General features: G+C 37.9%; 2 pseudogenes; one reads left to right on the forward strand and one right to left on the reverse strand.

Moving 5' to 3' along the window:
* Positions 1 to 24095: 24095 nt before the first annotated feature.
* On the forward strand, positions 24096 to 24214 carry LOC120593088 (uncharacterized; annotated as a pseudogene).
* A 15264-nt stretch (positions 24215 to 39478) lies between these two features.
* LOC120594483 (uncharacterized) lies at positions 39479 to 39597 on the reverse strand (annotated as a pseudogene).
* Between the last annotated feature and the right edge of the window lie 32492 nt (positions 39598 to 72089).

The following is a 72089-nucleotide window of genomic DNA, read 5'->3' on the forward strand; positions in this document are numbered from 1 at the left end:
TCTGTAGATTTCAGCTCCATGCTAGGTTCTCAGAGATGCCACTGTCAGAATATGAGTTGCTTCTGCCCAGTATGTTGGAGTGATGAGTCATTCTGGCTGCTTCTTTCCTCAGATCTTTTAGCTTAATTATCACAATAACATTTTTGCCTCGTCCCTAGATTCTTCCTATGCCCTGTTCTGTGCTTTTGTCCTCTATCTTGCTCTCAGGGTCTGAGATCCCACCTTACTAATCTGTCAGGGGACCCTCCTTGTTTTTGCCTGCCTCTCGTCTAAATTTGGAGTTTCTCCTTGACCTAGATTAGTGCCTTGATCGTTCAGTACCACCTGACCAATATCTCTAATGCAAGTCTCTACTTCTAAAGACAGCCTGCTCCTGGATTGTCTGTCACTGAAGTATAGCACACAAGGGCTTTGGAGAAAAGGAGTTTCACACTCAAATTCAGGATCTACTATTCACTAGTTCTGTGACCTTAGACAAGATTCTTAACCCCTATAGCAATAATTCCTTTATCAGAAATAGGGAATATCAATACCACTTTGAAGAGTTATGATAAAAAAAATGAATGACTTGCAAAGGACTCAAAGAAACAATAATGAATATGCTGTTGCTGCCGCTGTTGCTGATCATACTCTTCTGTCTGCTCCTTTGAACATGGTTTGGCTTCCAATATTACTGATAATTATCTGGAATATCTTTTCTGGGTCTTGGCCTTTCCCAGGCCATTCTATCTTATCGTGGTCCACCAGGTCATGCCAAAAATACATTGAGATATGACAGCTGAAAATTTAAGTTCATGGAATTCCTGAGTATGTGTAGGTAGGTACTGGGCATCATGTTACAAAGAGGAAGAGGGTGGACAACTCTATCAATACCCTATTTGACACACTTTTGTCTCTCTGGTCTGTATTTGCATTAGGTTCTTACCAGAGTGGTGCCTCCATACTACTTTCACAACCTGTCAGATATTTACTGCACATCAATCACACCAGGCACCAAGGGGGTTACCAAGGTTAATAAGAAAAGAACTAACACCTACTCAGAATCCGCTGTGCTACAGCCATTGTCTCATTTACATCCTTTATTTAATTTAACCCTCAGAAAACCCTGTGAGACAGATTTTATCCCCATTTTATAGATGAGTAATCACGAGTTTCATGAGAAACAGATATGAGACTTTAGTAGCTATATGTTAGTTGAGACATCTAACCAGAAATGTACAATAGTAACTAAGTTTTGCCCTGTTAATTATTTGGATCGGTCCTTATTTTGTCAACATATATTTGCAGAAGAAAATACCTGAGTGGCATGCAGAAGCCATGTCCAGAGAGGTTACATAAGTGGTTCACTGACCCAGCAACGGAGCAGAAAGATTGAAACCTAGATCTCCTGTTTTTAGATCAGGGATTTTGAAAAGAGAAGGAGGAAAAAAACCTATAGTATTAAAACACCAAATTAAAGTAAAATGCTTTTTCCAGCATTTCAGAATTACTTTTCGAAGTCTGTCCCTGGATCTTCTTTGCTTATATTTCTGTTTTTATTCATGACAAAGCACTCTCACACCTATCATGTTGTGTAAAGGGCCAGGCAGAATAAGGGAAATCCATTTGGTTTGTTTGAGTATAGGCTGTTGCTCTTAGCCATTTGAAAACTGTCTTGTGAGGTTTAGGGGCTTTCTCTCTGCTTTGTTTTAAAAGCTTTGCTAGCAAACCTCTCTCAATCAGGAGTTTCTGTTTTCAGATCTCACCATTAAAATGACAGTTTGCCTCTGGGGAGGCAGGGGTCCCTGATGCAAATGCGGAGTATAGAAGGAAGCAGGAATCTCTGTGCCTGCTGGGGCTTGCTGCAGGCCAGCTCACTCAGCTGACCACGATCCTATCTGCTTTGCCAGGAATTGGCCAGCACTGAAGATCAACAGAGACTCTGCAGCAAACTGCAAAGTCAGCCAAGTTCACCCTCAACTCCCTGCCTTCTTACCAAAACAGGGAATAATTCTGACAAGTTGCCAAAAAGAATTCTTTCTCACCCAGAGGGCTCACTTTCCTAGGTATTTACATCTTTTAAGACTTTAATTCTTGCTTGTTAAAAAAGAGAGTTTATTGGAGGTGTATTAGGTACTTAGTCATTAGCTGGGGGAATAACCCTTGTGGCTGAGAAGTCTCAGAAAGGAAGTTCTGGAAATTGTTAGACCTGGAAGGAAGACTGCCTTCCTGTTTTTTGTGTATTTTAGAGTGTTAGCTCTTTCTCACAGTTTCCCTTCTGTTATGGCTGAGTTGTAGTCTCCCTCAAAATTCGTATGCCGTTGTCCTAACCCAAGGAACCTTAGAATATAGCAGCATTTGGAGATAAGGTCTTTAAAAAGTTGAATAAGTTAAAATTAGGTCTCTGGAGTAAGCCGTATGTCAAATTTATTTGTGTCCTTACAAGAAGAGGAAATTGGGACACAGAGAGAGACACCAGAAACATGTACACACAGAGGAAAAGACCGTGTGAAGACAAAGAGAGAAGGCGGCCGTAGGAAAGCCAAGGAGAGGCCTCTGAAGAAAACAAACCAACTGATACTTTGATCTTGAACTTTGAGCCCTCAGAACTATGAGAAAATAAAGTCTGTTGTTTAAGCCACTTGGTCTATGGTAGTTTGCTGTGGCCACCCTAGCAAACTAATGTACCTTCCCTTCTGCTGCCAGAGTCTCAGAAGCCAAAATGTTGGCTCCATCTCCCCTGTTGGTTTCCCCATCCCTTTCAGAAAATTCCAATAGTCTAAACTTTTTGCAGTTTCTTTTTGTCCTTCTGGCATGCAAGACATCAGATGAAGGAACCAAAAGCAGGCATTATCTGAAAGGCCTCTTGCTGGTGGTAAGGAATGTAATAATACAGTAGTCTCAGAATTGGTATATTATCTTAGGAGAGATATACTGGATATATATGTTCCTAAGATAACATGTGGCTCACTGATGTTTTAAAGTGTCAACATCCTTACGTGGTTGTGTGAGAGAGGACAGGACATGGATTATCATGGAATGATACATAGTATGGAAAAACAGATAACCCTGATGCTAATTACAGAATAACAAAGCAAAAAGAGAGGAAAACCCAAAACTTGGGTTGGCTGTGTATAAGAAATACTAATTACAGTCATTTATGTGAAACTGCTCACCATCGATAGCTAATTATCATGCAGCACAATAACATTATGTATATCATTAAATATGTATCAAATTAGTTTTATTTGATTACAATAATAAATTCCAGAAACATAGAGTAGAAGGCATCGAAAGGTCCTGAGAGATCAACATCTAGATCTAGCTCCTCATTTCACAGATTAGGACACTGAGGCTGGTATGCGGTAGCTATTTATGGCAATGCTGGGACTGAAACATATGTTTCTGGCTTTTCAACTATGCTTCTTATGAGAAATCTGCCTGAGGCTAGAGCCAGAAATCAAGAAAGACTGTGTCCTTCTTGACTGTTCTATTTAAGTAGTACCTGGCCCAGGCATTATCACATTACCCTGTTGTATTTCCTTCACGTCACCCATCAGAGGTTGAACTTACTTTGTTTATTTGTTTGTCTTATTTCCACTGCTGTAGTCCTAGCATAGACTAGGTGCTCAATAGATATTTCTCAAATGAAACTGATGAGTGAATGATTCATTGAGAGACTCTGGTAGAAGGATCACCTTAGAAACATGGAGTCAGGACACGATCGGACCTGGAGGCTGGTGCTGAGGTTTCCCAACAGCAGCTTCTCTGTCTTTCTGCTATTCATGCTTGATTGTAAGAATCATCTGAGACACCTGTTAAATATACAGATCCCCACGCCCTTCCCTGGACGGACAGATTTGGTGGGCCTCGATAGGGTTCCAGGAACTTGTATTTTTTTTTTTAACAAGCACTCCAGGAATTTGTTATGCTCAGTATATTTAGAAAGCACTGATTAATATATTTGTCTCATCTTGAGAGCATGACTATCAACTCACAGCCTTAAAGAAGTAGAGAAAACTTTGATTCTAAGTAGTACTATAGAGAAAATGCCATGTTTAGAGACTATTGGATTGTTTAAAGAATCTATTGGTGGTGATATGACAGGTAGCATCTGAGAAAAAAAGAGCACTACACATTCTCTTAGCAAATTATGCCGTGTCAGGTCCAGTGCTAGGCGCCGGGGGCAGGGGAGCATCAATGGAATGAGAGACACAAAATCCCTGCACACAGGGAGCTCACCATTTAATGAAGTGACAGATGAGAGACTAGGCAATTCTTTCCAGTCTTTTCAAAGTATTATTTACATAGAGTAAAATTTACCATTTAAATGTATAGTTCTGGGATTTTTGAAAAACACAGTTTCATTCCCCTAAAAATTTCCCTTGCATCCCTTTGTTAAGTTCCACGGTGACCAACTGTCCATTTTTGCCTGGGACTGAGGGGTTTCCTGGGATGGAGACTCTCTGGTTAAAACTGGGACCGTCCAGGTGAACTGGGAGTGTTGGGCAACCTCTCCCTCTACCTCCAGCTATCTCTCACTGGTGTCTCTCTGGCATCTTAACGTGCAAGTATACCATAAAGGAGCATGAGGGTAGGTGAGGGGAGATTGGAAGTGACACAGCTGTTGGCAGTGGTTTGCACTGAAGGATCCCAAAATACTGCACACTCTTAGTGCATGACTCATTTTAGCTTGGATGTATAGCCCTGAAACAGTGCATGGACATCAGAAAGAAGTCAGTTGGCGCCTTGTAGGAACACAGCAGGTGAAAGAGGAGGAAAAGAAAATGTAGATCCAAGGCATCAGAGAAATGCCTACTCTCATTAAAAAGTACCTAGGTTAAGAACATCAGATCTAGCTTTTATAAAACGTCCAGAGAAAGCACCACTCACCATCAACTGTATAAAACTAATTTCATCTCCTTGAGAAGGCAGGAGCCAGAGTCACTTCCAGTTAATGAAAAACTTAAGGTGGGCAAAGTAAAATAGTCTCACCTCGACTCAGGAGGATATCTTTAAGCAGTGACAGCAAATCCAAACTCTTTCCCCCTTTCTTTGCCTTTTCCAAGAATAGACTGCAAAACCCAGCCACATTTCAAAAGAATACTCATCTAACAGCTCTCTCTGCAGTCTCTCAAGCTCCTGACATTTTCTCCAGGTCAGAGACACTACATGCAAATACCTGTCTGTCTATTCATGTCCTGCCATTCAGGCAGTGAGGCAAAAAATCTGGACTCAAACCTTGCCTTGGGATAATTGCTTAGCAAACAGGATGCACATAATCCATTTTCATTATTAATACTCCAGTTAGGAGTTAGGCTCTGTGTTTGGTTGCTTGTAATGAGAGGTGCCTTACAATGGAGGTGATGAAATCTGCCATTCAGCTCACAGTACTGCGAGGAGGCAAAGAAACCCCTCCTGTGGCCAATTTAGATTCCAGACATTTCTATTCCCCATAAAGCAGTGGGCTAGATGGGCCCTCTATTGAAGAGTGGGACGTGCTGATTTTCCTGCCTGGGTGATTCTGGAAAAATGTTTCGCCTGCTCATTTGCTTATTGTATATTAGGCGTTCTTAATCGGGGTCTGATAGCTCCTTCGAAGGTGTCTGCCCCATGTGATTGCACACCCAGGGAGCAGAAGTGCTGGCATGAAGTAGAACAGAGTTTGAAAGGGATTGTCAAGCAGGGCTAATTCAGATGTAACCAGCACAGCCCTTGTGGCTGGCTCAACCACACAGCAGAAACTGGTTAGTTCTGAAAGGTTATTTTTTTAAATTCTTGAACTAGGGGGGTTTCCTGATAAGAGTTAAAGGACTTCTTGGTGAAATCTGTTCTCGTTCTCGTGTAACTTTCATTCCATCTCAGTGGAAGATGGTTTGCTATTAAAAGAAAAGATAATCCATTATCACTATGAGTCTTGAACTGCCATGGGGAAGCCTGCAGCTGACTGTGAGGAAAAGCTGATAACTTGCATTTAAAGAAAAAAAAAAATCAATTGCCAGTTGGTATCTTGCCATCAGTCAGAAATACACCATAAATCTGTCCACGGGCAGAGGGACTAGGTCCCTTGGAAGATTTGCAATGGGATTTGAAGGCTTCTTATTGACCTCCAGGTGATTAATTTGAACCCAGTTTGGATCTGCAGTGACTGAGTTGGTTATTTTTGTCAAGTTCTTTGGTGACAGGTGTCTGTGTTACGAGAAACAAATTGGCACTAATTGGGCACTCCTGTTGGCATCTTGGCAGGAGAGAACAACAATGGCTTGATTTGGGAAACTGCACATTAACAGGAAAAGGACACCTGTGCTGGACATACCCAGTCTGTCTTGTCGTTTATTTGTTGTTCGTTTGTTTCAGGAATATGAGACATGGTAATAAGTGTGGCAATTTTTACCAGCATTCTCACTCCTGTCTACCCCCAACGCTTTCTCTCTCTCTCTCTCTCTCTCTCACACACACACACACACACACAGTATACTAATGATAGGTCTATCACTCTGTTTATCCAAGATCATCAATGAGAGATGTTGGCCAGTGACCCCACTATGATCAAGACATAACTTGTCAGTGGGCAGGGTTATTTTATTTATTTTTTATTTTTCACCTGTACCTGGTACCTGGTCTGGCACATAATAGATGCTGAATAAATATTTGTTAACTAAATATATATTTCTTGAATGACTGAATGACTGATCCTTTTCTCTCTCTCTCAGAACTGTTAAGGCATGACAATCCTTTCAAGTAGAATTCTAGACATTTAGAGTTGGACAGGACCTTAGCAATCATCTGAAGAAACAGACACTATTCTTCAGATAACGAACACTAGGGCTTGGCGAGGTGAGTGACTGAGCTGACAGCAGAATCTCTGTCTTCTGAGTCCTGGTGTGCTGCTATCTCAGCACTCCTTTGGAGGAAGAATGATTTCAGAACTCAAACCATTGCTGCTAATGAACAGCACAACGGACCATGAATAGAGAAGCCTGATTTCCATTTTGGGATTCTGTCCTGATTATGTGGCCTCAAGGAAGTCACTTAGCATTATTGGGTTTCTGCTGTTTACAGTCTATTTGGGGAGATAGACAAGTAACCAGGCAATTACAATAAAGAATGCCACATCTGAATAATAGAGGAACAACCTGGAACACATGGGCAAAAAATACTAGCACCATTTTGAGGGTAAATTATTTTTCATCTCTAAATAATCAGTACATTGAATTAGAACATGTAAAGCTCGTGAGAGGTGGCCCTTGTTTTAATGTCTTAAGGGCCCATGTGGTGATTTCAGAAGTGACTTGCCCAGCAGACTCTAATGACCCGCCAGGGGTGGGGGTAGAGGTCAAGTTGTTCTGTACCAGAGGAGGTAGAGTGATTTGTGTTTTGTAATTAAGAGGAGGTAGGACAGAGGAGGCTAGATTTAGGTTAGTGCAAATTAGAGGAGTCCTATTCTTACTTACAGTATCTTCCCTATTGGTGGCATCTACATGAATCTACATGAATCTTCAGGACTGACTGAAGCTTGAGTTCTCACTGTGAACCTGAAGCGACTCCTTGCCACCTTGTGCCTTTGCAATAATGTTTTAGAGATAGAAGTCTAAAGAGAAAGGAAGATGTAAGATGGCTTCTTGGCTGTAGATAAATTAAATATTCAGTTACCGATAGTAAGGGACACAGAAATAGATGAAGCTCTTCAGCTCTTCCTCCAGGAACTATCTCATTCAGACTTTTGCTACAGCAAGTAGCCAGACCGATGAAATTGAATACACTTATCTTTTCTAATGCAGATGCTCAAAACTACCATTAAATGGACAGAATGAAAAAAGATGTGTTCTAATCAGAAAAAAATGTATAATGATCTCATAGCATCTTCCTGAGAAGTTTCAAAGAAAGACTCAAGTTTGAGCAACCAGCAGCCAAAGAAGAGACAGCTATGCTGAAAGACGAAAACTTCTGTGGCGAGTAGCTCTAGTCCTGAATTGGCAGGTATATACCTTTCAATTTAAGAGTGTTAGAAAAGGCCAGAAAAGATTCTGCTAGACTTGGCCAAATTCACACATGCTAAAGAAGGAGATGGGACTTAGCAACTCACTCCAGCTTAGGAAATGATCTCACCATTAGAAGATCTTCTTATTACTGTATATGTAGTAATTCTTATTGCAGATTGTGGCTATTGAGTAGTGTGGCATTATAGAATGGCTCTGAAATGGAAGTCCACTTTGCGATGCTAAGCTGAAAGGGGAGATACTTCCCTTTGTGTAAACTCTAGTCTAGTAATAATAGCAGCAACGATAACAACATCCAATATTTGTATAGTTCTTACCTATATAACTCTATATTAACTTGGTCCTCACAATCCTATGCATAGGAACCTATTATCATCTCTTCTCTATAGATGAAAAAACTGAGGCACAGAGCAACTGAACGACTCGTCCAAGGTTATACGACATGTCAAGAGCCAGGATTCAGACTGATGGGCTCTAGCTCTGGAGATTATGTTGCTAATGACTACACCATTACAAACTTATAAACAGGTATAGGAAAAATATGCATAAGTTATTCTCAGACAAGAAAAGCAGCTGTTTTTCTTGTCTGAGAAAAACGGATAATGGAAGGAAGCCGTTATCATCCTTTTGACCTTGGCCATACAGATGATGAGAACCTGGTAGACTATTCCTGTGTGGCAGGGGGTAGGACATGTTTACCATGGGGGATAGACGCTGGTGTTTAGAGGAAAGGAGGTAGTTTGGCAAGGCTCTGTAAAAACGTGCCATCTCCGAGGACAATGCGCAGTTACAGGAAATTAGCAACCTGTATTTTGAGACCTGGTCTGGTGCAGACTGTGTCTGGTATGCTGACAGCTTCCTGCTTCTCCCTTTCTCTCCACTGAGGCCTGTTTCTGGTGTCAAGGGAGCTTGCTCCATCCAACTAAGTACAACCTGCCTGACCAGGAGATTTAATTTCTCAAAGGGCAGCCATTGATATATGCCCTAGCCTCCTTACATTCTGATGGGTGGGTTTGGAGGTATGGTTCACAGTTTTCTAGAATGAGTCCTGTAGGATTAAGCTCAAGGTGTTCTCAGCAGTAACTCACTCATTAACATACTTTTTATTGGTTTTTCTTACTTCCGTGTCTTACCTCCCAATCCCTCACATATACTGCCTGGGATCAGTTCTCAAATGAACTAACTATGCCCAAGTCCATGTTCCAGGCTCTGCTTGTGGGGGAAGCCAAATTAGGACAACTTTGGAAAGAGTGCACATGCCCCCCTGGAGCTGACTGTGGTGGTAGCAGGAAGGCCCAAGGTTAAAGACTTCCCAGGAACAGGAAAGTCAGAGGAGAGTCTCCTCTGCACTCAAGGGCTCCCATGTAGAGGCTGGGAATTCTAGAAATCAGAATGTGTTCCTTCACTAAAGGGAGCGTTTGCTTTCCTTTACCCCACACTTTTTTTTTTTAATTAAAGGAATCCATTCCAAAGCTGAGAGATTCCACAGACTATGCTTTAATCAAGTGAGTAACTGAAAAGATTAGCTTTCTGAAATAGATGACTGTCTTTGGTACAATGAGCCCAGAAAACAGACTGATGAGACGGATACACCACAGGTTAGAAAATACCCTCAAAGCCTCAGTTCCTTGCAGTTTGAAAACAAAATGAAACTCCTTTATGCAACCATCTCCAATCAGCAAGAACTCTAGGCCCTTTCCTGAGAAGCAGAGGTGACAGGATGTCATGGTCTGCTCCTTGCCTTGTGTAGTTTTCATTGGCGGGTGACTTTATGCATGGCTTTCCTGTGTGCAGATCTCTGCAGCAGGGGACCTATAGCCTTGTTAATGCCTGACTTTCATGAATGAAAGGGGGCCTATTTGTATGTGATAGGGTAGAGAAGAAGCTGGTGGTAACCCAATGGGTTTCCAGAAGAACAATTTTCTCAGTTTTCTGTGGGAGACTCTAGTCAAGCAAAATATGACATCCGTATAAGATACTCAGGCTATGACTCAGGTATTCAGTCACCAAGTTTTAGTTCCCAGAACACAGAGAGCTTTCTATGCTGTTGATCTACAGTTGATTATTTCATTCAGTTCTGGAAATCACACTTTGATAAGGCTTTGACAAACTGGAGAATGTTCAAAAACCTAGAAACCATGACATATACAGTATAAAGTATAAATTTTGGGGTGTTTTCCTCTGTCAGTGACAACTGCATCCTTTCTCCATTCAAGCTTAGAAGCAATTGAGAAATACAGAGGGTTCCAACTATCATCTTTATTTTTGGCAAAACTACATTAATGGATATGGTTTAGACTAGCACCATCTAGATTTTGGGAGTTATGCTTGCAAAGATTGAACTAATGAAATAGATACTGACACAGCCCATGAAAAGGGGCATCTGTGGTCTGCCTCATAACTATTGAGCACAGAGGGAAGGGACAGAGACGGTCCTTCAGCCATGCCTCTAGTAGGCAGCACAGGGCCTTGATCCGGGTCTTCTTACTATCTCATCTCTCTAGAGGTCTGCCAAAGAGATGGTCAACCAGAGGCTCAGCCTCCCATGTTCAGGACTTGTATCAATCTCCCCATGTACTCCTCTTTGAGGGGAAAATAGAGGGGACAAGTGAAACAGTCCTTTTCAATACTCTAAAGGGTGAAAAGTCCTATCTGATGGGCCAGCATAAAATCATGGCAGAGGGAGAAAATGGTTTTGACAATAGAACATGTTTATCTTGGGGAAGAGAAGACTTAGAAGACATGACATTTGTCTTTAAGTATTTGGCAGTAGGTCATGCATAAGTGGGTAGAGTGAGTCCAATCACTTAAGTACAAAAGCAAACAAAAAAGAAAATGTTTTGTTAGTTCTCATTATTAGGTTAATTCTGTCCTCCCCGCAAAAGGCTTCCTTAGTCATAAAAGTTTTTTAAGCAAAATTGGGGTTGTTTGTAGAGATATTTAGTTATTGATTTGGGATCTGGAAAAATTTTCCTATGGTCTTTCTAAACTCTGAGATTCTTTGATTCCATGAAGGGCAATGTAGGTCAATACAAATCTGTCTTTTGAGTAGAATGAATAAAGATTGTTCTAAGCACAGATAATTCTTGAACATATATATGATTAAAACACAGAAAAAGAATAACAAGAGAATAGCCTAGATAATACAAAATGTTTTCTTCTAACTTCCTACCAAACTTTCCTTAATACATATCTTAGTCGATAAAATAATAGAAACTTCAAATCCTAGCCATGTTTTTCTCTTAGTACAAATGCTTTCAGGAGAGAAAAGGAAGACAACTAAGAATTCTGGGTGATTCACATTCTGAGAATCAGCTCGAAATAAATGTAAGCAGTTAAACCATTCCTATTTCACTTGTCCTCCTTCTCCATAAAAATACCTAAATGGTCCACTATATTTTTTAACACATCTGCTTTCCTAGAATAAAGAGCCTTAAGAATAAAAGGGCTACAGTTAGGAATAAATTGGGAGACACCAGGAAAGGCCCCTGCTTGAAAGTCGCTGACCTTCTCCACTGCCTACAAATTCTTTGATGAGAATTTATCCCTATCAAAATGAAAATATCACTGGAATAAAAAAAAAACAATAGAGCCCCAAGAGGGTTGTTTGCAGGACTTACTATAAATGACCCACAGAAATCAATGACATCTATATTATTACTGTTCTAAAATTAAGCTCTGATAATGAATTAGACCATAAGAGCTGAAAGCCAGAAGCATTTGCCTAGGGACAAAACATAAGTTTTTCTGTTTTATCTATGTTTGTATTCTCTTTAGGGTATACAGTTTATTTAGCTTCTAGTATGCCAAAGCAATACCTATCACTTAGAAATTCCTTTCATTTCTTCATTTTTTTCCCACATTGTATAGGTTTTTATCTATGAGCTCATTGAATGAGGGACTAAGTCTTATGTTTCTATACTTCTAAGAAGCTGAGTAGCCAAACAGAAAGATCATGAACTTTCAAGTTGGACCAAACTTGCTTTGAATCCTACTTAGCCATTTTGAAAGCTCAATTTCCTCCTCTGCAGGAGCTTCTGGCAAACTATTTTATCTAGATATCTGACCCAGTGTTTAGCACAGTGTCAAGAGTCCACTAGATTCTCCATAGGAGTTTGTTGAATGGTTGTCAACTTGCTTGACAATAAACAGGATTGGTCTGAGGTACTGGGAGAAGGACAAGAAAAAGAAAGGAAAAAGCAGTTGTGTGGTATAGGGCAAGCTGTCCTCTGCATTTACCTTGTTTGCTGACTTACTTAATGTAGCCTTAAGTTTATACTGTGTTGGACGTTTTGCGTTTTATTTCCTACACAGAGATATTTGGGTTAATCAACTACGATATGTTTAAAAGCGGGAAGGAACATTTGATACCCTTCTCCAACAAGTTTCTATTTTGTAGGGTTATGGCTCCAAATGTTTTTCCTGTTTTTACAATAAATAATTGCCTGGTATCAGTACCTAAGTGTGACATTCACCCTAGAAAACACTTCTGTTTGTCCATATCTGGCTTAAATTCTAAACTTCTTGATGGCAAACAACTTTCTTTGCCCCATGTCTAACTCGATCAGTGTCTTTTACTTTAAGTAACTGTAAAAACGACTCCAATGGTTTAAACAACGAAGGAAATTTATTGTCTCATATGACGAGTTCTGTGGGATACCAAGGGGATGTGGTTGCAGTGGTCTGCCCTGTGGGAACGGTATTTTTATCACTAGTATTGTTGAGAATTGTCAAGGCATGGTGATAATGGAAAGCAGACTGACTTGTAGGCAGTGCGATTATTGTTCTAATATTCTCCAAAGACAATGTACCCCCATTCGCCTGCTCCCGTGGTGGGCTGCTCCTACTGCTTCTCTTTGGGTACACTATTTGGAAAAGGATGTGTTTACCACCCTCCCTACTTGCTAACCAGGAAAGTAGTTTATAGAGGAGTGGTAGGGGCACAGGAAAGGTTTTACATTTATTTTATCTGTTTGATAATGTATCTAGTACTTTTATTTCTTTTTTAGTGTTATTTAAAACTGATTCATCTGAGATACTTTTGTGGGTTCAGAGGACATTCCCATCAATGGGGCCATTCTCCCAATTTTCTTGGGTGGTTATATCTCTTTTATGAATGGTCAGTCGTGAATCTTTTCTCTGCCCCCAGGAGACTAAGGTTCACTTCCAGGTTGTTGCTTTTAGGGTCCTCTGTTCCTAAAGGTGGCTCTATGATGATGTGGCATTGCTGTTTTTCTGCATGGCCCATGACTAGTACTAGGGAATCATGTATCTTTCACCCTGACAAACTCTGCATGTGCAGGTCAGTCTCAAAGTGCCAGCTCTCTCCTAGCTGGTAGCTCTTCGCATGCCCTCTAGAGGCAAGAGGCAAAACTGGCACCATGGCTTCCCCCACATGCCAGAAGGGTAGAGGAAGCCCAGCCTCTCTAGGTGTAAGGTGAAGCAGTTGCTACCCTCCCTGTTTCCTCTGGAAGGAAGGGGAACTGTGGCATGGTGACGAGTCTCTCTAAAAAAATATTGTCTCCAAAATACGCCTTCTCCTTCATGTTTTTAGCTCAAGAGTTATAGAGCTGATTTTTACAAGGTCTTTTGGAAGTGCTACACGAGGAGCTGTGGGTTCACCTTCAATGTACATATGCTCTTTGTCCTGTTGTCTCTGTCACAAGTAAAGTAGTGGTTGTCTTATCTTAACATCCAGTTACATAGACATGACAACATCCAACAGAAGAACAAGACACTCCTCCTGTGTGTCTAGGAATCTGTTTCCAGTTATTCTAGAAGGCTTCTTCTCATATCCCACTACTCATTACTGGGTCCTAGGTACTCTCCCAAATAGCTGGCCAAGAGAATGGTGATAACAAGAGTGGCTCAGACAACTTAATGTTTATTCTTGAGCCAGGAATATGGTCACCTCCCAGAGCACATGGCTATGGCAGAGAAAGGTGACACGTGATCAAATTGAGGGGACAGGTATCCAACGGCATCTGCTAATTGGCATGCAGTATCTGTCAAATGATAATGACTTTGGAAAGCTCAGAGTCAAGGATGCCTGCCAGTAAATTCAATCTACTTTAAAAATTACTAGGCTTTTGGAGGTGAATGACAAGTTAAGAGAAAGTATGGATGGGGCTGTGCAGATGGCTCCAATCAGAATGAATATGGGCTCGTGGCAAAGGGATCATTGGGGTTGTCAGCACGCTTATGGTTTCTGGCCTGTGAACAGATAGCTGGTGAAGGTCCCTCTGTGGGCTTTTCCTCTTTGGGAAATTTTCCCCATGGTAAAGTTGAAAGACCTCACTTTGAACTGCTGGAACGTACTTTTCCCTTGCTTCTCTGTTGACAACCCAAGGCTTCCCAGACAAGCTTACTAGAATTGCGCTCGATTTCATCTGTGGAGAGAACTCAGTCAAATGCAGACTGATACCCAGCATACTCTGGGGCCCTTGTGCCAAGCCCTTTTTCTGTCCTGACCTGTGAGATCCTGCATTCTGCTTCTCACTGTCAATCAGGCCAAATTGTGTCAAATTATGCAGTGCTACACTCAGCCACAAGAACCAGGTTGAGACCTACAAATTCATTTTCACATGCAACTTAAGCCAAGACTTTTTCTCAAGTGTGCAGTGGCGTTGAAAAGAAATGGGATGCTAAGGGCCAAACATGTGGAATAGGAGATTAAAACTCTGCCCTTTCCCTCAAATCCTGTAGTATCAGCCCATCGTGCCACCTGTCTAACCCTGATTTCCTTTTCTCCTGGGATAACAGTTTTTAAAGTACCCCAACCTCCACACTTGGGTTTTAAAAAATAAAGTTTTATTGGTGGGTTTCTATTTGTTTTGTTTTGAACATCACATACATTATCTCAACATTTTTCCCCAGGGCTTAATTTAAGATCTAGGTTATCAGTAACTCTAGACTGATAGCTCTCTGCAGAATTAATCATAACTTTTTTTTTTTTAAGCACCATTTTGGAGGGCAAGAGATGCAGTCTGGACATATAATGAAGGGGTTAAGAAACACATTCAACATAGTATACATATGTATGCATGTATAGCGATGTACTTTTATAATTACAAATTGAATAGACATAAGATATTAAATATTTTATGTCTATAGCTATGTGCTATATCTAACTCAGGAGAAAAAATAGTAGGAAGGTAATACTCAAGTGCTGAAAGTTTTCACAGCTGCATTCCTTGAGCCTATTTGCTATCAGCCCCGATGAGTTTACTTTTTTTGGAAGAGGTCTAGGTGGGCTCAGAGTGGGAGGAGAATAAAAAGAAGATCTGACAACTGAAGCAGCTCACTGCTCATTGATTTATTCCTGGAACCTTAAAGTTCTTAAAACTGAGATCCTTACCTTGGTTGTTCCCCTGACAAATTCTAGATTTGGTTCTTTCTTGGAGAGCAGGGCAGATACCATTCCATCTTGTGACATCCCAAAGTGGATTCTTTTGAGGAAATTAAGTGAGAACCTGATTGTCATGAATTCCTAGTCCTCGTTTCTGCACGGCCAGAGGCTCCTCTCCCTACACAGTTCTCAGATTCTTGGAGTTTTCAGAGTTGCACTAAATTGTATGTAGTTTGTACATTTCTGCAGCTAATGTTAAGGAGAGCTAATATATATGTAGTGCTTCTTACGCATTTCTACCCTGTTCTTAGGGTAGAAGTTAATTCAGATACATACAATCATTATTTCCATTTTACAGATGTGAAAACAGAGGCATAGAAGGTTAAGTAACTTACTCGAGGTCCTACCACTGGTAAGAAGTGGACCCAGAATTTGGCAGTCTGCTTTGGGGTCTGAGCTCATAACCTGCCATGCCTTCTACACTCTGCCATGCTATGCTTGTTTTGCATTCAGAGGCAATAAGGAGCAAGGTGCTTATACGGATGAGAAGTCATAGAACTAGAAAGAAGCAGCATTTGGGAGTCCAGATCACTTTCATTCTTCTCTATATCATATAGGTATGTCAGTTGCAACTGAGGTGGGGGAGTCTAATCTTGGTATTTTGATACACAGACATCACACATCTAATAGAAGAACAGGAGATGCTTTTCTATGCTTCTAGAAGCCCCTTCCCAGTCACTCAGAGGTATGTGGTGAGTCATACATAGAGTATTCTCAAATGGCATCACTAGACTTGAACCGCTCAGTCTTCAGTGATGGTTCTTATTAAGGACTGATAATATGTAAAGTATGTCTCTTTAATAACCATTGTTGGTAGGGGACATGTAGGGAGCAGGTGCAGGAGGGAGGATAGTGAGACAGAGAATTAGTATAAGGACTATCAAAAGAGAATAAGATTGGATTTCACCCCTCAGACTCAGGAGGGCCCTTCTAAACTTGCCCCTTATTCTGCTCCCAAATAAAACCTTCCTGTCAGTCAGCCAAACACCCTTTCCCACATCTCCTGAATGTGTAAGCTCTGCTTCTGAGTTACTGCTCCCTCTAACTGGAGCCCTCTTTCCCATCCTTTCTTGCTCAGAGAGTCTTACACAATCTTTACGACCCACTTAGATTTTCACCTCATCTGCACAGTCTTGTCTTAACACTTTCATTTCTAGGACTGTTCAAAGATGGTTGGGACTTGGCAGAACAGGGTCGACGTTCGCATCTGAGGATGTGTGATTAGGCATAAAAATCTATCTGTGGTCCAGGTGGCAGTGTGTGGGTCAAACTGTGGGCCAAGTAACTGTGGTTTGTGAGAAGACTCTGAGAGCTGTTTTGGAGCTGAGCCTGAGTTCTGAGGAAGTCAAGAGATGCCTACGTTAGAGCCAGAGGGTCAAACAGCCAGGTGTGGTCAAGAAGAGCAGGCATCAGAAGCATTCTTCTTAAGCCTAATTGTGCCCATGTGATAGGTTTCACCCAGATGGACATCACTCTCTTCTCCAAATTCCACCAGTGTACTTACTCTATCATTCACATGGTATTTGATCATTTATACCTTTGTTATAGTAATAAATGTTTTCTGTGTGTTGTCTCTCCAAGCTCCATGAGAACAAAGGATACACACACACACATACACACAAAGACATACATACATGTGTGTGTATGGAGATAGAATATATATATATATATATATATATATATATATATATATATATATACACACACACACACACACACACAAAATCTTTATTTATTTATTACATAAATATTTATTATATATATAAAGATTATGTATATAATCTTTAGTGTAGGGATTATGCTGTGTATATCTGGTAGCCATGCTAAAAATAGCTCTTGCATGAATGAATCACAGCAATTCTGTCTGTTATGGGTTAAATTGTTCCCTTGAAAACAAAAAATAGATACGTTAGAGTCTTAACTTTCAGTACCACAGAACGTGATCTTATTTGGAGATAGGGTCTTTAGAGGTAATCGAGATAAAATGAAGTCGTTAGGGCAGGCCCTAATCCAATATGACTGATGTCTTTGTAAAAAGGGGGAAATTTGGGCACTGAGACAGACATACATAGAAAGAAGACAGTGTGAAGAGACAGAGGGAGAAGATAATCATCTATAAACCAAGAGGAGAGGCCTGGAATGGACTCTTCCTTCATAGCTCTCAGAAGGAACCACCTTGGACTTCTGATACCTTGATCTTGGACTTCTGGCCTCCAGAACTGTGATATAATAAAATTCTCTCATTTGAGCCACTTAGTCTGTGGAACTTTGTTATAGAAGCCCCAACAAATATACTATTATTTATTGAGTACTTGTTCTGTGTGAGGCACTGTTCTAATCGCTTTATAAGTATTAACTCCTTTAGTCTAACAAATTCTCCATCAGGTAGGTACAGTACAATATTATCCAGAAGAGGAAACTAAGACCCAAAGAAGTTAAGTAAATTGCCCGAGATACTCAGATAGTAAGTGGCAGAGGTAGAATTTGAACTGAGGTAGTCTGACTCCAGAATACTCTTAACCAGTGTCTCCTACTGCCACAGTAAGTACCCTTTATCTGAAAGACTGCAAACTGTGGGCTTCTGGCCATGGTTACTTCACATGTGTTTTGTTTGACCCTGAGGTAGACTATATTTTCCAAAGATGCATAAAACCACATACTCTCAACCTACATACTCTTACATGCTGTGACCTTGCCACTCCTCTCAGGACACAGAGTCCATTTCTCTGCTTCCATGAGACTACGTGGGCATTGAGACTGCTTTGACAAACAGAATAGGATGAAAGATATGCTGTGAAAGGAACAAGTATGGTTCTTAACTGGCCTGGAAGTTTCTCTCTTCTGCCTCTTGGAAGCTGGTTGCCATGTAAATGTACAACTTCTTGAGACTACCTTCCCGTGAGAAGGCCAAGTACATGGAGAGGCCCTGGAGGAGGAAATACCATCCCCCGCCTCCCTAAAAAAGAGAGAGATGGAAAGAATGGACCAAGGAGCATAGATACAGAGGTGCTAGATATGTGGGAAAGAATCCATCATTTTGGAAGTGGATCCACCAGCCCTAGTCGCCTCTGCTGATGCCAAAAGCGAATCACTCAGCCCTTCACTGATCACTTGAACCTTCTCAAATTCCTAAAGCACTAGTAATGAGCAGAATAAAATGGTGGTTGTAAGCCACTAGTTTTGGGGTTGGATATTATTCAGCATAGATAACTGATACAAATCCTGACAATGTTTTAAAATAATTTAAATTTGTCGCCAGCGTTTCAAATTGAAACAGGCCTCACACACACCTACCTCGCCCACACAAAAGGATTTTCAGCTTTTCCTAAAGAATTAGAAGTTAGCTCCTCCTACTTAGCAAAAGTTGCTTGTGATAGAGCAGTGTTCCCTTTAGATGGGGCGCATGCACTCTGTATAGTTCCCCAGAGCTCCTATTAGACCCACTTTCCTCTTTTATGCTACCTGCCTGTCCCTTTTGAAATTTGCAGTGTAGCTTCAGCTGTTTCATTAAAGCCTCTCACCCAGTTCCCAACTAGTTAAGCAACATTCCTTGGCTCCTTCAGATAGTCACACAGCAGCACCAGGCACAGGAGCCTGTGAGCCACTGGCCCTCTTTTTCCTTGCTCTAGTCTCCTCCATGTACCATCTCCACATTCAAGAGGGTGGGGGCGTGTAGCCAGGCCCTCTTGTTTCTGAAGCTTTTCTTGTTTGCTTGTTCGCTACCGCAGGAGGGGTGGTTCTCCAAAATTGAAACTTCATACTGTGCCATTCCTTCATCTCATTTCCAGGCCCCCTGCTGTGTGACCGTGTGACACATAGTCATTCTGCGAGAATTGAGACGGATATTGGCAGTTTGGGAGCTGTTGTTCCTGCTTATGTATGCAAAGAACATAATTGCTAAGTGCATCATCTGCTGTAATTTACACATCCACATATAGCACTGAGCAGGGCATTCTCTTCTTCCACGGGCACCCAGGGTTGAAGTTGTGTACACACACTAGCCTAGAGAGAAGCTGGCTCATTTCCAAGGCTCCAGGCGGCCCAGTGGAGGAATGGAACAGCGAGGTTTCTAAGACCTCCAAAATGAGGCTGGCAGAGTTTCTCCTTAGATAATTTACAATTATTGCAGGGAATGCAAGGGATAATCTGTAGCATCTCACCTCTTTTGTCGCTGTTTGCATATGAGTTTCAGGCCCCTCATAAGAGTTAGCTATAATGATAGATCTAGGATTCTCAGCTATGTGCAAGCAATGATATTAAAAAAAAGGCTGATCCCTACCCTCAAGACAGACATCTTGGAGCAGAGCAGGTAGATAGACATCTCTTGATGCACTTTCAGTGGCAGATTTGTTCAGATGTGTCAAGTCTGACAAAATCGTAAAGGTGCACTCCTCTTTGACTTGGTTCCACTCTTTGGTTTGCACATATTTCTACGGCATATAGAAAGTTTCACTGGTGGATTATAAAGTGAGAAGGGGCCTTTTGCCAGGACAGTCAGCTGAGGTGCCAGCATTGAGCCTAATCCATTTTAACAGCATGCCCGAGAAGCCTCAGGTTGTACCCCAGGAGCTCAGTTTTCTCCAAAAGATACAGATATGTCCAGCAAAGTTGTGAAGGGTACAGAGAAATAGTATAAAGTATCAGTTCTGCTCTCCACAAAGTTACATTTTAAGCTTACATTTTAGGAGACAAAATAATGTATCTGAAATAATTATTTTGAAAGTCTAGAAAAAGAAAATGTCAGGAAACTCCAATCTAGGCATTACAACAGTCAGACTCTGGTATCAGACTTTCCGGACTTGAATCCTGGCTCTGTGGCTCAGCAATGTGACCTGGGACAGTTTATAGAACCACTCTGCCTCAGTTTCCTTATTTGTAAAATGGGTATAAAAGTGCCTCTCTCGGTGTCACTATGGAAGCTAAAGGACTTAATATGTGTGAAGGGCTGAGAACACTACTTAGCACTTGGTAAGGACTCAAAGAATGATAACACTTAGCATTTCATCTATAATTCTGTATTGCAAGAATGTTCTTTCTAGTCCTTGCGATTTCCTGTGTAGTTTCCTCATTAGATGTCAGAACAGCACCCTTAGTCACCAGGCCTCTGAGAGCTAGTGCTGTTCATTTCCTAGCTGCAAGGGCAGTGGAGTAGAGCTGGACTTTATGTCCAACGGAGCTGCACTACCATCTGTCAGCTGTCTCACCTTGCTCCACAGGCTTAACCTTTCCGTACCTTGATTTCCTCATCTGAACTGGGGACAACAGTTCCTACCTCAATGGATTGTTATGAGTTGAACTGCATTCCCCAAAAGGATGTTTCGAAGTCCTAATTCCCAGTACCTGGGAATGTGACCTTATTGAAAACGGGATCTGCATGGATATAATCAAGTTAAGATGAGGTCATTAGGGTGGGCCCTAATCTAGTAGGACCGCTGTCCTTATGAGAAGAAGGACATTTAGATATACAGACACACACAGAGATAGGGAGAAGAGAACACCACATGAAGACAAAGACACACAGAGGGAAGACAGCTATGGGAAGATGGAGGCAGAGACTGGCATTATGCTGCTACAAGTCAAGGAACGCCTGGGGCCACCAGAAGCTGGAAGAGGCAAGGAAGGATCCTCCCTTAGAGCCTTCAGAGTGAGCACATCCCTGCCAATACCTTGATTTTGGACTTAAGCCTCCATAAAAGTAAGAGAAGAAATTTCTTTTGTTTTTAAGCTTCTCAGTTTGTGGTACTTTATTACACAACCCTAGGATACTAATACAGAGTGTGTATACAATAGACTCGTAACAGTGTGTAGCATGGGGTGGGTGCTCAAAAGTTGTCATTCTGAAGGCTACAGAGCAGTGAATACTATGCCATGTATTTGCTGTTGAGGAGATAGCTTCATAGGCCAAAGGAGCAAAGGAGCAAAGGAGCAGGCTAAGTCCTTCAGTATGCACGTGGGATCATCTAGATGCAAGGTTTCGAAGGGAAGCTCTTCTATTTATTCAGAGCCATTGGTGAGGGAAAGTGGAGCCCATGCAGGCCTTCAACCACTAGAGGGCATTTGAAGGACATCAGATCCATAGGAGCTGACCCGTGGTCAGCCAAAGGCCACACACACACACTGTATGGCCCAGCACGTGAAAGTAGGAAATAAATGACCCAAACAATAAATGTACTTATTGGTTTATTTTGGCCAGTACCTAGTCTAGTGTTTGCGTTAGGAATTCTGAGCAGGTAGAGTGTAAATATCTCAGCATGTATCCTGTCTGACTTGGTAGTCGTAGCTATTTTCCCATCTGTGTAGGAACAGCCAGGACAAAGAACTCTAATAGAAAAAATAATTTTAAAACAACCAAAGAGAACAATAAACAACAGATTTAAGTCCAGTGATATGCTCAATTAATAAAAATAAGCAAGGCTATTAAAATAGGAAGCCCCAAGACTGGATACTTACCGCATACACTTTGAAAAGGTTCAAAGTAGAGTCTTAAACTAGAATCCCATTTAACGGAGATCCCTGTAATTCAAAATCTGGCAGGTGACTAGAGGCTGAATGGAAAAGGCTAACCCCACAGAGGCGAGGTCAGGATTAGAGACTTAATTCTGTCTCTTTCTCAGTGATTGACATTATGGCCGACCCTGGACAATTCACAACCTGTCTGGGTCATTATTTCCCAGTGTATAAAACAAGGATAATACCAGTCACCAGATCAATTTTCTAGAGTTCACTCAGGTCCCTTAATGAAAGGCGCATTATAAACACAAATTGTAATTATACCTGAGAGTGCTTTTTCCTCTGAGGGAACCACAGGGCTTTTCTATCTTTGAAACTTCAATTATGAAAGTTAGAATCTTATGCATTTGGCAGTGGTGGATAAAAAATTATTCATAATATGAATCATATAAGAGCAGTTTAATGATGCTCAGAATCTTAAAGTGGGGCATTACTGATGTGAACAAATTACCTGGAACCTGGAGACTTCGAGTCTAGTCATTATTCTACTAATTAACCCTGGGGCCTTGGGCAAGTCATTTCACCTCCCTGTGCCTTAGCCATAAAATGATGTGGTTTGATTAGCAAAATCTTTTCCAAACTTCAGTTATTCTCTTCATGATTTTTGCCATATCCAAGAACCATCTGTATTATTATGAACTTGTTAATATTTCTTTGATTGTTTTATTATTTCTTTAAATACATTAATCTTTTAAATTTAAGTGAATATTGCCCACTACAGTCTTGATGTAAATGATAATATTGATGACATTTCTGGTTTAGAGTGCTACATATATTTATATATCTAAATATATATGTGTGTATGAATATATTTTTGATTACTCATTAAAGAAAAATATAATTATTAAAATAATATTATTAGAAAATATATTTAAAATAAATATAAATATTTGAAAATACATTAGGAAAAAATACTCTGAGTATATCATCTAAAAGTAATCTTACATACCATATTAACATATGTACCAATTTGGAAAAAAAAAATTGGCCTATATTATGTTGAAGAATTCTTCCAAAGCTATGAGCCTATGAAAGAAATTAAAATATAAAACAAATACAGGAGCAGCTGATGGTTTTGATCAAATTTGGATCTACAGCATGGCAGAGAAGCTATAAATTTTTTATACTAACAGTGTTTTCTCTACCAGATAGATATATTAACACCTGATACTATTAAGGCAGAAAGATTGGCAAAAGCAGCATCAAGTAGATATTGATGGGAGAATGTTGAGAGAAAATGTCCTTTAAAAAATATTAACTAAAAAGATAGATCCTCAAGGGAGGAGAGAAACTCATCCCAGAAAAGTCAAGATTTGTGTTGATTATAGCCCAGAAAGTTGCAGAACATAAGGGTGAACTTAGAAAGTTTTTATGTTCAAATATTTCATTACATCTCTCTCTTTAGTAGGTGAATATGTACTAGCAGCTCTAAGTTGTTGGTTCATTCAACTAGTAATGTTCTTTGAGTGCTGGCAATGCTCCAGGCCCTGTTCTGGGCACTGGTGATACATCCAAGAATGAAGTATATGGGATCTGTGCTAAAGAATCACCACTGTGTATTCATAGCTGTAAGATCTATACCAAGTCTATTTACTTTTCTGAGGTTTCTTTCCCTCACCTTTAGATGGGGCTAACAATATTTCCCAGGAAAGTTTAAATTGACAGAAGATACACAAAACGACCCGGCATGGCACAAATAGCAAATGCTACATAAATGTTAGTTGAATTTGAATCTGAGAATCATAGCACCAGAAAGAAATTTATAGATAATCTAGGCTGTTCTTTCCCAGAAATAGAGCTGGAAGCTGCAAGAAATTTAAGCTGAGGGACACAATATGGAAGCTTGGCCTGCTGCCCTGTTACTCCGGTGTGAAATTTTTATTGTTTGGCTATGCAATTTAATTTCAAATAAGGTGATTCTACTCTCAGACAGAGCTATAATAAAATGTCACAATATACAGTCATCTAAACATATCCCTACACCAATTTATACTTGTTTAGTGATAATCATTCATGCTGGTTAATCAATTCCACCGAGTTTAGCTTTAGGGCAAAAAAATTCTGTTATCTGCCATCAGAGTTTTTCAAGTTACCGATATGTTTACCAACTTTGTTATATTTCTTAATACATGGCCTGGCCAGGATCATATTTAAACAATTATATTTCCACTTTTCTATTACAATTAGGAGCATAGCCAGTCTACAGTCATGCTACACTGAACAAGCCCGATCCGGTCTGATCTCAGAAGCTAAGCAGGGTCGGGCCTGGTTAGTACTTGCATGGGAGACCACCTAGGAAGATCAGGTGCTGTAGGCGTAAAAAATAAAAAATAAAAAATAAAGATTGTAAGCTGACAAGGTCTTCATAATCTATGAGGTCAACCAAGAGTTGCCCCACCTAAAAAATAAAAAAATAAAAATAGTAAACAAACAAACAAACAATTAGGAACATAGCCGACTCTATACAAGCCCTGGGCAGGAAGTATTCCTGTCCTGGTTCTGTGTTGTGGAAGTCCCTGCTCTATCCCTCCTCTAGTCACATTGCTTATCCTGGAGCAAAGAGTCCAGAGGAGAAGAGGTAATGCCTGCTATAGCCCTAGCATCTCCTTTTGAATCATACTCCTTATACCTGGGACCTTAGAATTGCCTGCCCAGATTATTCCAGCACTTGATGGTCTTTTGCTAGGCCTTCTCTACCAGGTTTCTCTTCTTTAGGATAGATAATGCTACTGGTATGCACAAAGCTAGGCATGACTTTCGTGACCAAGGAGATGAGTGGGTAGGGGAGTGCTTAGTGGACAGAGCTTGAAAGTAGAGGTTAGGGTGTCCACATGTACATGTAAAATGCCCTTCATAATGCAGGGCAGAATGGGGTAGGGGGAAATTAAAAGGAAAGTGGTGTTACGTTATGGAGTTTTATTTCTGCTTTTCCCCCCAAAGCCCTGCAAATGTTTTGTTGGAACTGACTTTGTTCTTGATGGATGTCTGGTTTGTTTCTTCTCCCTTTCTCCTGGTGGCTTCCTTTTGTCTTTTCACTACTCTCTGGCATGTCTACTGAAGGCTGGTCAGAGGCAGAACATAGAGGTTAAACTCCCATTAGATCATTCTCCTAGTTGGTGAGTAAAGAATAAATTTTGAAACTTGTGAACAGCCTTGATAAAATGTTTCCTAGAATCACAATATCTTAAAATCTGAAGGGACCTCAAGGGTCATTTCTCAAATCCATGTGGGTAAGAGAAATGAAAGCAGAAAGACACAGAAACAGCTAAATAAACTTATGATTAATCTAAAATCTCATCTTTGACTATTTTTACAATTTTATGAGGCTTCAGAGTATATGATCATTAGCTGGTGGTATTGAAATGTGATTTGTTCTTACACCAAGGGTACTTGTAGCTATGTGTCTTTGGAGTTGTATTTGCAGTCACTATATAGCAAAGGGGCTTTGTGACTATTTTGTACTCTGCAGACTATTCTGATACGGACATTATAATTCTTGGTCAATTTCATATGACTCTAAAGCACTTCCCACATTCTATTTATTTTATGAGTTTAACTAATAATATTTTTAAGTACTCACAACTATTCCTTTCCCCCTAAAAATTGTACCTGTCCTGTGATCTTATTTCTTCTGTGTCCTACTATTTATTAAGGCTATATGGTATACTCATCTAGGATATGATGTCAATGGCCAATGAAAATGTAATGGTTCCTATCTCAGGCAGCATTATAAGACCAACCTTTATTAACTCTTTAGTTAATATTTTAAAATTTATTATTTTAAAATTTATTATTAATTATATTAACTCTTTAGTTAATATTTTTAAATTTTTAGACAGAAAGGCAGACCTGGAAAGGGAAATAATCATGTAACCCTAAAGTTTTTGGAATTGTTTCGGCCACAGAATCAGCTTAAAGAAAAATGTTTTGGGTGGCAAATAAGATCAACCTTTCAACACCCAGCAGGAAATAAACAATACAGAGACAGAGACCCAACTGCACTGTGAAGGGTCAGTTAGCCATGCAGAAGTAAGCAGCACTGAATGGAGGGTGGTGTCTGTGAAGTCCTGGAAATGCAGAAAATATGAGCCAGAGAAACTGAGAGAAGAACTTCTGCAAGGGAGATCAACAGCAATACTAACAGTCATGGTGGATGCATCACAGAAATTATACTCGGTGACAAGGATAGCGCATAGTACACAGGCTCTCCATGGATGGAGAAGAGAAGAGCGGTGATAAACGGACGAGGAAAGAATTGTGTGGTGCTGAAGGAAGAATGAGGTATTGCCATCTCAGTACTGGAGCCCTTCAAAGCTCTGCTCTGTGTAGAAGGAAGAACATCTGCATCTCAGTGTGGAGACCTGGAATAGAAATTTTTAAACTTTTCTCTGTGTGATATACACCAAGGGATGATCTTTCCAGGCAAGATCTGCTCTGATGGGCGTGCCAGGGATGAAGTAAGATTGCTGGGGCCTTGCTACTTCCCTCTCACCTTCTCAAAAAGCATGTTATAATGAAAGGAAGTAATGTTTGGTACCACATGGCAGGAAAGACCTCCTCCTCCTCGGGGACAGCACTTACCAAAGCTAGGAGCAAAGGCAGCATTTGGTAATGCAACTCAAGGTAAGAAAAGTGTCAGAGACTCCTTTAAGCATTAACATAGAGAAGGCCCAGCTCGGGCATGTGAAATTTCTGCTCTATACAAAAAGTCAGTTTGCTGTCTACCCAGCCCTTACCTCCCTTCCTCCTTCTCTGTCTCTCTGTCTCTGTCTGTCAGTCTGTCTGTCTGTCAGTCTGCCTGTCTGTCTCTCTCTCTCTGTCTCTCTCTCTCCTCTCTCTCTTTCGTTTCTCTTTCTCTCTTCACACACACACCCTTGAATGTGAATATGTACAAGAACATGACTGATGATTCATGATGGCTGAAGGGGACAGAGGAAGAACACAAAAGTCTCAGTGACTTAAAGGGATCTGGTCAGAATGGAAGAGAGATATAACCAAAAGTGAGGGTTTTTTTCTACAGTAATCATGAGAGAGGCAGCCATGTGGGGAAGCCCAAAATGCTTGGGGTACAGTATCTATGACTATTGAGTACGTGGGTGAGTACAAATCCCATTGCATTGTAGACTTCCTATAAATTATAAGATATGACTCAAAGTTGAAGGCAAGAATTTTTGTAAAATTCCTCTGAATTGTCAGGGTGTATTGGACTTGGTAACAGTAAAGATGCTTGCTAATATACTTTGCCTCCCCTCCATTATGATGGGCATAGTACTGAATTACATAGGGATGATCTTAAATCTACACTACTTTTCTATTTGAAAAGTAAATTATAAACCTCATATATATTATATATATATATATTTGGTAATTACATTTTTGTATTACAAAAATTTTACAAAATTACAAAAATGTAATTACCAAATATATATATATATAATATATATGAGGTTTATAATTTACCAAATATATATATATATAATATATATGAGGTTTATAATTACCAAATATGTATATATATAATATATATGAGGTTTATAATTTAATTTTTTTTTATATATGATACGCCTTACAACTTGTGAGGACCCTTCTGTGAGTCATGCTACTGAGATGAGTAGGATCAAGATAATTTTCCCTGAATGGCCTTAAAGCTGAGAAAAGCTAATGCTAATGATCAGAAGTTGATTTGTGTGTGTGTGTGTGTGTGTGTGTGTGTGGTGGTGGGGGTATTCTGTGTCATGGGAAACTGTGGGACATTTCTTAGTGCTGAATAAGAACACTGGCCATTACATGAGTGGTTCTCAGAGAGAAAAGGAAAAGTTATATGGACACGGATTTCCATGACCCAAAGCTTTTCAAACGAGCCAAGTATTATTATCTAATTTTTTAAAAGTTGGTTGGCCCTGGCATTTTAAACTAAAACAGGGCAGTAGAAAGCTAGATAAACTTTTCGTCAACAGTTTGAACTGAATCTCATTTGAGCGGACATGAAGGTGTTGTGATATCAGAACCACAACCAAAGAATCATGTGGGGAGATGTTTATGGAAATTATAAAGTGGACGTTATATCTGGAAAAACACAACATATGAGCCAAGGGTCCCTGTGAGCTGAAGCATGGGTGATCAGGTGACTGCATCCCTAGGAAACGAGTGTCCTGAAAAGTGACTTAAAAAAATACCTACTTTAGAATAGTTCTAGATTTATTAAAACCATTATGAAAATAGTACAGAAATTCCCATATACCTCACATCTAGTTTCCTCTATTATTAACATCTTATATTAGGAAGTACATTTGTCACTGAACCAATATCAATACATTATTATTACTTAAAGTCTACACTTTATTCATATTTGCTTAGTTTTAATATAATGTCATTTTTCTGTTTCAGAATCTCACACATGATACCACATTACATTTAGTCGTCATGTCCCCTTAGGCTCCTTTTGGCTGTGACAGTTTATCAGACTTTTTTTTTTTTTTTTTTGACCTTCCTTGATAGTTTTGATGAGTAATTGGTTGGGTACTTTGAAGAATGTTCCTCAGTCGGGATTTGTCTAATGTTTTTCTCATGATGAGAGTGGGATTGTCGGGCAACGTGTTTTTGGCAGAAAGACCACAGAGGCCAGTTTCGTCACATCATATCCACAGTACTTCCTATCACTATGACTTATCACTGTTGATGTTGACCTTGATCATCTGGCTGAGGTAGTGTCTGGTTTCTCCACTGTGAAGTTCACTATGCACAATACACACTTGAAGAGGGAGTTACATTCCATTCCTTTTAGAATGAACTTTCTATGTAATTTATTTGGAATTCTTCTGTATAGGAAAATTGTATCTTCTCCTTATTTGTTTATTTGTTTGTTTGTTTATTCAATCATTTATTTACATCAGTATGGGCACATGGATATTTATTTTATACTTGGGTTATAATCTAAAACTTTTTGCTCAAATCATTCCAGCTTTGCCCATTGAAAGCTCTTTTAGGTGGCTCCTGCATCTCTGTGACATTCCCCAGTCATTGTGGTGGTGGTTGTTGTTTTGAGAACTTATTTTCTGGCACTACGAGATGCTTCAGGCTCATCCTGTATATTTACTGCCCCAATCCTAGGCTTAGTCATTTCTCCAAAGAAAGCTTGTTCCTTCTACAGGAGAATAGTATTAGAAACCAAGATATGTGTATTAGCCAGTGTGACTTTTTTTAAAGTTCTGAGCTGTCCACTCAATAGCATACCTATCAATGTGACCTGGCATATTAGGGATGTTGCAGTTGTAGCTAATGATTTAAATTGTCCTGACAGGTCAAAGAATTCATATAAAAATCTAGAAGATAATGATATTCCAGATACTGTGAATTCTACTGGGAAGTGGGGTGCTTCAGCTTTTGAGTCACTCATGTCTTTTGCAGAAATCCATCTCCATTGCATTGCCCTGAAGCTGCTTCATCTGTATAAGCTTTGCGTGACATTTATGAAAAGGATTCAACCACTAAAATATTTGTTGACATCAAAGAATTTGTCGAGAAGTAGACTGTATAGCTATGGCTAGTGTTTGTCCCCTGAAGAGTTTCACGTCTCAATCTTCAGTAGAGGCAGTAAAAGCTTTCACGGTTAAGTGCATGGGCTCTAGAGCCATGTTGGCCTCATTTCAAAGCCTAGCTTTTCTGCTTACTACCTTCCTACCTCCAAGGACCTTTCTGTGCTTCAGTTTCCTTTTCTGTACAGACCTGTGGTTTTGAGGATTAAATGGAGACTATATCTATCTATATCTATATCTATATCTATATCTATATCTATATCTATCTTTATCTATCTATCTATCTATCTATCTATCTATCTATCTATCTATCTATCTATACAGAGAGAGAAAGAGAGAGAGAGAGAGAGACAGACAGACAGACAGACAGACAGACCTAATAGTGAGGATTTGTTATTGTAGTAAAACCCCAACATTTACCTCTGTATGTATCTACAGCTTCATTAGTAGCACTTCATAATAATGACCCTGAGTAAATGAGAGATGGAAATAAGGTTCATCTAATTTTTAAGATGGCATGGAAGGTATAACATATCCAGAAAGATTTTAAAATTCAAAATCCCTGAAAGGCTGGTATGGAGCCAGTGCTTTTATAGTTAACAATGAGTCATCAGGAAAAATAGAGCAATTCAGAAGAATTTTCCCCAGGGATGTGGATGGTCATGTCCTCATTGTATACTAGGTTTAAAAGGAAAAATTTACACATGAGATTGTTAAAGTTTACTGTGGCCATATTAACATCTTAGGGTCACAGGGAGAAAGTCAAGGAGGTCAATAGTAGTGGTTGACTAGGAGTGGAGGGAAGGAGAGAAGAAAACCAGTATTTTCCTCTTAGCATGTAAGGTTTTGAAATTTTTGTATTTGTTGTGTGTGTATCAGTGTGAGTGTGAGAATGTGTGTATTACTCTGCTATGGATGCCACAACAAAATTCCACAGATTGGGTGGCTTAAACAACAGAAACTAATTTTCTCACAGTTTTGGAGGCTGGACATTCAAGAACAAGGTGATGTCAGGGTTGGTTTCTGTGAGTTCTCTCTTTCTGGCTTCTACATGGCCACTTGCTATGTCCTCACATGCCTTTTCTCTGTGCATTGAGAGAGATCTCTGGCCCTCTTCCTCTTATAAGCTCATCGGTCCTATCAAATTAGGGTCTCACTTTTATTTAACCTTAGTCACCTCTTTTAAGGCCCTATTTCTAAATATAGTTGAGGGGGTTAGGGCTTTAACATATGAATTCAGTCCATACCTGTGTGTGTGTATGTGTGTGGTTTTAGGTTTTATAGCTCTTGGCATTTGGACAGAATTTTCTTGTCAATTGTTATAATATTCATTTTCTTAAAAGACAAATTGATTCTGGATTAGCCTTTCAATATTAACTCTTCTGATAGGGATTAGAAGAAAACACCATAAGAAAAGGAGATAAAATTCTAAAAGAATAAGCTGAAAAAAAAGAAATATCTTAAACTAGACTCTCTGTGACTTAAGACCTCATGGTGAGAAGATGATATGCTGCTCTCTGGAGCGACCGAAGTCAAACCCTGAGTATTCTTTATGTAATCCCACTGGAAATATGTTTGCACAGAGTTTAATCATAGATGTATCCAAACAAGAAATGAATGACTTGCCAGTGCTGTACTGGACAAGGAATAAATAAAAATCAGAAAAATTAGCCTCAAAAGAATTAATTCAACTTCATGCTATGGGTTCATTTTTATTAGGATTATATAAACATTTGATTTGGGGAGGACGGATCTAATACATTTAGCAGAATCTCAAGATATTTAGAGACCCTGAAAGAATGACATTAGAATTGTACCCAGGAAAGTTTAAGCATTTTTAAACATTTCAAGGTATTTTTCATATATTTTTTTTTATTGCTATGCTGTAAAAAGATAAGCTTTTAATCAGAATTTTATATACAGCCTATCTACCCCCAAAAGGCACTACAGCCAAGGTAGAGGTCATGGTCACTTAAATTGCATTTGATATATTTAGAATTATTTTTAAAATTACTTATTAAACAAAGATGTTGAACATTTACTATGTTTAAGGAATACCACTACACACTGTGAGTATAAGCAGTTTTGTAAGACTTTGTCTTTTAATCCAATGTCTTATAATATATTTGGGATGATAGCAAAAGTACACAATTATAATAATAGTAAAAATAATAAATAGCTAATACTTATCTAGTACTTCTCAGGTACCAGACTTCTTCCATACATTATTTCACTTAATCTAATCATCAGACAACTATAAGAGATGGGTACTCTCATTTAAAAGATGTAGAAACAATACTCATAGAGATTCCATGATACTCCAAAGTTACATTGCAAGAAGCAGAGAAACTAGGACTTAAACCTGTTCTGCCTAATGCAAAAGCCTGATATTTCACTAGGCTCTGATGAAAATTGCCTGACGTCTAGCATAAATTGAAAATGTTTTGGATTTTAGGAGAAAATGTGATCTGGTGGCAAAGTAGAGAAAAGCTTTGGGCTAGACATGTAGAAATGCTGAACATATTCTCAGCAGGCAGAAATGGGTGCAGGAAAAGGGCAACCAGTGATAGGCTCAGGAAGCTAATCCACTGGCGAGGCCAGAGTGAGTTATGGAAAAAGCCAGGCACCTACGAGCCCAGGACTGACTTGGCAGTGCACCCTCCTCTGCAGGAGACAGGCACAGCCTAGGGTAAGCATGGAAAGGACAGGGCAAACTCAACAAACAGACCAATCTATACTGAGAGAACAAGAAAAATATAGAAAAGGCTGAAAAAGACCTTAAGATAATATTTCCCAAGAGAGATAAAGGAGTAGTAAAGGGGGAAAAATGGGTGCAGGAAAAGAGTATCAACCATGCATGAAGGCAGGACATGACAAGGCAGGTTCGGGAGATGAAGTATTAGTGATCATGCTAATAGGGTGAACTGGGGTCAGATTATGGGGTGGCAGGAGTTAAGCTAAAAAGTTTGGAAATATTACATAGATGTTATTGAATTAAAGCTTTGGGGTGGGTGTGAATATGAAAAAAAGAACCCTTTAGAATTAGTCAACGTCTAGTATCCAAAATAGATTAAAGATGGGGAAAAATTTAAGATTAGCTGGTAATTCTCAATCTTAGCTACATATTAGAATCATCTGGGGAGTTTTTTTTTTTTTTAAAAAAAATGGCAAATTTTGGGGCCCCACTCCAGCCTAATTTAATCAGAATTCCTAAAGTTGGCACTGGACTTAAAAATGTTTTTAAAGCTCCCCCAGGTGATTCTAATGTGCAACCAGGGTTGAGAATCACTGAGTTAGATTATTGCAGTCATGCAGCATATAATAAGTTTTTGAGCTAGGATGATACCAGAGGATATGATTAAATGCAACAGACACTATGGAGGTAGAGGAAAATGTAATAGCTGTAATATTTGGGGATAAATTATTATACATGGAGGGGAGAGAAGGGGAAACAAAGATGTTAAATGAATAGTTCTGATGAAATTGGAAGAGACTGGATTTAGGAAAACGAATCATCTAGGGCCGGTGAAGTTTTTCATCTTAATGTATGTTAAGGTTCAGTCTCGCATGGAAAGTTTCAGGAAGTCAGATATTCAGGACCAGATGGAAAGAGACAGCATGAGAAGAGATGAGATCTCAGAGAGAGACAGAAAGAAAAAAAGAAGGTAGGACCTTATAAGATGCTCACATGGAGAGGAGCAGAGAAAAGAAGGGAACAACAGAAAAATAAAACCACAAAATGCAGATTCCAAGAGGGAGACTCTCAACCAGACTTGTGTCGGAAATGAAGGAATTTAGAAATGGGTGGCTGGAATGTGAAATACTGCAGAGTGGGGATGACACAACCTACCTAGCCCCTTGTTCTCAATATGCAAGAACAATAACATTGCTGTGGCTGCTGCATCTGTTTGTGTCTTCCTCTTGGGCTCTTGAGCACATAATTTTGCTCGCTGTGAATGCAATCTGGTCTCTTTGCTTGATGAGAAAAGAAAAGCACTTTAAGTATGTGTTTCCATGGAGGAGCTTATTAAATAGGCTGAAGGTTTCTGGGATAGGTTGGAAGAAATAATACAGAAAGAAAGCCAAGAAAGAAAAGTTTTTTTTTTTTTTTTAAGAGGCAGAAGGGAATTAAAATTGGTATCAACAAGTTGGCAAGTGAAAAGCAGTGACACAGAGAAGAAACAGGAGAGAAAGAGACAAACAAAAGATTGAAAACTTCATGATTTTAAGCCTTCTGAAACAGTTATGTCTTGGTTTTATAAGGTGTGGTAAAGAAGATTCCGCTTCTGGCAGGTTTAAGGAATTCTGAAGAGAATATCATCCAAATGCGTAAGAAGCAGATTGTAGAATCTACAGACCAGTAAGATGGTCATCAAGCTCTAATAACATCAGAGACTGGCCCTTTAGTCACCTACATATTCTTTGAAAAAAATCAATAAATAAAAGGAAAAGAAAAGCAGCTGTCAGGAGGAGGTAGCATGAGTTCTGTAGGGACACGTTGAAAAAGTAAACTTTATTTCCTTTTCTGATAAGTAACTTGACCTGTTGATTAAATCACATAAAAAATGCGTATCTGACAATGTCTGTCATGATGTTCTTGTGACCAACACAGGGAAATATTAGATGGTAAGACAGCTTATCGATAAATTATAAAGATCATTGGGCCAGAAATAAAGCACCCAGGCTCTGGTTCCAACTCCATCACTTAGTAACTTTTACCCTAAGAGAGCTTTCATACTCTCTGACCTTCAGATTCTTCTTCTTTAAAATTGATTCAGTAATAGCTGCCTTTTGTTGTACACAGGGATAAGTGAGCATCAAACAAGTCAATACATGGGAGCAGGCTTTGCAATCTGAAAAGACTAATATCTTTAAGAAACTTATTATTGATGCCAGTGATGGGCAGAATACCAAAACTGACCTCAGTTTAATCCCTGGAACCTATTTATATGTTATGTGACACAGCAAGGGGGAATTAAGGTTGCAAATGAAATTATGGTTGCTAATCAATTGACTTCAAAGATTATCCAGGATATTTCAGGATCCCATGTAATCACAAGGTTCTTTAAATGGAGAAGAAGGAAGAAGAGTCAGAACAAGAGAGATGGCTTGTTCTGATCATGACTTGACCAGCCAGCCATTGCTGGCTTTGAAGCAAAAATCCAAGAATGCAGGAGCCACAAGCCCAGGAATGCAGGCAGATTCCAGAAGCTAAAAAAGGCAAGAAGACAGATTCATTCATAGAGCCTCCAGAAAGAATGCAGCCCTGCCAACACCTTGATTTTAGCCACAGTGAGACCCATTTTGGACTTCTGATCTCCTGAATTATATTAATTTGTTTGTATTAAGCTACTAAATTTGTGGTAGTTTGTTACAGCAGCCATAGGGAAACTAATACCAAATCTTTGTACAAGCCTTTCTCTAATAAAGTTCCAGAATTCTGTGCTCTTGTTCTTAACCTACACAAAGTCCTATTAACAATTTATGTGATCAGAGAAAGTACGTTTCCATAATTTAGATGTAACATAAAACTAGAAAAAATAGCACATGTTGCTTAAACCCCTGATAATTCTAAAAATAAAAATGTTCGTGAACCAAATCAAGATAAAATTTCAAAAGGAAATGCAAACTTTTCCTTTCGGGTTCAAAATATAAATTGCAGAAGTACAGAATGAATAGAACAAAAGTTGTTCATGCAAAAAGAGTATATGAATTTTAATTTTTATAAAATTATCAAGTCATTATGAATCAATAAAGACTGATGAAAAGCTAATGCAATTCAAGGCTTCATTGATAGAAACTGGGTAAAAAAACAATAAACAGTTTGTTGGACTCTCAGGTGAGTCTGTATATGGAGTACTGTTTACCTTTTGAAATACCACATAATTGACTAATTGCATATTGTCAAAGTAGAGAGACCAATAAGGTAAACTGTCAATACCAATGCCAGGACTTGACCAGTGATAAAAGAATAATCTGTTTAAAAATAGAGATTTATACCCCCCATCCAAGACTTAATAAATTAGAATCTCTGAAGAGGAGACCAATAATATGTATTTTGTGTTCTTAGCAAGTGCCCAAGGTGATTCTGATGTGCAGGGCATGTCTGAGGTATGAGACACAGGCTAAATAAAGTAGTGAAGTTACTGAGATGAAAGGTAGGTAGGTATAGATTGTGGAATCTCAGATTTAGGGAAAGCATCGTAATTGTCTTCAAATATTTGAAGGGTTATCAAATGACTACCCTCTGGAGTTACACAGAATGAATAAAAGGTTCCAAGTAACAAAATGCTATCTCTATAAATACATCCAAGCTGATATGTGAGACCTCCAAGCCTCCCACCTTCAAACGTTTCTGGGCGTCTCCATGGGGTGTTACATGTGTCTGAGAACTAGCTGTTGTTTTCTAAGCTTTTGTAACATATCTATCATCTTCTATCTCTACATGACTATTGCTAATATCACCAAAGGTACCATTGTAGCCTCATCAACCAAAGCACAACCCCCTGGGAAGTCTTTACCATAGAGTTATGCCTTCTTTAGCAACTTCCTGATTTCCAATGAGTGTGGTTTCTCTTACAGCTCAGCCTGCTGGGTCCACTTGAGATGAAATGTAATTTAACGATTACTCCAATTAGGAAGGGTTCACAGTCAATTTATGCCACTCTGTGACACAGACTCGTGATCTCAATATTTTATAGATATCTATCCTTCCTTCCCTCCCTCTCTTCTTGCCTGACTGCTTTGCTTGTTTCCTTCCCTCCTTCTTTCCTTCTTCCCTCCTTCCCTCTCTTCCTCCATTCTTTACTTTTGTCTTTCCTTTAACTTACTCTGCAGCCTGTCTCTCCAGTAACTAAGGAAATAACCAAAATTTAACTCCAGTGAGCTCAAGGAGAAAATAAGAAACTTATTGTACAGATTCAGAGGTAATTCAAGAGAAGCTATTCACACTTTATAAGGGATTACCACCTGAACTGCAGGAGTATCAGGAGCCAAGGCAGAAACTCTCTGGAGCCACAGAGCTTTCTTTTCATAATTTGTTTCATGCATCTTTGAGACCAGCTTTCATTGCTTCCCTGTGTACAGTGTAGAGAATGGCTGCCCCAATTGACATTAATTTTCTGAGTATTCACAAAGATTCATCAGAATCTATGGCTGCTACTTAAGGTTAAATTTCTCAGGAAAGAGAATCTAATTGGCCAATTTGAGGTCAGGTGTCCACCCCTGGTCCAATCAGTGGTGGCCACAGATCATGTGGCCCATTGCCTTATTAGCAGATATGAAAGTAGAATTTCTAAGTAGTATGAGCAGTGTTTCTGTGATGAACATTATTAGGAGAAGGAGACATGGAATAGGCAGGCATCGTGTGTTGTTCCTTCACTAGTCTTGGACCAAATTTTCATACTTCTACTTTCTTCCCTTTGGATGAGTTTTTTTCTGAAAGAACCTCATGTGAATAGATTTTTGTTGGGCTACTCAACCAGTCTCTGAAAGACATGCTCAGCCATACCTGCTTCCAAGTATAACATAGCTCTCATTCTCAACCTAAAATCTCTTTTACAAATAATTGTCGGGAGATGAGCTTCTTATCCTAGGAAGCATTAAAAGTAAAAAGAATAACCTATAACAAAATTGTAGAAAAGATGCATCCTTGGCACAATAGCCTAGACAATTATCATGTTTTTAAACTCATCAGTAACCTAAGTTCACATAAAATATAAGTTGATGTACTAGCCATTCTAATCGAAACTGTCTAAAAGCTTGAGAAACGACAAAATAAACCTACTCTCAGGATTTGATATATATTTTTAAAAATATTCCTTCTATGACCACAGATTCATTTACTTTGCCAAGAGAAGGAGGAACACATCGAATTAGTAGTTGTAAATTAAGAATTTATCAGTCGAAAAGGGTTTCTTGTGCTCTTTTTACAAATGTCGTGGGGATTTTAAGAACGATTTTCCAGGTCATCAAACTAATTAGTATTTCTTAAAGAACAAGAGTGGTAAGAAAAACTAGCGAATATAGTGCAGTTGAGAGACTAGCTACTTGAATACAGAGCAGATGCCCAGCAACGTATTTGGGGCAGTTGGTGTCGTGTTTGCTAAGTAGGCACCATTGAGCTTTCAGGCCCATTTGTCGACTTCTTTTCTGCTTTTGTCAACTCCCATTTTAATTGTGTTTAATGCTGAAGACAGTAGTCTTTAAGTCCTGCTTTTCTAGATATTTTAATAAACAAAGTGTGTCTTTCTTGCTGTACAAGTCATGGCAAAACATAGTACTTCCTCACAAAACTTACTCCCTTTCTCCCTCCAATGGAAAAAATTATCTAATAACTAAATAAATAGACAAGGAGGCATCATGATATACTAGAAAGAGCATGGGTGTTCCGAATAGACAGACATAGGTTTAGATACTAACTTGATCCCTTGCTCTTTTGGCCATATTAAAATAGGAATAATAACATTGACCTCAACGGAATATTGGAAAAATTAAATGATAAATATATAAGCATAATATATGCTCAATAAATGTTATTTCTCTTCTTCTTCCATTGCCTTAAAACTTGTGGAGAGGATTGAATGGGACCATGTGTATCAATAGTGCTTATAAATTTTTGAAGTCATGGAATCCTTTGAGATTTTTATAAAAACTATGGAATTTCTTCTGGGGGAAAGTGGAACCCTATAGATTTAAAAAATGAATGAATGAATTAGGGCTCAATTTGAGGAAATTCTTGGACCTCCTGAGCATAACAATGGATCAGCAGAATAAGAACCTCTGTTACAAAACAAATGATCAATAATGTTAATTGCCATCTCCCTGCTTGTTTCTTTTTTTCTGAACTAAATATGTACTCAGGGCTGACCTTAACATACAGGATCAATGTGATATGAAAGACTTCAACAAAGAGTTTGTACCTTCCAGACCTAAGAATTTGAGTTTAAGGCGTAGATCATTGTTCTAAGACTAAAGTGTGGTGACTAAAATTTACACCTTGTCTTGAGATCAGATAGATTGCAGACAGGGAGACCCTGGGGACCTGGATGGAGAAGGAAAACAAGTGACCACCTTGGGAAAGGGTTGGAGAACAAGGGGTTGGGGGTTATTGGATTTTTCTTCACCTACTTTACAATTTTAATCAAGTATTTGCCTTAGCAGGTGCATAGTCTACAATTCTTATTTAAATATTTGTTACGTTTTAAAAATCAAAGTAAACATATGCCTGATCTTAAAAAATGAAATAACATAGATAGCTATCAACAAAAATAAAACTCACACTCGTCTACCATCCCACCTCTACCTAGTCAAATCACTTTTCCAAGAGAAAACCTCACTGGCTTTAATTCTATTATTTCCCACTATAGATATTTTATGATTTACTCCTATGGTAAGTGAGGATTTAACTTATATCATCTATTTAGTGAGGAGAGAGAGAAAGAGAGTAGAAGGGAGAGAGAGAAACAGAAGAAAGAGTATGGGGAGAGAGAAAAGACAGAGAGAGAATAAATATATCTAAGGTAGTCACTTCAGTTGGAAGATTCACATGTCTTTTGTTAGGTCTGAAAATTTTTATCTTATTATTTCTATGTAAATGTGCTCCCCTTCATTTTCTTAGTTCTCTGTCTTTCGAGAAACACTTTTAATTAGATTCTGCAACTCCTCTTTAATTCTCTTTCTATATCCCTTTCTACAATATGTTCTGGGAGAGTATCTTGCCTTTATCTTCCACTCCTTTGAATCTGGGTTTTTGTTTTTTTGTTTGTTTGTTTCTTTTTTTTTTTGTAATTATATATTTTTTTAAATTTCTTGTTTTCTGGTTGTTCCTTTTTTTTTTTTTAATAGCTTCCTGTTCTTGGCTTATAGATGCAATATTTTGCAATATTTTCTCAAATCTCTCAGGAAAATAGAGGGTTTTTCAAATTTATTTTTTATTATTATTATTTTTAGGCAAGGCAACCCTTGGTTGACCTCACAGATTGCAAGGACCTTGTCAGCTTGCAATGCCTTATTATTATTATTATTATTATTATTATTATTTTTTATGCCTACAGCACCTGGTTTTCTTAGGTGGTCTCCCATCCAAGTACTAACCAGGTCCGACCCTGCTTAGCAGCCAAGATCAGATGGAATCAGGCTTGTTGAGGGTGGCATGGCCGTTGATGTAGAGGGTTTTTTTAAAAAAATTGTTGTTGTTGTTGTTGTTCCCTACATCACCTGTTATCTCTCAGTTTTCATTTTGTTTAATTTGGTCTTTTCATTCATGTTGAACATTTTGATGAAATATCTGGGAAATCCTTGGTTGTTAAGTTTATATCTTAAATGAAGGAATGCTGACAGCAAGCTCTATTGGATGTAGGAGTGGAACTCGTAGACTGATAGCACTGCTATAGTGTGAAGAGCAGGGAGACAGACAGTAATCTTGGGAGAGGGGTGAGGGGACCCGAAATCCAAAAAAAAAAATTGTTTGTTTGGAATTCCAGTAACTACATTACCTTTCCTAATTCTTCACTAGATGGTTTATAGTCTGTTCAATTTATTCAGAAAGGAGACTTCTAGAGTTTTGTTGTTGTTGTTGTTGTTGTTGTTTAGAACCAAATAGTTGGATGCTGCCTCTACCTACGGGGAGGGAGAGGCCATGTGTTGAATTCAGATTCTTATCTAAATCTACTGTTTTCAGTCCCACCCCTTTCTTCAACTCTGCTGTATCTGTTATTGCCAGGTCTATATTGTCATAGAGATTTTTTTTAAGGAGAAAAACTTCCTCCTATGCTCTCCTCCTTTGCAAGACTCTTAGGTTGAACTTTCTCTTCTTTCAATCATGATAATTTTTCCATTTGCTTTTTGTATTTGAGAAATTTGTTGAAATATGTTGTCTGATGATGATCTGTGTTCATTCTACTCTGTGGGTTTAATCTGAAAAGGAAATCCACTTTTATAATTTTCATGAGGTGCCAGGAGGGAAGGGAGGCAAATGTGTCAGTAGAGAAAGTTATCATGATATGTAAGTCACAAAAACTCTTAGTTTCTCTCATTTACGCTGATCTGGCTCAACGTCTTAACATCTTCCACATTGCTACATATATGTAGCACATGTGTCCTCTGATATGTCACATCCCTCTACCCAAAGTGGCATACCACCTGGGGAGTAGTGATATTCATCCAAGTCTACATTTTTCTCAAAAATATTTTTCTTCCGAAAACAGGGGAAGGACAGAGAATATAAGCATGTACAGCATTGTCTAAATTCTGTGTTCTGGGTGAAAGGGAGTGAGGAAGGCTGTTCATCATTACTTTTACTGGCTGTTAACCCATCAAAAATGAAAGAATGAATTTCTCTGCAGCAAAGAAAACAGTAAGGTCAAGTCTTTTTATTTACAGAGAAATACTGCCAGGTAGTTGGGCATTGAACGACAAAAGAAGAGAGAGCACCTGCTTGAGGAATAGTTTTTCATAAAGAAATAAATATTTTCTGTATCCATAAAATTAAGTAACAGATAAAACTTATAATAGAGAAGATGACTGAATAAAGCCTTTGTTAACATTTCTCAAATAGCACTGCATTCTGTTAACTCAAACTATTGAAGTGACTTCTGAATTTTACTCAAAGTCATGGAGATATATATCCACTTCGATTGTCTCTCCAATCACAGTCATAAATACAAAAAGTGAAAGCTGGTAAATCTGCCATTTCATAGCAAAAACAATACCATGACAATTTAACTAATGATTCCATCACACCAATTTTCCTATACAAAAAGTTTTCTCTTTTTGACAGAGAAAGACATCCTTCATAGTTTCTTTGCTTTCTTTTTCTTTTTCTTTTTTTTTTCAGAAGGGCAGAAATGTATGTCTTGGTGATATAGAACATTAAACTGAAATATAGAAATCAGGCAAAGAAATAAGGCTACTCCTTCTTAATGTTTTTTATGATTACTTTTTCCTTCCCACTCTCATCCTTTTTTCTATTTTTTATAAATATAGTTTATACCTGGATGTCTTAGCATGAGAGTTGAACTGAGTTGATGCCAAGCATTTGATGAACTTAATAGTGTGGGTCTAACCAAGGGCTTTTTTCCCCTTATCCCTTTGTCCTAGTCAAACCATTCTAGTCACTGTCCCTTGAACTTGCCCTAAGCCATCTTATTGTCATGTTACCATGTACACCATTTTCCTTGTTTGAAAATTTATCCTCTCACTTGTATGTCTAAAGTTCCACCCGCCCTTCAAGGTTCTATCCAGTTCCCACCTTCTCTATAAATCTGTTCATGACAGACCCTTCCTCTTAAAGTAATCTCTCCCTCCACCGAATTTTTATTTCTTACATTGTTTGTTTTGTCTTATGGCTCTTGTGTGTACATTGTATCTCTCGTATCTCTCCAACTGCAGCAAGATTACTCAAAATTCTGGCTTTTGTGGATCAATCTCCATTGGGCATTTCACCAACAAAGTAAGTACCAATTTTAGAAGAATTTTTAAAAAATTGTTAATAATTTAATTTAAAAGCCTAATATTTTTAAAATTAAAAAGTTATTTCATACTTGAGGGAGAGAAATGTTTTAATATTTCATCAAAATATCTATAGCCAGCTAAATGACATATAGCTCAATTTATAGGTCAGTTTCCTTATCCAGTTATATCTTCTCTTATTCTCTGTTCCTGCTAAAGTTCAAAGCTCTAGTTCACAGTTTCTGGTTTTTATAGATATTTTATGGACATGAGACTTACATATAGACCAGAAGTTAGGGATAGAGTCCTCACTAGAGACTTCTTACAGCACTCCCTTTTACTTTTTGCCGATGAGCACACCTACTGCAAATCTGGAAAGTTGAATGATTTATATCAGAGAGAGAAATGAAGGATTTGTAATCCAATGTTTGGTTGCATTTGTCTTGGTTAAGTATTTCTTCATATTCTGTGAAGCTTGTATATATACATTTAAAATATATTCAATAGGGGTTATAGTTTTTTTGTAGATGATTAAAGAAAATCATTAAGTTTGGGAAAAGGTCAAAATTATGATGATTGAGCTGTTTTCACCATAATTATGACTTCATCATAAATTTTATATGTTAGATTAAAATTCACGATATTTCATCCCTTAAATTATATGTTCAGAATATAATAGTAGTTGTTAAAATATCTAATATTTATTGCATGATCACTATAAGCCAGGCAGCATGAACATTTTATAGGGATTGTTCCACATAAACCATAGGACAGTTTTTTGAGGTAACTTTATTTACTTATAATGAAATTACATCATAGAGAGATTAAGTGACTTGTCTAGAATGACATAGCTTGTGAGTGGTCCAACTGGGTTTTGAACCCAGGAAATCTTACGCCAGAACCTTAAGTCTTAACTTCTGTGCTTTCATTCTTGACTACATCATTTAAGAAAGCCACTTAAAGAAACAATTGTGGCTAGAAATATTAACTTCATTGAATTGTTTTAATATCATTCATCATTGCAAACACCACTTTCCCTAACAGCAAGCATTCTTATGTGTTAGAAAAGCAACATTTTACATGGCCGCCATTTTTTTTGCCAAAAAATCTGTGAAGTCCTATACACAACAACCTACAAAAATCATGATACTCATTTACTGTATTTAAAAATGTCACTATTTCTCTCAAAACTAAGAAAATATTACAAGTAATGTGGTTGACCATCACCTGTATTCTAGGTTTTATGTTAATTAATTACATTGCAATAGATAACTAATAAACAAAATAACTATTTTGTTTCCCTTATATACACACTATTCACCATTAACTATGACTGTTTTGATATTTTCTCTCCAATAACTTAAATTATACTTGTTTTTACTCAGTGCAACTTTGAATATATTTTTTATTTCACTTCTTCCTTTAGTACCAAAATTCATTATTTCTAACTGGAAAAGTATAAATTTTCATTTGTACTAGAGAAATTCAATTAGTTTATTAGCATAATCATGGTGCTCTGCCTAAATTCTGATGGTTTCATGACACTATTGGAAAAAAAAAATTAACAATGAATTAAAGATTATGGATCTCCAGTCCACTGAAAACATTTTTTGAATAAAAATCATTATGTTTACTATTTGTACTTCATTTTTAACTATTTTACAAAAATCGTGATACTTGTAGATTTACTTACTATATAGCACATTAAAATTTATCCACTATGTCTACACATTCTCTTAGCTACTTAATTTTATAATTTTTGTCCTCAGTGGTAACATTTACCTTCAGAATATCCAGCAATACTTTAAGACTATCTAAACTACTTTCAAGCCATTGGACCATTATGTGAAATAGGATGTAATACAACATGACAGTTATATAAATTTGCAATTTAACATAAGTAAATAGACAAAAAATACATATCTCTCTGCCAAGGGTTGTTGAAAATATCAGTTAAATTAAAAATCTGTAGTCAGACTGATAAAATAAAAAAAGGAGACAAATTATTCATCTCACGAACGAAAGAGGAGACACCACTACAAAACTTACTGATATTAAAAGGCTGGAAAGAAAAAATCATGGACAACTGTAGGCAATAGTTCAACAATATGATGAAATGAAAAGTTTCTTTGAAAGACTAGAACTACCAAAGTATAATTAAGAAGACATAATAACCTGATTAACACTATGTCTAGTAAAGAAATTGAATTTGTAGGTAAAAACTATCCCACAAAAACTTCAAGTGCAGATAATTTCAGTGATAAATTTTACCAAATGTTTGATAAAGAAATAATACTAATTCTACATAATTTTTTTCCAGAACATAGAAAAGGAGCAAAAACCTTCTAACTCATTTTATGATGCCATTATTACTCTGATAGCAAAATTAGGCAAAGGCATCACAGGAAAATAAAACTAAAGATCTATATCCTTCAACAACTTAGACGCAAAATCCTTAACAAAATTTTAGCAAATTCTCAATAAAATTTTAGCAAATCAAATTGAGCAACATATAAAAAAGAATACTATTATCTTGAGCAAGTGTGCTTTATCCCAGAAATGCAATTTTGATTATAACAGTTAAAAGATAATCAATGTAATGCATCATATTAATAAAAAGAAGACCCATATGATCATCTTAATAGATGCAGGAAATGCATTTGCCAAAATTCAATGCCCAGCATTATAAAAAGTAGAAATAGAAGGTAATTTATCAACTGAAAAAAGGAATCTACAAAAACTATAAGCTAACATTCTACTTAATGGTGGAGTACTGAAATGCCATCCCCCTAAAATAGAAACAAGGCAAGAATATCTGCTCTCACCACTTCTATTCAGCATCATACTGGAGATTTCAGTTAGTTCGATAAGGCAAACAAAACAAAACAAAACAAACAAACAACAACAAAAAAAAAACAGAAACAAAAGACATACAATTTGGAAAAGAAGAAGAGAAACTGTTATCTCAAAGACAGCATGAATATCTGTCCAGAAAACGCTAAGGATTCTGTAATAAAGTTATTATAACTAACAAGAAAATTGGTAATGTATATTTCACACATAATATAAAGCCAATATAGAAAATTCAGTTGTAGTTTTGTATAATAAAATTGAACATTGGAAGTCAAAATTAATAAAATACATTTATATAATAATATTTTTAAAATGAAATAGTAATCAACATAACAAAATATGTGCAAGACTTATACATTGAAAACTACAAAACATTAGAGTATTTAAAGGAGACCTAAATAAATGGAGAGATAGACCATGTTCATCAATTGAGAGACTAATATTGCTAAGATTTTAATTCTCCCTAAAATGATCTGTACATTTAATGCAATTTCAATAAAAACCTCAGTAGAATTTTTTTATAGTAAGTGACAAACTGATTCTAAAATTTATATAAAATAAAAGGTTTTGGAATAGACAAAACAAATTCTAAAAGGAACCAAGTTGGAGGACCTAAAGTATCTAATTCCAAGATTCATTATAGAGCTACAGTAATCCAGGCAGTGTAGTGGAGGAATAAGGATAGACATATGAAAGAATGTAACAGAACAGAATCTAGAAAGGGACTCACCCCACTAAGGCCAATTTTTTTTTTTTTTTAACAAAGGTACCAAAAGAAAAGAACAGTCTTTTTAACAAATAGCCCTATAATTGAATATCCATATTAAAACAAACAAACAAACAAAAAACCTGAGACCTTATATCACAACATATACAAATATTAACTTGAAACAGATAATAGACCTAAATGTATGAGATAAAACTTCTAGATAAAAACATTAGAAAATCTTTGAGACCATAGGTTGAACAGAGAATTCCTAAGTAGGGCATAAAATGTACAAAAAAAATTAATAAATGGATTTCACCAGAAATTAAAAACTTTTATTATTTGGAAGATACTGTTGAGAAAATCAAAAAGGAAGCCACAGACTGGGAGAAAATATATGCAACACAGATATCTGGATTAAAACATGTATGCAAATTATATAAAGAATACTTAAAAACAAGAGAAACAACCAATTTTAAAAAATGGGTAATATATTTTAACAGAAACTTCACCAAAGAAGATATTCGAATGGCAAATAAACATATGAAATGATGTTAAACTTTTTTAGTCATTAGGGAAATACAAATAAAAACCACAATGAAATAGCCTTACACACCTGCTATTATGACTAAAATTAAAATGACAGGCAATATCATGTGTTGACAAGTGTATGGAACAACTAGAACTCTCATTTCTGGTAGGAATGAAAAATAATAGAGATGCTTTGGAAAACAGGTGGGCATTTTCTTATAAAATAAACACCTACCCATACAGCCCAGAAATAACACTCCCAGCTAGTCACCAAAGAGAAATAAAAATACATACCCGCATAAAAATTTGTACACAAATTTTGTACAAATTTTGTACAAAAAAATGGCAACTTTGTTAATAATAGCCTAAAGCTTAAAACGAACTTAACATCCAAAAACGGGTAAATCAATAGACATATTATGGTACATTCATGCCATGGAATAGTTGTCAATGATGAAAAGGAACTTGCCCCCAGTAAGATAAGATCAGACCTTATTGATGCCTATAACTATAGATAAATCACAAAATAATTATGCTAAGTAAAAGAAATTAGGCTTCAGAAAACAGATGATATGACTCTGTTTATACAAAATTCTAGAAAAGGCAAAGCCATAGTGATAGAGATTCAACCAGTAGGTTTCAAAGAGTCTGGGAGGGCAAGAAGAGAGCTCACTGCCCAGGAGTACAGGGAACTATTTAGGGTGATGCAAATGTTCTACATCTTGATAGTGCCAGTGGTTGCATAGCTATACACATTTGTCAAAACTAATCAAATTTCAGTAAATTTATTTTATGTAAATAATTTTAGTAAAGTCTATTTAAAAAGAAAAATTTGGACGGGAGAAAAAGAATTACTCTAGCCAAGATGAATGCCACCTGGTGAGAAAGCAATGAAATTTAAAAGCACAATAGGATGTTATGGAAAAATTATAATTAATATTATTTTTCAAATTTGTGAAAAAATATGTGGATAAGATTGTTTTCCTAATTTTTTCTTTTCCTGAAACTAACCAGCCACTTATAGACCACTTGATAGTTGTCCTTTGTGACACTGTAATCTGGAACATAGCTCTCGGTATAAATTTGTCTTGACTTACACTAGTAAATTTTGGTTTCCTTCACTGGATATAGAGTCTCCACTCCCTAAATGTAGACATTTCTCAATACTCTGCTCTTTGTCCTTCCCCTTTCTTTTCTTTTTCCCTATTCTTCACTTCTCTCCATTTTTATATCCAGTATATTGTGTAGTCACTCCCACTAGAGGCAGAGTATACTTCTATATCCCTTGACTTTGAGCTTAACTATGCTTTGTTCAGTGTGATGTTTAATAAACTTAACCCAAATAGAAGTTAAATGTGTTTGCACAGTTAAGCTTGTTTTATAGCACTTCTGTAACTGCTCCAAGAAGAGGTTCTCCTGGGTAGCTTCTGTCTCTTCAGCCTGGGCCCCGGAGGAAAGTCTACATATGTCAATCTCCAGTCAACCTGAAGACTCATGAGCATGAGAATAAATATTATATGCCACTGAGTTTTGGAATAATTCATTAATGCAGCATTACTGTTAAAACCTTTCTGTTCCTTCTCATTCCTTGCCTTCTCCTTTCTAGGGACTTTTGGTGGAAGAGATGATCCACGCCCATTGCTATAATTATCACCTATAGGGAAAAGACCACAAAATCTGCCTCCAGCCAGCCCTTTCTTCTGAGCTTCAGACTCTCTCAGGATGTTTAAAGAATAAGTACCCACTTGATATATGAAAGTAGGAAAAAATGAAACATGTGTCAATTAGTTGCCTACTACAAATTTATGCACTTTATATATAATTTGTACTCAGTAAATATTTTTTATTAGTTACTGAAAGTATTATTGCTATAATTTTAATTGGAGAGAGAATTATTTATGATTACTTGCCCCCAGTAAAATCTAACTTTGTTTTTCTTTTTTCTTTCTTTCTTTTTGTTTTGATCTTATTTTTCTATCATGTTTTCTCATTTGGAAAGTAACTCTTAAAAAAATAGTCCTAAAATTCTAATTAATGACTTCTTAACTATTTTTTGGTATAATTTCTAAGAATTTAAAAAGACTGTGGATACTTACATGGCTATAATCTGGAGCTGATATTTACATAACATATTTAGTTTCTCCCTTCACTGTAGTATATATATATATACTTATCATTTTAATAGGAAGAACCCGAGATGGATTGGAGTTGGCTTATTGAGATAACTTTTTAAAAATTCCTGCTATTGTCTTTGAGAGTGTATTAAGGTAACATATAATTGCAATATAACCTATCATTGCAATGGATTAAATGAATAAGGATGGGAATGGCTATGTCAGGTGTATTAACAATTAAGGTGTATGAACAAATTATTTTGGAGATATAGAAGAGAAACTACTTTTTGAAATATTTGGGAGGATGACTGAGTTAAGATACTTTTTTTTTGATGCTTAAATTTTATTAAAATAGACTTTTTAGAATAGTTAAACATTTAAAGAAAGTTTGAGAATATGGAACTGAGAGTTCCTGTATACTCTTTCATACAGTTTCCCCTATTATTAACATCAGCAGGGTATATTTGTTACAATAATGAACCAGCACTGAAACGCTGTTGTAACTAACGTCCACAGTTTGTCCAGATTTCTTTACTTTTTACCTAATGTCTTTTTTTCTATTCCAGGACCCATCCGAATTACCACATCACATTTACTTGTCATGTCTTCTTAGGCACCTTTTGGCTTTCTTTATTTCCTTATTTTTTATTAACTTGACAGTTTTGAGGAGAACTGATTAAGTATTTTGTAGGATGTCCTCTACTGAAGTTTGTCTGATGTTTGTCTCATGACTAGACTAGAGTTATGGGTTTTTGGGAAGAAGATAAGAGAGGTGAAGTGACAGTTTCATCGTATCATAACAAGAGTACATAATATCAGCCTGATATATCGCTGTTGATATTGACCTTAATCACCTGGCTGAGGTAATGTACAACAGGTTTCTCCTCTGTAAAGTTACTCTCTCGCCCCTCTTTCCATACCGTACTCTTTGGAAGAGTATGTGCTGCTTACACTTAGGGAATGTGGAGTTATATTCCTCCTCCCCTCCCCCATTTTTTTGACGATAGACTATCTATGTAAATTATTTTGAAATTCTGTTCATGGAATATTTGTCTCTTCTTTCCCACTTATGTGTTTATTCAATTATTTATTTAGTATGGGCTAAATGTTTATTTTATGCTTTGAGTTGTAGTCCAATGCTACTTTTTTGTTGTTGCTCATTCCAGCTTTGGCCATTAGGAACTTTTTATTGAATTGAGTTGTCCTGTGTCCCTTTAGCGAAGCTCTATCAATGTAGTTTTATTTTTCAGTACTTTCTTACTTGCTATTTCAGGTATTCCAGGCTCATCTTATATATTTCCCACTCTAGTCCAGAACCAACCATTTCTCTAAGGAGCCGTGATTCCTTTTATTGGAGAATGGTATTAGAAATACAGATGTGGGTTCTAGGTATACTTGCTGCTACTAGGGTATTATTGCCTCTAAGGTCTCTCAACTGACAGAGCAAAAACTATATACTAAGTCATGTATAATACATATCCGTAAATATTTTCTTATGTAACTATCTGTATGTATAGTAAGTTAAATATGAATATATCCTAATTTCTCTAACTCTAATCCATTACCATATAGATCATTCTAGTCTCTTTCCTTGCCTAACTACAGATTCCCACTCTAACAGTGAGAAAACTGGCTCCCATCATCTGCCATACTTCTACTTAATTTTTCAATTCTGGTATACATGTGTAGGAGTACCAGAAGTGTTGAGCCATTCTCCCATGGGAAACAACTTTATTAACTAGAGTGCAGTGCTTATATATAGTTCCTTTTGCCTTTGGTCTTACAGACTCCACTCATTTCCAAAGTTACTTAGATTGGCAACTTCCTTTTACTTCTTTCAATGGAGTTGTTTTACACATCTGTTAGATTCTCCTGTCACAGTCCACAGATCCCTGACCTCCTAAATAATTTTTAAAACGTTGTACAGATTAAAGTTTACTTTGTGCTGTAAAGATCTATGGGTTTTACAAATGCAGAATGTCAGGTATCTGCCATTACAGTAGCATACAGAATAGGTTTGCCACACTGAAATTCCCCTATGCTTCACCTATTCAACCCTCCTCTTCTCCCACCCCTCCCCAAATCTTTGGCAACCACTAATCTTTCTGCTGTCTTTACAGTTTTTCCATTTACACAATGTCATATAATTGAAATCATAAAATACACAGCCTTTTCAGACTGGCTTCTTTCAATTAGTAATATGCATTTTAGATTCATCACTTTTATTTCATGGCTTGGTAGCTCATTTGTTTTTATTGCTGAGTAATATTCCATTGAATGAATGTATCACAACTTGTTTATCCATTTACCTATCGAAGAACATCTTGGTTTTGGCAATTATACTCCCATAAGCAATGTATGAATGTTTGATTTTCCACATCCTTAACAATATTAGTTTCATGCTGAAATAGGAAATTAAGTGAACATAGAGATGCTAGATGCTGACACTCTCAGACATCTTCCCCTACCTGGATTCCAGAATTCTTACACCAAGCCTTTCGTCCTCCAGGAGGGACACTGAAAGTGTTTTCTCTGGAGAATCTAAAAAGAATCCAAGAGGAATGATGTGAACATTAATGATTCCCCAATATGATGGCCCAGTCAGGTCACCTTTGGTGAAACTCACAGTCTACAAAACCCACCTAAGTGGGTTTTAGGTGGGATTCAGCAATCCTGGTGAGTTTTCAGTCTCTCACTCTTATGTAAGGAGACAAAGATCACAAAAATTCAGAGGAAAGACTCTAACATGAAAAGTAAATACCAATCAAATACAAAAGGCAACTTGGAATAAATATACTTTGAAGTGAGAAGAAAACTGAAATATTCCTTTTCTTAATTACCTCAGAGATAGAAAATATTACAGCCACAAAAGGAGAACAAAATGCTGTAAAAAAGAGAAACATTCAGAGAACAAAACCAGTTTTCAGCAGGTAATAAAAAATTATAGCAGAAATAAAAAAAATTCAATTGAAAGCCTGAAAAGATGATAAGAAAAAACATAATAAAGTATAAAAATATTAGAGTACTAGAACAGGAGGTTTAGTCAGTTATCATTCCAGAAGAGAGAATAGAAAATACAGAGGTAAGTATATTACCAAAGATACTATTTGAGCAAAATTGCCAGAATTAGAACATCAATTTCCAGATTCAAGAGGTTCACAATCTGGCATGAACAAAAATAGACTCATACTAAAGCAAAACTGAAACTTAAAACACTGGAGATAAAAAACAGGTCTAAAAATCTTCCAGGTAAGGAAACAAATTAAGTCTCACATAGAAGATTAGTAATCCACAAGACTTTGGATTTCTTAAGAATAGTACAGAAAAATAAAACAAAAAGGAAAATGCCTTCAAAATTCTAAAGGAAAATTATTTTCAACTGGGAATGTCATACTCAGTTGAACATTAATCAAATATCAGATTAAAAAGTTTACAGTCTGAAATAATTTATCTCCCATTCATAATTTCTCAGAAAGCTCCTAGAAGATGGCCTCCATGAAAATAAGAGCATAAATCGAGTAGTGAAAAGCATGGGGCCCAGGAAACAGAAGAGTTCACACAGGAGAAAGGTGGAGATCACTCTGATCATGGAGAAAGGAGATCTCAGTAGAAGAGGTGGTTAGTAAGTAGCTGGTCCAGCAGGAACCTGTCAGAAGGCTCCAGGAAAGCATTCGCCAAGACAATCTGCTAGAATACCTCGTGTGCAAATGGATTGAGAGCATATTTAGATCGTTGACAGAGAGTTTGAGGTTGAAATGGTGATAAATATACTCAAAAATACACAAATGATAAAGCAAAAAAAGAATTATTAACTCCAGGGAAAAGAAAAAGTTGTGCAGGAAAATAAAAACCTATCATAGTTTCTCAGCTGTGAATAGTATTTGCACAGTCATAGTAAACACTGAATATCAATGCAAACAAGATGCAATATAACTTTCTGTATTGGGAGGATAGGGGAGAGGAAGAGTGTAAATGTGATAGAGCTGAAGTTAAAATGAAAACTAAGTCTTCATATTCCTACATCAGAAAGGAAGAAAACTATTTTTAAAAATCAATAATTATTGAAACAAACATGTTTTTTAGACATATGGAGGAAAGCTGTGAAAGAATCCGCTAAACAAATCAAAAATTTTAAGTTTGCCTCTAGGGAAGGCCCATTTGGGGGGATTGAAACTGCTACTTTTGGTAACAAACTTGAAGAATTGAATTTTATATGGTATACAAGTAACATTTTGATAAAGATAGAAAGTAAAAATTTATTCAAATACTACACTGCGAGTCAGAATCTGGCTGATTCGGGATGGAATCACAAATGTCCCTCCTCCCCACCACGCTCCTAACCCAACATACAGTTCTTTTTGTGAATTGGTAGCATGCAAAATTTTGCTTTAATTAAAGGAGAAGTGAGGAATTTGGCTTGTTTGTATTTGTAATAGGAGGTGATGAGAGGGAGAATAATGATAGAAGAGAGGAAACATATAGAAGACTCTGGCCTCATATAGCCCTTCTCTGCCTGTCCTCTTGGTCTGGGTTGCTTTCCCTGTTTAGAGAGAAATTATACCAAAAGATTAAGACGCCATTTTCATCCAAGATTTTTTTTTAATATTCTCGGCCAAGTTGTCCTGCTTTAGGACCCAGGTGTCAAAGTGCAGCTGGGAAGTGGGCCATTCTCCTCGGTTCTCCACAGAACTAGGTTCTGCTGGTTTGGAGCATTAACCCATCATCATCTTGATGAAGAATCCTACCAAGAGGGGCAATGATGAAATTACTTCAAGTAGATTCCTGAATAGCATAGTTTTGGCTAGCTGAAGCAGACCTAAAAGAAAGAATATGGCAGATGTTACTTTGTATTTGTAGCAAAGAGGCAATGTCTTTAATACCTGTGTCATTGCCTGGTTTCCCTCCAGAAAGTAAAGCTAAAATCAAGGGCTCATGTATTGCTAGTTTACTCTGGAAAGTAATCCCAGGGAACAGTGGTAAAGGACTAAAAAGATTGAGTAGGAAGGGAGAAAGAGCCAGTACAAAAATGTATTGAGCTGATCACCAATTGAGCATTGAAGTTCCATCCTATTGGGACTTTCTGAAAAGCCATGCAGAATTTTCCTCAGAATTATGCATTTGAGAGATCATGGAAGATGATAACAATTATGCATGACTCTCATCTTCCATTACCCCGGGTTTTACACCTGTGAGAGTGCCTTCCCTTAGGTATTCTACTCAGAATCAAGAAGTACGTGACAAAAAAAGAGACATTCCTCGTGCAGCTGAAGCTACATGCTCTCAGGTTACAGCTGTAAAGGTGGTTCTTACAGTAACAACTGGAGTAAAATAGTGTCCAGAGAATATCAGGTGGGGCATAGGAGGTGTTTGCTGCAATATTTGATCACTCTTATGAGTATTCCCAGGAACATCTGGGAGAGAGGGGTCTTGGAAGAGTAATCCTATATGAGCAAGCAGATGAGAATAACACTGGAACTTGAAATGTTATTGTAAGGTGATATTATTTATATTTTTAGGCTGCTCAAGACTTGGCTATTTGGTTTATATTTGCATTTATATTTGTCTCTTATGAGAGATCAACCCCAAAAGGATGCTGAAAGAAGTAGAGTTTGGAGATGAAGAGTGATTTTCTCTGCCATCATCACTTCTATAAGCTCTCCTATCCCAGAGGTGAGCTCATCTTGACAGTATGACACTACACCCTTATAAAATGCATCCAAATAACTCTAAAAATTCCACTGAACTTTATTTCTGGACTTGAAAACACAAACCATGAGTTATGAATAGAAAATGAAAGTGAACTAGACAGGTTGGGCAGAGCCTCCAGAAAGCCTTAACTGGCAGCCAAGTAGTTGGCAACTTTGTGGAATGCTGATTTTTCTCACTTAGCATTCCTGGTTAGTAAAATCATCCCTACTACCATATTGATTGAATGGGGGACTGCAAGAGGGGCTGAAGCAACCAAATATGGCTAGGGCAAGGCTGATCATGCAGCTGATGAGGCAACTTTTCATACTACCCCCACATTGCTCTAGAGCCTTGACATATGTCTTAAGGGTGAAAAAGAGCCTGCATGACTCCTTTCTATCCTAGGGGATTTAGCTGTGGCACAACTCATTTCTGAGCATGTCGAAATAAATGTTGTATTGTGCAATGCTTTCTAAAAGTAGCTACTTCTTACAAATGAGTCAGAAGAATGTTTTGAGAAATTATCATCTATCATTTCTCTTTATTTTATCCTTATCCTATACTGTGTTCAAGCAAGTATCACAGCTGGCTCTGTGAACATTACCTCAAAGGAAGATTGTTTGTGTATATAGTGTATGTGTGCACACACACATGTACGAGGGATAATTCTCATAGAAAATAGAAATAGTCTATAAGAGTCTTTATGGATGTAATTAATTAAAACGAGATCATACTGGATTTTATGGTCCCTAATCCAAAGACTGTTGTCCTTATAAAAAGAGAAATTATAGACACAGAGACACAAAGAGAGCGAAGATAGCCACGTGAGACAAAGGCTGATATCAGAGTAATGCGGCTGCAAGTGAAGGTACACCAAAAGTTGACAGCACCCACTAGGAGCTGAAAGAGGCAAGAACCTTCTCCCAACAACCTTCTGAAAGCACCTGGCCTTGCTTTTATCTAATGTCAGACTTCAAGCTTTCATAACTGTGAGGGAATACATTCCTGTTGTTTTAAGCCACCCTCTTTGTGGTACTTTGTTATAGCAGCTCAAGCAAACTAAAACAAAGGGATACTTGTACATAGTCATTTTGGCCAAAAGTTTGACAGATGTAGGAATAGAAGGCTGGGCAAGAGAAGAGGTGAATGAGGAGAGAGACAGATCTGTGAATTCCAACAGCAGAGAAGAGCTATACTCTTATATGAGTTAGGGTTTTCCAGAGAAACGGAACCAACTGGATGGACAGGTAGACGGATGGATGGACGGACCAACAGACTAATGGACTGATGGACGGACACAGAAGACAGATTTATTACAAGAAATTGGCTCATGCAGTTATGGAGGCTGAGAAGTCTCAAGATAACCAGTCAATAAGCTGGAGGACCCAGGAGAGCTGATGGTGTAGTTTCAACCCAAATGCTGGCAGACTTGAGACCCAGGAAAAGCTAATGTTTCGGTTCAAGTCCAATGGCAGGGAAAAACTCAGTGCCCCTACTTGAAGCCAGTCAGGCAGGGAGGAGTTCCCCTTACTCCCAAGAGGATTAGCCTTTTGGTTCTATTCAGGCCTTCAACTGATTCGATGGGGTCCACCGACATTAGGAAGGACAATCTGCTAAAGAATGAGTAAACTCAGTTTACCTATTTAAAAGTTAATCTCATCTAGAAACACCCTCACATGCCCATAATAATGTTTGACCAAATATCTTCTTGTCCAGTCAAGCTGACACTTAAGATTAACTATCACAGCCCTGCTTCCTGGTAGAACTAGCATGGAGATGGCAAGTCCTTAAGGAGCAAAGCCAGGCAGTAAATAAAGCAGCAGATGGGATGCTAACACAAGGGACCTCTGTGTAAGCATGGCCAGGAAGCCACAGAGAGCTATCATCCTGAAGGGGACCCATGGATATGGTTTGTATGGTTCAACCATAACCAGGGCAAACTGAGGACATGGCAAACAAAGATTTTGTAGGTGTCTAAGCTTCTCTTCTGCAAAGCTTAGACACCTACAAAATCTTGACATGACACTAACGAAGTTAAGTTTCTTACAAGCCCAGCACATAAGCACTGAAATAGATTAGGTAGTTTCTAGAATATAAAGAGATGAGATAGTTCTCACATGCTTGTGTTAGTTTCCTTGGATTTATACTTTCTATATAAAGCAACCTCTGGCAAAATACAATGGAACAGGACAACCCAAAGAATTCCTGAGATCAATTAAAAGCCCTGTCACATAGAACTTGTTTAAGTAAATATTAGACTACAAATGGATACCGGGCCATCCATTTCTCAAGAAACAGAAGTTTTTCTGCACAACCCACAGCTCTGATCACACACAGGGCTACTAGCAAGCATCTCCAGCTCTGCTACTTGATACTAATGGAAAGATTTTCTATGCTCAATGAAAACTTCTGCTGCCATTGCCAAAAATTCCCAAGAAGTAAGCTCATCATACAATACAGAGAAAAGCTCTTGGGACATACACATCCAATACTATTACTCCCTCAAGCACTAAGTGCACCAAACTCACTATATTGTGATGAAACCACCTTTATCATGATTTTCCAGGAAATCAATTTATCTGGAATGTAAAATGTAGAAAAAAATCTTAAATCAGGGTATCGTAATGGGAAGACTATAGAACACAGGCACATACCCATGAAGAGGCCAGGGGATTAGGACCTAAGATTCAGTTACTGTTGCACTGATTTGGTCACAGAAAGCATCATGAGCACTAAAAAGCATGAGGATGTGGTGCTTTGGGGAACCCTGCAGGCAGAAAGTAAGCTTTTAGTGAGTGGCCACTTTTCTTGATAATTTTGTCACTAGCAATGGTGTGGGGCCCTGGAAAAATATAGGCTTTGGCGTCAGCAAGGCTGGGGTTTGAATTCCAACTCTGTCACTTATTAGGACCCTGGGAAAATAACTTAGCCTCTTGGTTTTTAAAAACAATAGTTTTTGAACCTACATCTTTCTTTTGATTTAGAATTCACATTTCTAATTATAACTTTATACCCTGGCAAAAGAAAAAAATGCCACTTTGGAGGGGTTTCCAAAAATGACACACTCTTTAGCCAATCAGCAATTACTAAACTGATTGCTGTTTAAACAGCAACTGGCTCTTAAGAAAGAACATGAATGAGGAAATTACTTAATAAGTTAATGAATGGATAAATAAAAGAGAGAAGAATAAGGAAATATGAGAGAAAGCATATGAGAAATAATAAAAAAAACATTTACTGGCTCTTCTCAGGTGAGGTTCTTAAATGCAGAATGTCAATTGCCTGTGGCTTCTGAGGCCATAAATTGTGGTCACTTCTAATCTAAAATCCTCTTGAAAGGCCATTGCAAACATGATTCTCTGTCACTGCAGTGGCTGGAGTCACCAGGGGAAATCACGCCTTTGCAGTGCATGTGAAGGAAAGTAGTGAGATTGATAAAGGATTAATGAATGGCAGGGTCTTGGCCAATCAGCTGGGCCTGCAGAAGATCTGGCTTTCCAGAACAAGCTTCTCTGGCCCTTAGTGGCCACTCGATAAGGCCACCCTCAGGCCATAAAGCACAACTCCAGACTGCCTTGTGTTAGGAGACTATTCTGATGCTCACTCCTCATGGTAATGAAGAGAAAGTCCCCATGATATCACCAATATCATCATTCACTTCCAGACACATATATGAGAACTCATTTACCCTCGAACTTAGGAAATACCAGAGTCAGAAGGGATTTCAGGGAGCATCTGACCTGGCCTCTTCATGTTACAGAGTAGTAGCTGGAGGTCTGAATTGAGAAGGTCGTTTTCTTAAATTTAGACAACTTAGTTTTACTTTCTCATTCTGTTGCTGACAGGCTGGATCCAGCTTCAGTCTTGCCACTATAAACAACCATCACTACTTAGGTGGCCACAGGGAGATGACATTGTGGACAATTAGAATATAAATGTCAAAGTTAGGTGAAGCCCAAGGTGTGTCTTGGCTTAACTCCAGAGCACTAGAGTTTGGTTTTTTGAATTTTTGACCAAAATTCAAAAAAAAGGAAACTTGAATGTGAAAGCAATTGCCTTCTGTTTTTATTCCTGTTGCATTCACAAAGCGTTTCATTAAAAATCTGTAATTAAGTAGTGCTGACAAAAAAAAAAAGTATTGGATTGCAATTTACTACCACCGCTACTAATTCTTATGCATATTTATATCGCTTTAAATGAATACTGCTTTTCTTTTTCTATTACTCCCATTTTATAGATGAGGAAATTGAGCTTCAATGAGGTTAGGTGAAATGGATTTCCTGTGCATCCCTATCAGCACTTTGCACAGGTGTTCCATAAGCATTTGTTGAACTGAAGAGCATTTACTTCTATATCTCTTTTTGCACTTGCTATTCGAATTAATGGCCAAATCATGTTTTTCTTTTTTTTTCCCCCTCAAAGAAGCGCACACTACGGAAATGTGTCTCTGGGAATGCAAATAGCCCACTCGATGTATTAGACAACCATAAACAAATACAGATTTGCACAGATGTAATTAAGAATAGAAAATACAAACCTATGTGCAGAAACATAGGTTTGATTTAAAGTCAAATTCACCTGCCTTGAAAGCTCATATTAGATTGCTCCTCATTTGATTACCAAGCTGGTGTTTCAATGCAAAGCATATGATTGCAGGTCCCCAGGTTTGCTGGGCTTATGAATTAGCTAATAACTTTGAAATGAACCTTTTAAGGGAGGATTGGTTTATGCCTCAGCGATGCAAACATGTGCAAGTGAAAATGTATGCATCTCAACTGGTTATTTTTGTAGGGAGGACAAATGTGTAAAAATATGTTTACCAGAAAAAAAATTCTGGTTTTGACTGTTTGCCAAATGTTATACAAATAATTAGTGATGTTGTTAAGTGCTCAGCGGCTCTTTCAAGATTTCTTTTTTAGCATCAAATATGTTCATTTTCCAATGTATAGGCACATATTATACTTTAAGGTATTCACAGAACATAGCTGCTGGCCCAACTTATAAAATAGGCTGCTGATCCCTTTCATTTTTTCACTTTTCCTTTTCAGGTCCTCAGATACGATAACCTGAAAAGAGATAGATGAGTTTTTTGTCAGAACTCTAACCTAACTTTTCCAAATTGTAAGTTAAATATCCTAAAGTAGTTTTTCATTTTGCCCACACTCTCATTTCCACCTTATAGCCTCTTCTTTCTATTTAGAGAGTATAATTTCTAATATGAAAACCAGAAAGCATGAATTAAAAGAGCCAGAGCACTAGAGTTTGGTTTTGTCACCTCCATCCCTACCTCCATCCACAACTTCTTGAAAGCTGAAAGGATCTAAAAGAAACCTTCAAATCCACTTTCCAGACTCAACGGATATTGTTAACATGAATATACTGTTGTACCAATAGTACACCTTGGGTCTTACCACCATGTAAATTCAGAATGTTTGTTAATATGATTTTCAGCCTTGATCAAAATGCAGCATCTGGGCAATATCTATAAAGTAAAATCTGCCCACCAAGTGCCGACCTATCATGGTCAGTTGCATCTTAGGGTGAAGTGTTAGTTGGTCTGTCCAGCTGAAGCTCCATGCCGGGGTCTTTTCACTAGAGGGGACCCTGTCCATGAGAAGGCCTACTAATCAGGCGACTGATTTCTCTAGTCACCTCAAGAAATATTTTGTGCTGGATCCAAATAGCAGAACTGTGTCTGATATCTCTTACCCCCAGAAAGAAAAATTATGTTTGGGGAGAAAGGATCCTGCTCAAGGCAAATGCCAAAATTAAGGCTGAGTGGTAAGTCAAAAATGGGTACAGCTGCAATGTTTTGATGGAGATAAAAATTCAAAACAAAAGGGAGGGGTATGTGAGGGGAGTAGGAGGCAAAGATAAGAAACCTTCCAAATGGGAGACAGACTGAATACATCCCTGAGCAGAGCACCATGTCACAGCAAGAGGTAGAGTAGATTACACACCTCTGAAGAGTGCTGAGATCCCCCATTCCATAAATCTAGAATCTCAGTCATCACAAGGAAGTGATTTCCACTGCACAGAGTCCACCCCACTGACCAAAGTTCCTAGAAAGAGCAAGCTGGACTCTATACTCTCATGTGCAGACTCCAGAGTCGTGATTCTGAATGAACATTTTATGGATCCTCCTCAACACAGCTCACCTCTAAGAAGACTGGGAAAATAATGACACAGAATCATCTAGGGAAAGGGGAAACGGAGAAAAGCAAAAGGGGCTGGATAACATACAAGATGAGACAACTACCATTAGAAAATAAATATATTGCATATATTGATGGAAATCAAAACACACGCGTGATCCAAGAGAAAACTCTTCATATCAGAATCTAAAATGTATATATACACACATATATGTGTGCGTGTGTGTGTGTGTGTGTATATAGTCATGCAAATAAGAGCCCATTATTTTCCCCTCTGCACAGAATGACTGGCTTTGAGTTTTAATATGGGAGGAAAAACCAGATGGCAGTCGACAGACTTATTATAGAAAGTCCACTTGCACTGAAGTTTTCTCAGCACTCCCCATCATTGCTGAGAGAGGTTTTGTTTTGTTTCCCTCTTAACTGCAGAGCAGGCAAGTACCAAAATTTGTATAAAGTCTGAAACCTTTTCATGAAAATATTCTATTCAATACCTCCGATACATGATATATGATGCCACCACAGGAAAACTAGTGTTGCTACAGACGTTAATCATAATTATGAAAATTTTTAATTTAAATGTAGGTCTGAACACACAAAATACAGTGCACGGCCATCTGTTAGTTTTCCATCTGGGCTCATTTGCAAAATACATTCTGTTTCTCTCCCCCCTCCCCCCTCTATTTATAATCTTCCCTGGAAAACAAATATGCCTAATCTATGGCATGCCAGAGCTGAAGTTAGCTATTTACAAGTGGCTTTTAATAGACATGGCTACACAGTTGAGAGCAGTGACAGAAACTTCTTCAAGTTTTGAGTTTTTGGGGGGTGTGAGACATCTCCTGAGACTTTTGTCAGTAGAGTTTTTCTCTGAGAGTCCTCCATCTCTGTTTAAAGATAGTTTTACAGCTTACCTGTAAAGAACAATGAAAAATGGAATATTGCTCTACTTCTCTCTAGGTATGATAAGAATAACGTCTAAAACTTTAGAGTTGTCATAGCTGCGTTATTCATAACAGCCAAAAAGTGTTAAGTACAAATGTCTATTAACCAATGGTGGATAAATAAACTGTGGTAAATTCATAAATGGAATATTATTCAATGAGAAAAATGAAAACTGATACATGCAACAGCATGGCTGAAAACATATTAAACGAAAGGAGCCAGACACAAAAGATCACATATTGTTCGATCTTATCTATACAAATGCCCCAAATGGGCAAATCTAAGGAAACAAATAGTAGTTTGGTTGTTGCCTAGGGCCAGAGGGTGGGGTTGGAAGAAATGCTGAGTGACTGCTAATGAGTCTCTTTTAGGGGTGATAAAAATATTCTAAACTTAGATGATGATGATTACACAATTCAGTGAATATGCTAAAGATACTGAATTGTACACTCTAAACAGGTAAACTTTATGAAATATGTAAATTATATCTCTATAACAGCATTTTAGTATTTTAGAAAACTGTAGAGCTGGACAGGGAGCTAGAAATCACATAGTCCATTTTTTACATTTTAAAGATGGTGCAAAGAGTCCTGGAGGTAAAAATAATTATTACCCAGTTGGTTAGTCTTAAAGTTTCTAGACTTCCATTCAAGGACTCTCCTTGATGTGTAATTGTATAATGCTGAATGATAACACTAATAAATTCACCCAGTGGCATAAAAGAGTTGGACTGAAGGAGAGATTCAAGTGGAAAGACTGATTAGGATGCTACAGCAGTGGTACCAAATAAAGGTAAGGAGGGACTTTAAAGATGTCAGCGATAGTTAGGATAAAGCAGTTGTTTTGGATGCAAAGATGTTTTGGAGGTAAATTCTTCATGGCTTTGTGTCTGATTGATTATGAGGGGAAAGAGTCATAGATGAGTAAGATGGTTGTGACCAAGGATCTTAAATATAGTCAGCAGTAATGTAATGGCTATGTGTACAGCCAGAGGGGTGATAGAGTAATCAGGGGATCGTTTCATAAATTACATAAATGTCTAACCAATGTACTGTATACTTGAAACTAATAATAAAATAAAATGCTTAAAAAAATAAAAAATAAAAGAACCCTAGAGAAAGTAGAAACTGGAGAAAAAAAGGAAGATGAATTTAATTCTTAACATGGTTTTGAGTCATCCACAGAACACAAAGTGCAGACACTAAACAGGATGCTGGCATGGCAGAACTCAAACTGTCAGAAAGCTTAGAGCTGGAGATAAGGGAGTCATCTGATGAGCACAGTTAGTGAAAGCATTGAATGGGTGCAGCTGCTGCCGAGACAGGGCAGAGAAAGGCAGAGACTGAGGACAGGTCAGTGGGGCTCAGTCCTACATACAAGGGTAGAGAGACAAAAAGAGAAAAGGGGAAGAAAAATCAAAAGAAAGATTCTAAAATAAAGGTGAGAAACTAGGACAGATCAGCAAAAACAGGGGAGCAGATCTAATTTAAGCCAACTAAAGGCTTTAGGATGGGTATTAGAATTTACCATTTGAGGCCTTGTCCTTTAGTGGAGCTTTTGGTTTACTTGGGCAGCAAGTGGGAAATGAATTCAAGGAACTTGTACCAAACAAAAGCTCTGACGCTGGAGAGAGGCAAGAGGAGGAGAAATCTACAAGAATTAAATTGATGAGATGAGAAAAAGAAGTGAATAACATTAAAATACAGACGAAAGCAGCTGGAAATTTTGAGAACGAGGCTATCACGACAAAATACATTGTAAAAGGAAAATGTGGTTTCCAGAAGATCTACCATCACAAGGAAGGTGAAAATATGCAAGTAGGCTTTTTTCTGTGTTTCTGCCATAGTCAAGTAGGGGAATGAAAGTATTAAGGTAGGCTTCAGTAGACTTAGTAGATCACCTCCCCTGTTTAGGAGGTAAACAAAATTCTGTACATCCCAGTCCTAAGAAGTTTAGGTTGGAAATAAGAGCAAACGAAGGCCTCTGAAAATCAAATGCAGTTGCACAAATTCTCACTAAAAAACTAGAAAATCAGGAGCCATGCTTAGAACACTGTTATTCCAAAACAAACAAAGAAACAAACAAACAAAACATGTGTTGAGCATTTGTTTATTTACCAGACCCATGGCCAGGTCTTAGAAATTCAGAGAAAAAAGAAGTCTCAGTCTAGCATGAAGAAGTTCACAGTTAAGTCACAGAAAGACTGGTAGACCAATTGTTTCCAAATCACGTGATAAATGCTATGCCAGAGGCATGAGCATGAAGACAAAGGCACACTGGGCTCTGCAAGGGACTGGCAAAGTTGAGTGGAGGAGGGTTTTCATAGAGGAAGTCATGCTGGGACTGAATCTTGAGTGATAAATAGTACTTCTATAGGCAGACTGGAGGTGGAGTGGGCACAGGGACTATTTCTCCCAGTGGGCAGAGCACAAGCAAAGGGTCTGTGGTATGAGCAAGTGTGAACATTTCGGGAACTGCAAGCAGTTCATTATGGCTGAAGTATCGATGACACTGGGAAGAAGCAGAAGCTTTTCCTGGAGATGTCCGCAGGGACCAGATAATGGAATATTATTCTTTAACCCATTTGACTTTGTTTTAGTATCCCTTCGAAAAAGCCATGAGACAAGGACTTGAGTGCAGGTAGTCTACGAAGCACAAAGGAGAGAAGGGAGAGAAATCTATAAAGCCTGAGTTAATGAATGAGTTATGGCTGTGGGCACCTGTGGCTCAACCCCCCTGGACTCTCCTAGGAAAATGAAGCAGAATGCACTTGGGGATCACCACTCAAGAGAACAGGGGATGGGCATTTATTCCCCAGCTCCTTTCTCCCATGTTAAGGTTTACTTTGGGGATGTTCAGTATATGCGTGTATGCGTGCACGCGCGCGCGCGCACACTCACACACATACATACACACTTTTACATGTTTAGGTTGAACCTGCTGCCTGCTTGCCGTCTAATACTCTCCATCCTCTCAGGCAGAGAAGTGGAGAGAATAGGAACTTGAAGTGGAAAATAAAGTGTAAGAAGTTGTCTCTCACAGGTGTGGGTGAATTCGGGAGGGCCAAGGACATACAGGGCAGAATGTCAATGGTATCTGCTAAACACTAAAACAGGCTACTCATCTCTTCCTTCCAACTGTATCTAGTTTATATCTGTCTCTATATCTTTGCACGGGATGTTTACTCATATTCTCAAGCCCAATCATACTCTCTTTCAACTCTGAAGCTTGACTCATCACTCAGCCAGAGTACTTCCCACTGCTGTGAACACACAGAATGTATTGAATACTACCCTCGTATAATCCTTACATGCACTACCTTTTGTCTTTGTGGCCTCTGAATATTCCATCCCATTTAAATTGTTAGTTCCCAGGAGCAAGAATTGTGTCTTATTACCTTTGCATTACCCAGAGTGCCTAGAACATGTTAGTATTGATTGATCACTCAGGCAAAGACAACTATTCTGTGAGACTTTGGGAAACCAAACCCTTCCAGTAATTCAGCCAATCCAATGCTGCCTCAAAAAGCATATTCTTAATACTGAAACAATAAACCAAGGCATCATTGAGGTGAAGAAATGTGTTGTATTATAATGTAAGCCAAATTAGCCTAATACAGAGTTTTAACTTATTGAAAGTCTTCTGTCAAAAATTAATGAACTAGTAAAAGTCAGAACAGTTTTATATCTGAAACCAAACTGAAGACTCAGAGCAGATGCAGGACAAAAGAGAGACAAGCTCACTGGCTTTAAAATGTGTATAACATAAAACCCTGATGCCTGCTTCCTAACATTTATTTAAAAATTTTGTCCTTTGTATTACCTTGATTTTGGATACAACCATTTCCTATAGGTATTATGCAGAATAATATGGTTTTTTCTTTTAATCTTTATTTATTTTGGTATATATTTTCTGACATGTCAACTAGCATGGAAATCTTGGGTCTTGCGAGGTCTGAGTCTCATTTTTATATTTACTCAGTTAACGTGCTGTTTCTCACTAAAGTCGGTTGAACTATTTTGGCCAGTTTCTCTTGTCAGCTTCTTGTAAGCTTTGAACTGGGAAAGAAATGCACAGCAGGGTAATCTAGCCCTTTGAAGTTTGGGACAACTCAGAAAGATGCACTGTGGTGTTGATTTGTAATAAGCTTTGTTCATACAACATCAGTCTATGATATGATGAGAATTCTTCTTGGATTAAGATGTCCAGTGGTTATAAATGAAAAGCTGTTCTCTCTTTTGTGGGGAAGGGGTACTGAGGTGTTATGAGCATACAATTTTCTGTTATTTCCTTTGTGGGACTTTTGGCATTTGAAAAAAGGCATGTCCTTTCATTAGTGGCACAAAAGGCAGTGTACAAGGATGTGTTGATTTAGAAGTGAACACATCACAGTTTTTCTTGCATGGAGTTGAGGAAGCTGAAGGAGCCACTCTCCTGGGCTTTTTATACTGATACTTATTGCTTATCGAGCTCTCACAATATGCGGGGCAAGGTCCTAACATTTTACAGCTGTATATTCATCATCCCATTTAAACCTCGCCAGGACTCCAAAAGCTGTGCATCCACCAGTTTGTTTCAGAGGTGAGCAAAGTGAGGCTCAGAGAAATAAGGTGACCTAGCCAAGGTTCGGAGCTAGTAGAGAGTGGGACTGAGATAAGAACTGAGATCTGTTTATCTCCAAAGGGCAGGCACTAAACAGCTAGCCCACACTGCCTCCCTTCATCCAAAAACCTTCACCGGCCAGACTGGATGATTAACCTCTTCACTGGTGTAAGGGAGGTAAGTCAGATAATTCCTTTCACATGGAATTATTGAAACTATTTTGATTTTAAATCTAATCTCTTTTCAAAGGGCTTAATTCTAAAAATTCAATTATTTTGGCTCCATATAAGGCATCCCTGGAAATTATTGGAATGAGTTTTTGTCTGGTTATTCCCAATTAAGCACGTAATTATAATCAGGATTGCTGGAGTCTCGGTGTCTTGGAATTTCAAGTTATTTTTACATACCAATAATTTTTGAGGTGTAATTAATCCTTTTATATTGTAAAAATGTAAATCTGAACTATTTAAATCTTAAATTTACATAGTGATATATGACATTGAATTTTTGAAATATTGATGCTTTCCTTTAGAAAACAATCAGGCCAGATCTCTCCCCTATTTAAAGTCTTTTCAGTTTTTCTCACTATTTAATTCCCATTTCCGAGGTTTCCTGTGAAGTTTGAGTATACCATGTTTATTATTCATTTTTCATTTCTTCCAGAGTCAATTAGGACCTTAGTCTAATTATAGAGCCCCTTGAAAGAGTCCTTAAATGGAGTGAAGCCCCCAACCTTATCCCTCATAATTTTACAGATCCCTGGTTGAGGATGTCATAGAGGAATTAGGGAAGAGAAAAACGCTGGTCCAATTTCCACTCTTTCTCATGGAGCTTTGATCATGGATTGAATCATGTCCCTCCAAAAGATATGAAAGTCCTAACTCCCCACATCTATGAGCGTGTTTTTATTTGGAAATGAGGACTTCACAGATGGTCGAGCAACACAAAGTCATTAGGTTGCATCATAATCCAATATGATGGTTTCCTTATTATTATTATTATTATTATTATTATTATTATTTTAAAAAAGAAAGATCTTTGGACATAGAGCCAGAGACACAAGGAGATTGGAAATCTCCATGTGAAAATTGGAATTTTGTTGCCACAAGCCAATGAACTCCAAAGATTTCTACCAAACCAGAAGCTAGAAGAGAAGCATGGAACAGGTTCTCCATCACATCTTCAGGAGGAGCCAACCCTGCTACCACCTTGATTTTGGATATCTAGCCTCCAGAAATGTAAGGCCAATTTCTGCTGTTTAAGCCGCCCATATGTGTTCTTTGCTACAGTAGCACTAGGAAAGTAACAAAAACTTTATCCTAGGGCTAGACTTGTTCTGTACTCCTCTCTTCTTTTCCTCACAAGACAGATCCATTTTCTTAGCACATCCTTCAATTTATTTTAATCAGGACCTTTTACCATAGTCACCCTGCCTGGAGAGACTCAAACCCAAAGCACAGAGAGATGTTAGGTACTGAGGACTCTGTCCAGAGAGACGCCACATGCAGAGAGTTCAAAAGATAACCACCCCCTCACTCTTTTTAATGAAATACTAGTATCGTAGTTATATAAACCAAATACCAGAAGAATGGCGATATCAGACTTTTGCTCTGGCATTATGATCAATAGTCCCAATGTTCTTTATTATGTCATTTCTTCTTTTATTTAAACATGTCATTTTAGGTAATCTATACTTTTAGGAAGAAAAGAGCTAATTTAGAGGGGCCACTATATGTGGGAATACTCATTCAATATTTAAGAGCAGGACATGAAAGCATAATGAAGTTCTCCCCAAAGGCTGCATGAATGTGCTTCAGATTGCACCTATTTGGATTTGGGTGTATAAACAAGCATATAGCTTGAGGTGGCAGATTGCAGTCCCTGTGGGAGTGTAATCCTTGCTTTGTGGATATGTGGTCCCTTTGTCCTCCCTTTGACTTTCAGAGAAAACTTATTAATGTAATTACTCAGAAGAAAATTTTTATACAGTTTGTTTTAGTATTACTTCTACTCTGAACTTTCTTACTTAAATGCAAAAAAAAAAAAAAATTGTTTTTACTCTCTCCCGTTAGGTTTTCTTTAAGATTTGGAAGTGTCTAAATGAAAAGATGTGGGAAGAGTCATGGTTAGTGGGAGTGGAAAGGAGCCTTTAGTTTACTGAGAAGAAAGCTTATCTCTTGTCTCTCCTCAGTCTCTAATAATTGGTTTCAGAATCTTAAGGGTTTTAAGAAAGAGATGTCAGACCTGGCACTAGCTCATTCTTGGTGTCCAAGACACCTTGTCCATACAAATTTTAATTGCCTTTTGTTTCCTACGGTGGTAGGATCTCTAGTTACCAGAATTGTGTGTATTATAACATTGAAGGAGGCTCAAACCCCAACTGCAAAGGGCAAAGAAGAAATATTCATAAACTTGTGAACTAGAAAATGGCAGGGATGCAGGCACTGTGTGTTTCTTTTTAGTGACTTGGGTGGAAAAAAGCTGCTTCCTAATGTTTTAGGCAAAGGATTTGATACTAGCAAAGCAATTAAATCCTCCTTCCTATCATAAGGGAGAGAGTCAAGGTTGTCTCATAGGTTAATCTCTCCCATGAGGCTGTGTGATTTCTTCATTTATCCTCATTCGTTCAACAAATATTTATTAAGGGCTTGCTATGTGCCAAGAGCTGTGATAGACTCTGGGATATTTTAGTGAATAAAACAGAGCCCCTGCCTGCAGTAGGACAGACCAATATGATCTGTATTTATATCAAGAGATATTAAGTGCTAAGGAAAATATAGAAGACGTTAAAGGACATTAAGAGAGCCAGAGTAGGAGGTGGGTTGTTCTTTTAGACAGGGGAGGCCTCTGTGATAGGGTACAGTAGAGCAGAAAGCAGACACGGTGATATCTAGCTACAAACATTTCAAGTAGAAGGAAGTGAAATAGAGAAAGAGCTTGGCTTGCTTGAGGTATAGCAAGAAGGGGCCGAAACCAAATAACTGACTGATGGGGGAGTATGAAGGTCCAGTTTCCTTCTTTGGTGGAGTCAGACTCAGGTAAAACTTATACTACAGGTCCCCGGAGGGATCAGGCAGAGAGTGAGACACTGCCTGAAATCATAATCTCTGCTTGGCTTTTTCTACTTCCATGCCCTGCTCTCCCTGTTCCCTTCAGGATTCCCTCTCAGAAGTCGTTTTATCAAGAATCCTCATCTCAAGTTCCGCTTCTAAGATAATAGCCATTGGAGAGCAAATGAGCCCTGTGATCTCCCTTACTGTTTACAAAAATCACACTGGTTACTGTGTGGAAAACCAGGGAGAAGAAATAACAGTGAAACCTGGAGGACCCATTAGGAAATGGGTCTCTTTTGTAATAAACCAGGAAATGATGGTGACTGGAACCAGACTAGCAGGTGGGAAGTGACTGGAGTGTGAAATATTTTGAAAATACATTTGACAAGATTTGATGTCATTTTAGAGACAGAATGTGAGAGGAAATAAAAGAAATCAAGGATGATTCCAAAGCTTTCCGCCTAAGAAACTGGAAGGATGGATTTGCTCACATTGAGATGAGAAGGCAGCAGGAGGCCCGGGTTTCAGGAGAGAGGTAGGGAGATTGGTTTCAAATGTGTTGAATTTGACATAACAGTTAGAGGTCCCGGTGGAGATGTGAATGAACCAGGCAGTTGAAGGTACAGGTCTGGAATTCAGAGGAAAGGCCTGGGATAGAGTGTTGGCGGTATCGTCATGACAATAAAATGCTATCACCAGAGGAGTGAGTACAGATACAGAAGAGGCTCAGGAGAGAGCCCTAGGGTATTCCAAAGTTGGAGGTTGGGGAGATGAGAAGGAACATCTGAGGAGAGGCCAGTCAGACAAGAGAGGAACCAGTGAGAATGGTGCCTCGGCAGTCAACTAAAGAAGGGGCATCTTGTAGGAGAGAGTAGCCGGGGACACAGTGCTGAGGAGACTGAGTAAGATAAAGCCTAAGAACTTCCCAATGAATTTGGTAGCAAGGAGGCCTTGGGTTGTGTGGACAAGAGTCATTGTTTGTCTGGAGTGAGGGAAACAAAGTCTTGGTGGGAGGATTTCAAGAGAAAATGGTGCATGAGGAAGTAAAGACACTGAATATAATCGACACTTTAAGAAGTGTTGATTTCAAGGGGAGCAGAGAAATGGCAGAAGCTTTAGGGCAGAAGGGAGGGTCTAGAGAAGATACAGCTATTACAGAATGTTTTATAGTCATGCAAATTATCTTGTAAGGAAGGTGAAATAAAGATGCAGGAAAGAAGGGGAAATTGCTGGAGGAATGACCTTGAGTTGGCTAGAGGAAATGGGACCCAGTGCTGGGAGTGGAGAGGTGGGTCTCGGGTTGGTCTGTGCACATCATCCTTTCTCACTGGAGGCAGTTAATACAGATGCAGATGCAAGTAGATAGTATGAGAGGTGGTTAGAGCATGTGAACAATCTTTACTGATTGTTTGTATTTTCTTAGATAGCTAAGACTCATGGTAACAAACTGTATTTTAGCTACCTGATTGGTATTATATATGCATATCACACTCTTGATGATTGAGGAATTGATTCCTCTAGCCATTAAAACATATTTGATGTCTACAAAGAGCTAGATCTGTATGCAGGCTAATGCCCTTCACCAAATTTCTGAATCCCAGGTTGAAGTTTATGCATATGGGTTATTGATAAATTAAGCAGTTAATTAATCAACTCAATGTATGTGATTTTAAGAAAGACTAAATCCATCCCGAAGAGCTGATTGTTTTTATAAGCAAATTTATACTAGCAAAATATAGTTTTAAATATCCTGATCTCTGTCTATACAAGTTAAGTATGGTATACCAACTTTCTAATCTCCTGGTGTTTGCCGTTCTGACCAATATTTAATATTATTTAAACATTTTTCTCTTTTTATTATAAAAATGTCAGCCTGCAGATTAATGAAAACTTGCCCTTTTTGTGTAATTCACCCTTCGCGGCTGAAGAAAAACCTTCAGGGGGAATATAAAAGCAATCAGGCATCCATTTAGAAAAAACGTTATGATTGTTTTTTGTATACGGTTTTATATCATTTCACTTTTTCAATATGTCTATTTCACATAACTTATTACTTGACACTTTTTATTTTCAATCATTTTTGGTTGCTTATAAATAAACATGAATTAATGGTGAGGGAATTAGCATTCCATTATGAACTTTATGCATACTGAAAAACTGGCTTCGGTGAAGTTGCCTCCTTATTTGGGACATGCATACACATTCGATGGTACCTGTCTAGAGAATAAAACACTGGCACATTTTTTATCTTTGTTAAATAGAAGCAGTTCTTAAATGGAGACAGTGACTTCCAGAACAACATTATGCGAGTGAGAATTATGCATTTTAATGTTGTTTTGTGTGGAAGTTATTTTTAAGATAATTTAAATGGTAGCTTAAATGATGATTTTTTTTATATTCCCCAGAAAAAAATCCTGGTCCATATAGTGTGACCACCTATGTTTATATATATTCAAATATGATTACATGATCTCTATTTTCTAATTAATAGTTAAAATACATTATTGAAATATTTAAAAATAAAATAAAGTATTTTCTTCACCAATCATCAAAGCATATCAAGTCTGAGCTCCTCTATGTAAATGGAGGGAAACACCAGATTTTTCCACTAGTTTTGAGATGAAGGCCATTAAATTAGGGTCTGGACTGTTGGCAGGGTAGGAAAGAAGTCATTATATAACTTTTAGAGTTATCTTTCAGAATAACATTTAAATACAAATTGCAGAAATAATAAAAGGAAACCACACACAAAATAAATCTATCGGCAAAATAAATCTGAACAATTAGTACAGTTTTCTCTTTGCTTTCAATTATACAGTTATTAGACAGTTAAAATATTAACAGAGAATACAATGGCAAAATTTACTAATAGCTAGTACTAAATGGATTTAGAGCATTTAAATATTTAATTATTTTTTCAAAGTGTATAAATTTTAGTTAAACCATAGGCAAACTTTTAGTTTTGTGTAAAACTAAGGTGTGTCTGCCTGCGGCCACAGGATAAATGGTGCTGCTTGAATGGACTTCCTTTCTATTCATGAATGCATTTGTGATTGTTGGCTTTACTGTCTATTCTATCCCTTAAAACAGTAAGGGGAGTTAGCCTTCTCTTGCTAAAAGATCTTCGAGGGGCCTCTTCTGAAACACTTGCCTTGCAAGGGAATAACAATTCTTCTTAAGACCCACTTTATGACATTTTGTTCCTTTCAGATTTATAATCTGAGACAAATCCCTTCAGATTCCAGAGATAGTTACAAAGCCTGACTCTGGAAGAGGTAACATATTTAATGAAAGAATATTTTGCCTATCGATATTGGCAGATTCTAGGGAATGTACAGGGAAATAGATTTTAATTGTGTAAAACAAAGGAAAAAGAATTATAAAATGTATCAATATGGATGCATTTAGTACAGATTTTGCATTCATTGTGGTACCTCAATAAGCTAGTATTTAATAAGTTGCTTGGCTTTTTGAATAACAAGACTCATCAGAAAAGATTACTTTTTCTGATGTTTGCATTGTTAGAACTTTCTTGACAGAAGAAGAAATTCAAAGAAATA

Source organism: Pteropus medius, unplaced genomic scaffold (assembly GCF_902729225.1).
Source record: "Pteropus medius unplaced genomic scaffold, Ma_sr-lr_union100, whole genome shotgun sequence".
NCBI lineage: Eukaryota > Metazoa > Chordata > Mammalia > Chiroptera > Pteropodidae > Pteropus > Pteropus medius.